General features: G+C 44.0%; 7 protein-coding genes across 8 annotated transcripts; 4 read left to right on the top strand and 3 right to left on the bottom strand.

Moving 5' to 3' along the window:
* Positions 1 to 19025: 19025 nt before the first annotated feature.
* On the top strand, positions 19026 to 28203 carry LOC307248004 (very long chain fatty acid elongase 4-like; the record flags this gene model as incomplete). The annotated part of the gene is made up of 6 exons (XM_080024187.1): positions 19026 to 19092; positions 19393 to 19580; positions 20995 to 21075; positions 25521 to 25692; positions 25907 to 26034; positions 27925 to 28203. The coding sequence occupies 6 exons, from the start codon at positions 19026 to 19028 to the stop codon at positions 28201 to 28203; spliced, it is 915 nt and encodes a 304-aa protein (XP_079880313.1).
* A 4064-nt stretch (positions 28204 to 32267) lies between these two features.
* LOC307248022 (microtubule cross-linking factor 3-like) lies at positions 32268 to 37630 on the top strand (the record flags this gene model as incomplete). The annotated part of the gene is made up of 8 exons (XM_080024210.1): positions 32268 to 32303; positions 32966 to 33190; positions 33892 to 34050; positions 34140 to 34208; positions 34870 to 35139; positions 35633 to 35989; positions 36329 to 37048; positions 37520 to 37630. 8 exons carry the CDS (start codon positions 32268 to 32270, stop codon positions 37628 to 37630), a joined length of 1947 nt encoding a protein of 648 aa, XP_079880336.1.
* Positions 37631 to 40056: 2426 nt separating this feature from the next.
* Positions 40057 to 45707, top strand: LOC307248086 (uncharacterized protein). Its single transcript, XM_080024304.1, has 6 exons — positions 40057 to 40268; positions 41419 to 41692; positions 42794 to 43168; positions 43633 to 43703; positions 43913 to 44774; positions 44897 to 45707. Exons 2-6 carry the CDS (start codon positions 41549 to 41551, stop codon positions 45152 to 45154), a joined length of 1710 nt encoding a protein of 569 aa, XP_079880430.1. The 5' UTR covers positions 40057 to 40268; positions 41419 to 41548; the 3' UTR covers positions 45155 to 45707.
* A 7309-nt stretch (positions 45708 to 53016) lies between these two features.
* On the bottom strand, positions 53017 to 57565 carry LOC307248087 (E3 ubiquitin-protein ligase RNF146-B-like). The gene is made up of 2 exons (XM_080024305.1): positions 57421 to 57565; positions 53017 to 55563 (listed from the first exon to the last, which is right to left on the bottom strand). Exon 2 carries the CDS (start codon positions 55560 to 55562, stop codon positions 54441 to 54443), a length of 1122 nt encoding a protein of 373 aa, XP_079880431.1. The 5' UTR covers position 55563; positions 57421 to 57565; the 3' UTR covers positions 53017 to 54440.
* A 1045-nt stretch (positions 57566 to 58610) lies between these two features.
* Positions 58611 to 61320, bottom strand: LOC307246656 (R-spondin-3-like). The gene is made up of 5 exons (XM_080022642.1): positions 61009 to 61320; positions 60305 to 60496; positions 59361 to 59501; positions 58958 to 59124; positions 58611 to 58778 (listed from the first exon to the last, which is right to left on the bottom strand). Exons 1-5 carry the CDS (start codon positions 61091 to 61093, stop codon positions 58764 to 58766), a joined length of 600 nt encoding a protein of 199 aa, XP_079878768.1. The 5' UTR covers positions 61094 to 61320; the 3' UTR covers positions 58611 to 58763.
* A 3805-nt stretch (positions 61321 to 65125) lies between these two features.
* Positions 65126 to 66019, bottom strand: cenpw (centromere protein W). The gene is made up of 3 exons (XM_080022653.1): positions 65864 to 66019; positions 65655 to 65768; positions 65126 to 65328 (listed from the first exon to the last, which is right to left on the bottom strand). Exons 1-3 carry the CDS (start codon positions 65954 to 65956, stop codon positions 65302 to 65304), a joined length of 234 nt encoding a protein of 77 aa, XP_079878779.1. The 5' UTR covers positions 65957 to 66019; the 3' UTR covers positions 65126 to 65301.
* A 1004-nt stretch (positions 66020 to 67023) lies between these two features.
* Positions 67024 to 68763, top strand: hddc2 (HD domain containing 2). Of its 2 annotated transcripts, none has more exons than XM_079996528.1 (6): positions 67024 to 67105; positions 67604 to 67725; positions 67943 to 68045; positions 68201 to 68269; positions 68364 to 68502; positions 68603 to 68763. In XM_079996528.1, the coding sequence occupies exons 1-6, from the start codon at positions 67031 to 67033 to the stop codon at positions 68746 to 68748; spliced, it is 654 nt and encodes a 217-aa protein (XP_079852654.1). In that variant the 5' UTR covers positions 67024 to 67030; the 3' UTR covers positions 68749 to 68763. The 2 variants fall into 2 exon arrangements, with proteins under 2 accessions (XP_079852654.1, XP_079852655.1); XM_079996529.1 differs by having other exon boundaries at positions 67943 to 68049; positions 68205 to 68269.
* The last annotated feature ends 2045 nt before the right edge of the window (positions 68764 to 70808 follow it).

The following is a 70808-nucleotide window of genomic DNA, read 5'->3' as shown; positions in this document are numbered from 1 at the left end:
ATAAAATTATTGTATATATAAACTTGCACAATTTCCTTCTTTTGTCGGAATGCAAGGGAGAAGGGAGATGGAAGTAAGCAGGAGGGTGTTCAGGGGAGTGTTCGAAGAAGATGCTGGCAGTGTGTTTGTGTGTGCATGTGTGTGTGTGTGATGAGTCCACAACTGTGTGTGTGTGTGTGTGTGTGTGTGTGTGTGTGTGTGTGTGTGTGTGTGTGATGTCTCCATGAGTGCACGGGATTGGTTCCAATGAGTTCTGGCGTATGAGGTCAGAATTATATGGTAGTGCCTCCAAGCAGTGGAGAAGGCATCGCAGCTGCCCATGAGCCCTGCAGCCATACAGACACCCCACGACCACAAGAACCCTCCGAGCACAATGAAACCCCCAACCCACAGGGAAGCCGAGAAGCCGCAAAGCATCACCCACACACAACCTCAAGGTGCACAAACCATTCCCAGAAAGCACAAATGGACCCTGCACCTCTGAAGTGCATACATACTGTCCGACCAACCCCAATCCACCGACATATGGCGCACTTAAAAGTGCAGAACCGCAGTCCGCAGGCAGCAAGCACAGACCACAGGCTGGAGCCCAGTGGGCGCATGGGGGCCCTATGCCCATCCTCTCTCTCTCAGTTGTCCTCAGACGAGCTTCCATCGGAGTCTCCAATCCTTCCGGTTCTCCATACACCCGGCCAGCTCCAAAGAGCTTTCAGCTCCCGCATCCTTCTTCAAGACGTCCACATACATTAGCGCTGAACGTCCTCGCCTCGGCCAGCCTCATTCTCCTAGATGCTACCTTCTTTCTGAGCCTTGGCAGTTACCCGTACAGGTCCTTGTTGGTAATGTGGATGTTCTGGTCCACATTCAGAACAGCTCGTAGCATTCTGGTGTAGCACCCATCCAGGGACTTCTGCAGGGTGGGTGTCAGCGTCCAGCTTTCGCAGCCATACAGGAGGACAGACTCCACAGTGGCGTGGAATAGGCTCAGCTTTATGTGTCGAGGGAGATTCGAGCACCACGCTCTTGACATACCGTTCAGGGCCCTCCACGCTAGTGCCTTCCTGACCTTAAGGTCCTGTTCTGTGGAGTTCCCCCAGGAACCCAAGTATTTGAAGTCATTGACCTCTCGCAGAGCGTTGCCATCTGATGTTGTAATCGGCGGATGGTCCATGTGGAAGTTATAGGTGATTACCTCAGTCTTCTTTGCATTCAGTCTGAGGCCAACCTTAGCACATTCCACCTCCACTATGTTCAGGAGTTCCTGTGCCTGCTCCACACGGTCAGACACCAGGCAGATGTCATCTGCGTAGTCTAGGTCTACCAAGGCTATAGCAGAGCTTCTTCTAGACTTCCTTGGTGTAATTGTGAAGCCAAGCTCCTGCTCCCGCCCGTTGATGGCTTTCCTGAGAACGTAGTCCAGAGCTATGATAAAGAGGAAGGGGGCAAGAGTGTCTCCCTGCTGCACCCCTGCTAGGATTTCGAACTCCTCGCTGATGCCATCTGGGGTTACCACCTTGGCTCTTGTGCCCTTGTACATGGCCTCTATGGCCCGGAGTAGATTCGGGGGGACCCCATAAGCCTTGAGGATTTTCAGCATTATGCCTCTGTCTATTGAATCAAATAACTTTTTGAAGTCAATGAAACACAGCACTGCTGTCAAGTTGTTCTTCTTCACCTCCTCAATGATTCTCCTTAAGGCCAGGATCTGGCCTACAGAGGTCCTTCCCTTTCTGAAGCCATTTTGGTTATCCCTCAGGTGTGGGTCAATGGCGTCCCTAATACGGTTCAGTATCATGCGGTTGTACATCTTCGCTATGACACAAGTCAGGCTAATGCCACGATAATTGTCTGGCTTAGACAGATCTCCAGATTTGGGAACCGGGATGATGTAAAACAGGGACCATATGTCGGGCTTGATGTTATCTATCAGAGCCTGGTTGCAGATCTCCAGTATGATGTTATCGAGATAGCAGTTTTTAGGGGCTTCTGGGGGGACACCGTCCGGCCCAGCACTTTTTCTTTGCTTCAGGGTGGACTTCACTGTGGCAAACTCCGTAGCTGTAAAGGGGCCATCGTCAATTTCGAGATTTGTGAGGACTACAGGTATCTCTTCCTCAGCTCTGTCCACTGCTGGGTGGGTGCCCAGGAGATCCCTGAAGTGGGTGAACCAGGCGGCTCCTCTCTTTTCTGGGCTGCAGCCTGCCAGCTGTCCCTCTCTCGCCCTCTTGCGCCCACTCATCTCGTTTATGACCTTCCACGACTCCTTGTATCTCTGTTCGCCATGTTCTGCCTCCACCCTCTTCACTTTCTCCAACATTTCCTCCCCTTTGATCCTGTCGTAGGTGTTGAACAGCTGTTGTTTGGTGCTGTTCAGCTCCTCCCGACTCTCTGCAGTCCCCTCTCTCTCATAGTTTCTGCGTGCCTCTGGCACCTGCCCCCGCGCTCGGACAACTTCTGGGTGTTTAGATCTAGTGGAGGCTCTGAATCTCCCCTTTGTCGGCACCCATTTCCTGGTTGCCTCTTTGTTAGCAGAGAGGAACCGCTCGTAAGTTGTTGGCTCCCCCTCTTCGGCCAGCAGATGTAGGCGGGCTCTCACCTCTGCTGTGTAGTTGGCCTGGAGTTCAGGGCTTCCTGCAAAGGCCTCCCAGTCGGGCCGGGTCGTTGGGGCGCTCTTAGGGACCCTCAAGCTCAGGCGCAGCCTTGTAGCGACCACACGATGATCAGAGCCTACAGAGTCTAATGTGCTGTAGGACTCTGCGTTCAAGATGGACTTCCTCCACTTCCTCCTTACCAGTATATAGTCCAGTTGGCGCCGCATACTGGTGGCTCGGTCCTGGAACGTCCATCTCTTGCCCATCCTCTTACGGAACAGGGTGTTGGCGGCCAGTAGGTCATGTTCCGTGAGGAGGGCAGCTAGATGTTCTCCGTTGCGGTTGGTATTGTCGTGGTACGTGAAGGGTGTGTCTTCCGGTCCAAGTCTCGCATTGAAGTCCTCCAGGATTATTAGGAAGTTGTGAGCAGGCACATGGTGGATCGCTGTTCTGAGGTCATCGTAGAACCTTTCCACTTCCTCAATCAGTGCCACGTTGGTGGGAGAGTACACACTCATGACTGTTGTTACTGGGTTTCCCTCGAAATCGGCACTAAGGATCCTGTTGGTGTGTGGTTGCACTCTACGGAGGACCTTTCGTGCTCGGGGGCTCACCATGAGTCCCACGCCATCTGTTGCTGCTTGGGCATCATTACGCCATGCCGATGAGGTGATGAACATGCACCCCCCCACTCCACTCCAACCTTGCCTCTTCCCTCACTGTGTTTGCGTTGTAGGTTGCCATAATACATGGCCTCCTACAGCGCAAGAGTGCATTGGACAGTGGGCTGTGGTCAGACTGAACCCTCCCTCCCCGGAGGAGAGGGTTTGGGGTCCAGTCGTCATAGTGCCCACCCGAGGGAGGACCAGCACCACCATCCGCTGCGTGGCTCCTGCGGAATCCCGCCGCTGGAAGTATAGGATTATCGGTGTCTTGTGTCTCCATGGAAGCTATACATTCCGCATTAATAATGACTGTGGGGCGCAGCTCCTCGCAGCCATACTGAGGCCGTTTCAGGCTTAAAGCCTTCATCCGCCCTTGCTGCACAACTTCAGATGGTATACGGTGCAGAGCCAGGCGCGAGCAACGCCTGTGGTTTTTTTTCGGAGTGACCTTCTCCTAGATAGGATGCCTACCATGGTGGAGCCCATCTGCTCACTCTTTTACCCATAGCTGGGACAGTGGTTGACGGGCACCAGGACGTGTCAACTCGCCGGTGGGCCTGCGCACCGCGTCTATGGGGCCCACTGCTGCTCCCCGATCCCTTACAGTTTAGCCTGGGACTGCATAGTCCCAGTTACCGTGTGTGGCCGCTGGGAGGCAATGCATGGGTCTTGGTGGTGGAGAGGTTGTATACAAGCAGGAGGAGGCTTTCGCACGCTCCTCTTTTCGCCCCCCGCAAGGAGGGCTAGCCGGCGGCAGTAGCTGAAAGCAAAGCACAGCAAGCAGAAGCGACATGCAGCATGCACAGACACATGCACAAGCTACAAACACTACTACTACTACGCATGCACTACCGCACAAGACGCATCACACGCACCCTGTGTGCAAGCACACACACAAACAAACGCAAACCATCCACACCTACGCAAAGGGTGAGATGTCCCACCCGGCCACAAGCCCTGAGCATGCACCCTAGAAAACTGAGTAAACTTGGCACATGGCACTCCGACATCCGACCCACCGGGAAGAACAGAGCCCCGCCAACGGCTGCAAGCAACTTTAGGCCATATATGTTTTGTGTACTTTGTTTGCGTTCCAGCACTGGGAGAGATGAGCGATACACAACCAAATCAACGCAGTAGTGCAGCAGACCGGAGAGCTGCCAAGCGAACCCCACCCTGGACTGGACTGCGGCCCATCGGTCTATCTATCTATCTATCTATCTATCTGTCTATCTATCTATCTATCTATCTATCTATCTGTCAATTTCATTATGGAAGTTAAGAATTAAGCATGGCAGATATAAATGTATTATGTGATAATGTGTTGGTTTAGGTTTAGGTTTGACCTTGTTCCCAATAGTTAGACACAAATATTTAATTTACATTTTCCGCAAACAGTGCAGTCAATCTGATCACTGCAAATAATATAACTATTTTGACGGCGGATACTGAGAACTCGGTTTACGCTGTGGAAACTTCTTCACGGAGACTTCTTTCACCAACTCTATTCTTTTTCATTTTTTTTTTTTGGACAAACTGGTTGTAATTGATGGGGGATTACTTACAGAAAAGACGGTACAAAATAATTGCAGTCTTAAAAAAGGGTAAGTTCAGCGCTGCTCAGTGCCAAGGCCCCAACGTCTGACCAGGATGCCTGACTAAATCTGAAACAGACCTGACTCTTCAGTGCGGCTCCATATTTACTGGAATTGCAAGAGAAACACATTCTTCCCAGATCGAAGACAGACAGTCCTGGGCGCTATTGTTCACTTCTGACATTTAAAAACAAAAAAACTGTTGAGGCTGAGGCTGTTCAAATGATAACATTCACATATGTATTCTGTAAGATCCATACAATCATCTCAAACACAAATGTTGAATCTAATAGCAGTCTGAAGGTACAGATTTTACTCAACCACACAAAAGCAGACACACACACACACACACACACACACACACACACACACACACACACACACACACACACACACACACACACACACACACACACACACACACACAGAAATGTGCCATCTCCTTATCCACTTTGGGAGTATTTTTAAGGTTTGTGTCCAACCTGAGGTGATTGGAGGGTGTTGGCTGTGATGAATGAGCGGAAACAGGGCAGTGTCAACAGCAGCAGAATATCTTCTCACATGCTTGGCCGGTTTGGATTGTTGAGCAGCGGGAGAAAAATAATTCCTGCAATGACTGTAATTGGCCGACAGACGGAAAAAAACGTGTTGACATTGGACAATATTATTTTGGGTTAAGTGGAAGAGATTCCTCAGGATGAAGTTACACCAGGAGATAAATTGTCTGTTACACTAGCCTGGATAGAGGGTCCAAACGACCACACAACGTTAATCCATCCATGCATCATTCTTCCATTTATCTGTCCTTCCTTCTATCCATCCTTCCATCAATCCATCCATCTCTACACCCATCCATCCATCCATTGGTACATCTATACATTGATCCATTTATCCATCATTTTGTCCATCACTCTATCCATCCATCCATCTATCCTTCCTTCATTCCATCCAACCATCAACCCTTCCATCCATTCTTCAAGTTCAAGAGTTCAAGTTCAAGAGATTATTTGTCACATACATATACATACGTTCATACATATATGCAGTGAAATGTCATGACACCCGGTGATTACGCATAATAAGCTCTATAAATACTAAAAAATACCAAAATGTGCGTAATCGACACAAGGTGCTCGCGCAGGCAGCCGCAAGGGGAGGCGCCACAATCGCGATTCTGGGTCCTATAATTATATAATTGAATTAATTGACTGTGTTGTATTAAATATTCTTCCATCCTCCCATGCATCCTTCCATTCATTGGTCCATCCATACATTGATACATCTATCCATCTTTTCAGACATCTATCTGTATATCCATCCATCCATCCATCCTTCCATCAACAATCCATCCTTCCATCCTCCCATCCACCTATCTGTCTCTCATCCATCAAACCATTCATCCATTCATCCATCCATCCATCCTTCCTTCCATCCAACAATCAACCCTTCCATCCATCCTTCCATCCTCCCATTAATCCTTTCATCCAGCAATCCATCATCATCATCATCATCATCATCATCATCATCATCATCATCCATTTATCTGTCCATGCAACCATTCATCCATCCGTCTATCCTTCCATCTATCTTTTTTTTTTTTTTTTTTTTAACCTGTGCTGTCAGCATGCTGGGCATACAACAGTCTGAAGATGTCCACCGGTGAGTGTACATGACTTATCCTCATTGGTACTGGTGTAGAAGGTCGGTATTATGTCGCGCGCCTCCAAGCGGCGGAAAGGGCCCCGAAGCCCCCCCCGAACTCCACAGCCCCGTGGACACCCCTCGGCTGCAGGAAATCGCCGGGTACCGTGCTCTGCGGCCACAGAAGACTCCCGGGCCCCCAGAGAAGCCAGAGCGCCATTGAGCAACCCCCACGCCCAGCCTAGAGGAGCATGACCCAGTCCCAGGGAGCACGAGGAGGCCCTGGGCCCCAGGGGCGCAGACATACAACCAACCCCCAGGTGCAGGCACAAGACGCAGCCGCCGGCACAGAACCCGGGCCACAGGCCCAAGGCACGGACCACGGGCCCATGGCGACAGACCGACACCCCGCCTGAGCCCGCACAAGGGGGAGGCCCGCCCCACCGCAGCCAACCAGACGCCCCGCCCGGCATGAGTGCCAAGTGCCCATATACGTAGCAGCGAGTGCCCAGCGCAGGGCACCTCGATGTTACCCCCCCCCCCCGGGGCCAACAGCGCCCCCCACACCCCAACCCCCACCCACAACGGCAAGCAGTCCCCCCAGGGGCCCCGGAAGGCACTCTCCGCAGCCCCGCCAGGTCGCAGCACATTCCAAGCCACCAGGCGCAAGCCGATATCCTTCCATCTGTCAAACCATCCTGATTTCCATCCATCTGTCCATCCACATTGATTAATTTTTATTTATTAATTTTTAATTTATTTTTAATTTTTTTATTTTTTTTATTTTTACCCTGTGGCGTCACTATGCTGGGCATACAATACGGAGTATTTGTGCTATTGCATCTAGGACAGAGTTAGTCTTCAACTGGAGTTCAACTTCTTAACCTGCAATGCAACTCTTTTCTTTTCTTAAATCGTCAAGAACTGCTACAATAACTATGTCCTGTGGACGACCTGTAGGATGACAAGAGCAGTTTTTTGTTGTAAAGAACCACCACCAATCCCCCTCTTTGGAGAACTATTTTACCATGTTTGGATCTATAAACAACTAATCACTACTCCAAGAGGGGGGAATCACCACGGGTGAGACAAACAAACATAGAACCAAACAATAACATCTACATGGAAAGATAGAAAACATAAACATAGAAACGTCGGACGACAACATGTATCGACAAAACGGAGTTAATTAAGTCCAGGAAAACTGGAACAGCAATTCGGCAGGCGGCCTCATCCTGTCATAGTTATTTTGGTAAATGAGGGAGGAAAGGAGAGCAATGTAACCAGGAGGGTGTTGGGAGTGTGTTCAAAGCGGGTGCTGGTGGTGTGTGTGTGCCTGTGATGAGACCGCCTGTATGTGTGTGTGTGTGTGTGTGTGTGTGTGTGTGTGTGTGTGTGTGTGTGTGTGTGCTGTGTCAAGTGTGAAGTGTCCACCAGTGAGTGTACAGGTCTTATCCCAATTGGTTCTGGTGTATGAGGTCAGTATTATATTGTAGCGCCTCCAAAAGGCCCCAAAGCCACCGCTGAGGGTCAAGGTGTGTGTGTGTGTGTGTGTGTGTGTGTGTGTGTGTGTGTGTGCGTGTGTGCGTGTGTGCGTGTGTGTGCGTGTGTGCCTGTGTGTGTGCGTGTGTGTGCGTGCACGTGTGAGAAACCAGTTGCCAGCGCTAGCCGTATAGACACCCAACGGCCGCAGGAAAGCCCTGAGCACCCGCCCTGCAGCTACAGACCCCCAACCCACAGAGATGCCGGAAATGCGCGGAGCAACACCCAAGCTCAGCCCCGAGGAGCATAACCCAGTCCTGAGTGTGAGGAGACCCTGCACCCCTGAGGCGCACATATTCAACCCAGCGGGACGTGCAGGCACGAGATGCAGCCGAAAGCGCAGAACCGGGGCTGCGGACAGCCGGCACGGACCGCAGGCCCAGAGCCAGGTTCTGCACCAACAGACCGACACCCTGCCCGAACCGCCCGCCCCCGCGCCCACCCGCGCCGCACGCACGGACGAGGTCTGCCCCACCACAACCGGCCAGACGTCCCATCCAGCCGCGTGCCCTGAGCGCCCATCCACGTAGCCGAGTGTGCTCAGCGCAGCACCTGGATGTCAGCCCCCCCCACCGCTGCCGCCCGCAGGCCCCCACACTGATTCATTTTAAGGTTATTGCCAGCAGATGTCTGTCTGCCTGTTTGTCTGTCTGGACTAATTTCGGTAAAATAAAAATGCTGAAACCATGTTTTCTTTTTTTTATATTCTTAATGATGCCTAAAACTAAAAGGGGAAGTCAGTAGGCAGTGTAATAACCCTTTGTACAGTTGCACCTAACAATTACATCATTCATTAATGAAACGGCACTCAGCAAGTTCTTTTCCATAAATACGATGAATTTTAATTGGCTGGAATATTTCCTTCATGGAAACACTAACTCTAGTGGAATGTGGACAGGTTCTTTCCAGCAGGTGAGCAGTGAGCGTGAAGAACAGATCTCCAGGACGTGATGTTAAAAAGGTGACGTAAGTCATAAAAATTGATAGTCTCTTCTTTATTCTTCCTGAGTGGACCACGGAGCCGACCTTAGCAGAAAAGAGGGTCATAGGCAGTGGGTCAGCCCCGTGGCAGAGCGTCCAGGCCGGATTAACGTTAACAAAACATGACAGTGCTGAGAGGCTTTGTGCTCCCGGGGTCAGAGGATTAAACTAACCACTAGATATAAAGCATAGTATATGTAGCTACAGTACCTGCACCAGCAAACCTGTCATCATGCATCACCATGAGGATGATTTTACAATAAAACAATATTGGAATGGACCCTTGCTGAAAAACAATTTGACACACCCAGAAGTCATTTTGATTTTGTGTTCAAATAATTCATCCTGGCAAAGAAATTCTTCCAAAATGGCATGGCATGTCAGCAAAATGTACGTCACTGCTTTTACTGTTTTTGAACCAGGCATTTTGGTAGGCTTATGCTGCATTTATTCCCTATTTCTGTCACTATGTATTAAGTTGTGCATATACCTTCACCCGGGCAAAGCTTGGAGAACCGCATGAATGAAATACAGAGTAAACACTTTTCAAGTCGTTTCCTCTTGTTTCTTGACACTTTATTTCAACAGAAATACTTCCCCTAAATGTTCCCTTTTTCCTGTTCGTCGTAATGCGGTTAACTTGCTTTTCCGAAAAAAGAGGATCAGAAAACCAGAGCAGGGGGGAGAGTCGAAGCAAAGTTAAACATGGAACACAACGAATCTGCCCATTACCCGCGTCTCATTATAGGCTCATGGGCTCAGCAGGTCCTGAACTGGATGTCGGCAAAATAAGTCACCGCATACTACTGGAAACGTCCCATGTTGATGTCAACTTTCCGTGCAAAAGTTACAGACCTTCTGCTGTTTGAGCACATAGAAACTCATAAAAACATCAAATGACCATGGCTTTGTTCAATAAATGTATTTATTTATTCTTATGAATTCCCATTACACCATCCAGCTTTCTCTCTGAAAACGTTTGATTACCAAATTGATATAAAAGTGACCTTTGCTCGGGAGTGGCTAAGAAAGAGGGATTTATTTTCCTTAACGTCATTACGTGTATACAGCTTCCTCTATTTATTATTATTATATCTCAGAAATATCCTATGTTTTTATTATGTCAGCTTATATATATATATATATAAATAAGAGTGTCCCTAAGAATTGTGAGAAAATAATGATGGAAATTTGAACAGGCCTGTTTTGCAAGATTTTGACATTATCTTTGATTGAAGACTTTCACACAAGATCCCGTGAAGTGAGTGCTTGTAATTGTTTTTTTTTCCCCTCAATAATTGAACTTGGGACACTAATTGGATAATTTGGTGATGGAGGTTGTGCAGCTGCAAAGCGGTGAGGGGACCCCTTAGCTGGTCCAACTTAATGCAGCGTGAACAAAGACGTTGAATGAGTGCATCTTGTTTCAGTGAAAACAGCAAAAGGCTGCAGTGCAAAAGAAGAAAAAGGTGATCAGAGCTTTCATTATGCGGGCCTTCTGGCTTGAAATAATAGTGAATAATGTATGTATTGTAACCTCATCAGTAAAACGTGGTGAGTTCACATTATGTGCTTGAAAAAAAAGTTCATAGCGGTTGTTCGGCAGCCATTTCGCCAACCAACCACAGGAATGGCACACTCCAAAAATTCATAGTATCCATCTCATAAGCTTGACAGACAGATACAGCAAATGCTGGCTGGACCAATACCTGGTTAACTACTGAATAAAATACCTGAATAGAAGATAGATTTACTTGACAAATACATTTTATTGTTGTACTTCTCTCGAAAGTGGATAGCTAGTGTTAACTGTGAAGAGATAGGAAGGGAGTCACATAACACGTGTAGCACCTGTAGAGAGAACAAGCGAAAATGAATAGAATAAACAGTGCAGCATGGGAAAGAGAGTGAGAGGAATATTGGATTCCACGTGAATAAATGTTAAAAATCTACGTGCTACGTCAAGTGCTTGTCCCATTGAAGCCGAAGAGATTTAAATTTACTGGTATCTGCTAGATATGTTGCAGCAGCCTTTTGCCCCATAGACAACCAATGGTGAATCAAAACAATCAAATCATTAATTAGGCTCATAACAATCCGATCTGTCTACTGTCCCAGTGCATTTATATCAGATTAAGAACAACAATAAGGGATGTGACCTCTCTGAACATAATTACACAACAAAAAAGAAAAACACTAAATCTTATTTGCTGAAAACAGCTCCCAGCACGCAATTTCATGGCAGTAGCTGCATCACAGAATAAGATTATTTCACAGTAAAATGGCAGCGCGAAAACAGCCGGTTAAACCCGAACTGGCTTCAACTATGGACAGGCTGTGTCCAATTTTTACAGGTCAGTAATACAATTTGTGAAAAAAAAAAACGGTAGTACAGTTGCGAAAGCAGATGAGCCAAACTATGACTCAGGCGATTGGATCTGACATTAGATGTTCTACAATAGGTCTCTGGCCCCACATGCAGAATATAATATATTCTGCATGTGGGGCCGGGAGACTCTTTGGAAAGCGCTGTCTGCACAGTGAGTGTAAACAAGGACAATTCTCTCGCTCTATTTGTGTTCGCAAGTGCATGGCTGTGCAAACCTAGGCAGTCATTTTTTGTTCAATGTGTGCAGAGGGTTGAGCTCAAATCCTGTTTTATTTTTTAATGGGAGGCAGTAAAAGAAACTAGTTGTCTTTAAAGGGGCACAAGCTGTGACAGAACACAGCATCTAGGAAGCCATGGAGCAAGCCAGTGACAAAGCTATATATACATATATATACAGCCTGACAGCCAAATCTCTTTAAGCCTGTAATTTCCTGGCCGCACGTGCTGAAACGGAGGCAGGAGACATCTTGACTGAGTTAAGAATGAAAGTCAATCTGCCTCCTAGGCTCCTAGCCTCCTCACACATCACTAAGAACAACCTGAACCCCTCCAAACGATGATGCTGTTAGGCATAATTACAATGATGAAGGTGTGTGTGTGTGTGTGTGTGTGTGTGTGTGTGTGTGTGTGTGTGTGTGTGTGTGTGTGTGTGTGTGTGTGTGTGTGTGTGTGTGTGTGTGTGTTTGTCCATGCTCATGCATGTTTTTGTTCTGGTTTTTCAATGGTGTCTATTTCATGGTATAATGTATACGTTGCAGCCATGGGAGCAATGTGTGAGACGAATTATACAGCTCAAAAGGAGAATGCTTTGGAAAAGTGGTACCTACCCTTTTTCTTCAAAGCTGGGCGGTATTCCTGAGGAATGTGGAAAAGGGTACGTCCCAAGCGGTTGGCTGTGAATGTGCCCTACAGTAGGAAAGTTCCCTTGCGCTGATCTGGTGGTTTGGGTAGTGTGCTCCTGCATAAATCACAGGTTAAAATATCTCCTGTGGATTCTTCTGGGGCTCGACCACGGTGCCGGCTTTGTTTACATTTTTACAAATTACATTGCCAGATGTAAAACAAAAAAGAAAGAGAGAGCATTGAAGAAAGAAAGAAAGAATTTAGGAAAGAAAGAAAGAAAGAATGAAAACTGTGCCAAATTTGTCTTTTGTTAACAAAGGTTATCATTGCAAACATCAACAAAGTATATCACAGACTGAAGAACGAAAACTCTAATATGAATAATAACACTAAAAGAGGCAAAAGTGAAATTTTGAAGAGTCCCAAGTAGAAGATGATGAACCCACAAAGTCAGAAGAATAGACTATCTTTATCTTTATCTTCAGAAATATCTTTCCGAGAACTAAAATGACAGAAAATACTATGTGAGCACGTCCAAAGCCTTAGCAAAGTCAAAGACTTCAACTAAAGCAAATAAAAATAACTACTCACCAATGAACGAACGCCTAGTGCTATCACACACAGACACTCGCAAAAATACAGACACACGCGCGCACGCACACACACACACACACACACACACACACACACACACACACACACACACACACACACACACACACACACACACACACACACACACACACACACACACACTAAACAGACATAAAATACAAGACTGGTCATTAAACTGATCTGTTCTAACCACCATCTTAGAAGTTCTCCAACGATTACCACTACTTTCCAGCACGGAGATCAAAACACTGGGGACTCACACAGATATCACGTTAGTGAGCAGGATATCAGAGGCTGCTAAACTCCTTAATGCGCTTTTAGTATTTGTTTTGTTTATTGACGGCGTACATGGTGGAGTATGTGGATGTTTTACAACAGCAGAATTTGAAAGAAAGAAAGAAAGAAAGAAAGAAAGAAAGAAAGAAAGAAAGAAAGAAATACTTTTCATAACTGTTTTGTTTATTCAGTTGATATTTAGTCCAGCAGATGGTGTACTGTACAGTGGTTAATGTGGATATTTTACAACAGCAGAATTTGTGTGAACTTCAGCAAAGCACGCCTAAGTTATTCTTCTCCAGTCCTCTTGACAATAAATGTCATCACCTCTCTCTCTCTCTCTCTCTCCTTTAATTGGTACATTCATCTAAAAACCAGCAGCCAGGAGCTCCTAACGTGCTCCTCGCAGTCGAGCTGAGTTCATTAAGTTTATGCAGTCCACACGACCTCCCAGGCTGCCTTTAAACAGGTGCCCTCATGTGGTTGCCACTGGTTATGGGAGCACAGGCCCACTAGTCACCGTGTGTGTGATTATAGGATGGACATTGCGTCTTCCTCAAATGTGTATTTACCACAATCTGGATACGCCAAGCCAGACTGGTAGCGGGACCACACACATGCAAAGGGGGTTTAAATCTGAGGTTGAATGTAAATATGTGTGTGTGTGTGTGTGTGTGTGTGTGTGTGTGTGTGTGTGTGTGTGCATATGTATGTGTGTGTGTGTGTGAGAGAGAGAGAGAGACTATATCTGCGTTCTGCGTGCTGTATAAGCGAAACAAAAACAGAGTTATTACTGTCCTATAGAGTCACTGGTTTCAGGGGATAACACACACACACACACACACACACACACACACACACACACACACACACACACACACACACACACACACACACACACACACACACACACACACACACACACACACACACACGCCAAGTGTTCTGTTGGCTCCTGAGTGGTCATCTCTTTCTTTTTTGCATTTGGCCCCGATCAAGGTTCAGTGCAGATTTATGTTTTGGATTATAAGGTGACGTGTGAGAGATATATGCCTCAGAACTTACGAGCGCAGAGATACTGTAGTCCGTCCAAGAGCTGGTTCCACACACACTTCTGCACTTGAGCGTGAACACACACACTCACACAGACACCAAGAGTATGACAGACTAGCGTGTGTGCGCGCACACGCACGCGCGCGCACACACACACACACACACACACACACACACACACACACACACACACACACACACACACAACCTCCTCTCTCATCGGATTTGGACGGCGGAAGCTCCTTGGACCCTGTGAGCAGAGGACCATCCAGTTGGACGTGTCGTCCTCCTTCCACAAGGAAAAGAACAAGAAAACAAACAGTTGCCAAAATGACACTTGGAAAAGATGGGGAAAGGGATTTTCCTTCTTCCTAAATGAACCAGGTGCTCCAAGAATGTGCACTCCGCCCGGTGCCAAAGCATATGTGTCATTCCGCAAAGCAACTGCAATGCAATGCAAAAAAAAAAAAGCATTTCTACCTCTTGTCTGACACCAGCCGGCATCGGCTGCGGAACATTTAGGAAGCTTCAACTTCAGCAGTAGATTACTTCTGTTCTGACAACGTGAGCTAATGTCAACCTGAAGTGGATAAGCATGCCTTAACTCAGGGGTTCCCAATATTTCTTTTTAGATTGTAAGAAACCTCTTGGCAAACTCCCCAATGTGGAGTGCAAAAAATATACACACACGTGTACAGTTTATTCTCACCCTAATTAGTGAGAATGAGAATATATGTTTTGTGGAAAAATCCATATTAAAAAAATGCTAAAACGGGAAAAGCCATGAGTTCGCCGACCCCTAGGAGACCGCAGACCTCCGTTTGGGAACCCCTGCTCTCACTGAAAATAGGGTGGAAAACATGGAATGAATAAATAAACGTGACAACATGTTTCTCCTGCTTTACACAGACGACCGCGTTGATCTCAAACTTTGACATTTGGGCTTTTGAATCCGTTTCCATGTGGACCTCAAAACATGACAACGCGAGTCGTTTCGAGCCAGTTAGAACACGGCTCCTACAGTGTGACACCTCCACCTCCTGGCCAACTGCAGACATAGTGTAAGGCGTACAGCGGTGCATTATCGCCATCTTCGTGAGAGAGAATTGAACAACCAAAGGTGATTTCTTAACTTGCTTGCGGTGCATTTAAATCAACAACATCACGTAGTTTGTGTAAAACAACAACAACAACAACAACAACAACAACAACAACAAAAGCCACGTTAACACGCGCCCGACGCGCTCAGGGTAATCTCAACGCGACTACGATTCCCAGGGTGCCCCCCTTCGCACCTGCGCAGTGCGCGGTACGCGCGGCTTGCCGGTGTCCAGGAGACGGCTCGAGGGGACGTACTCGAGCGGCCAGGCGGGGAGCACGTGCATCACGTCGTTGTCATAGCCGCTGCTCTCGCCTCGCCGCGTGTTTAGTTTTCTAATTTGCCAAATCGCACTATTTCGATGTCGAGCTGCGCATGGTGCGGGGTGGAATACAACGGCGTTTGAAAGGCAGGACGCGGAGATCGAAGGCTTGCCGCGGGCGTCACGTCGGACCGGATGTCATTACCAGCCCTTGAGCCTCGCGGAGGTAGGTGGACGCGTCTTTTTTTATAAACACAATTAAAAAGCAAAAAAAAAAACCAATGGTCACGATTTGGTTTTCGCACACTAAATGTTTTTTTTGTTTGTTTTTTTTTCCTCATTTGACATTTGCAGTGGGGTTTTTTTTCCCGTCGGTCGTGGATCGGCACTGATTAGATGCAACCGCTCGGAATAGACGCTGAACCCACGTCCTGTGAAATGAAATATTTGATGTTTGTTAATGGCACACGATGCGCGCACTTTTGGCAAATGCTCAGATTGGAATTGGTGTTTGGCCATCCTCGCCGTTACAGCGAAGCCAATTCGGTGACGCCTTTTAATATGATCATAAATGAACGCTTAAAGCCAAATCAATTACATATGTAGGCATTTTGCATTCAAGATTCTGCTTTAAGAAATGTCACACGAGGTTTATTGCATGCGGTCAATTGCCTCCATATCATTTTTTCGTTTTTTTGTTACTATACTTTCAGTTGAGGGTTGGCCGTGCTGTAGGGGTGACGTGCATTGTTGACGCTCCTTTCTTCCCCGGGCGCGTCTCCCGTCGGGGCTGGTCCGATACGCACTGAAATTAGGCAAACGCATTGGAATCTCGAAATAGGAAGGTTATCACTTTAGACGCGGCACTCGCTAATGCCGGCAGTGCGACATGTAGGCTGCTTACACATAAGCTTGTGCATCAATTGAACCTAAGCCTCTTGACCGGAGCGCTGCAAACATGCTGACACATGCGGCCCCGGGCCTTTGTGTCCACATGCCGCCTTTCACCCTGTCCATCTCCCCATACCACGACAGAAAACACGGATAAACCCCAGCTGACAGGGAGAGGAGGTGTTGTTGTAAGGGCCCAGCATATTTGATTTGGTGATAGGGGAGGTTGGCCCTCAAAGCCAGAGGGTAGGATACTGTTACTACGAAGTTAATTTTTCAGGGGATATTTGAACTGATGGTATTGGATTAATAATAGATGAATAAATGGACACCTGTGGATCGTGTAGATAAGGACGGGCTATTGTGTAACCCCGTCAGCCCCCCTCTCCCATCACTCTCTCATCTAATCTCTTTGCCTCTATCTATGATTTCTCTCTCCAAATCTCATACACACCGGGCTCAACACTTGCTTTTGTGGTTGCCAGGCTTGCCAACCAGGCATCAGCTTTTGGTTGCTGATACTGAAAAGTTTGAATCACTTTATATTTTGAGTAATTAAGATAGTGTGCAGTGATACGTCATCTTAATTATGAAAATGTGACATTAAAGAATGTTTAATAACATTATTACAGGAACCGATCAAAATTCTTTGTTGTAGGTGTTTTATCTGATACTTTACCGAATTTGAATCTTCAGAGGGGAAGAGACACAAGTCAAGACGGACAAGAGCTGGGTTAACACTAACTCCTTTGGTATCACTTGGCCTGATCACAATTAGGGTTTGTCTGTCTCTCATACACCCACATGTACTGTATACGCTCACCACACAGACAATAACAATCTCAACAGTCCTGTTTGTCCCCTCACTGTTAGCAATGGTAAATTGTAATTTACATCTTTCCATTTAAAAGTAGCTCTCCACCAGATGAGGTCTGAGCCGTGCTCATTATTAATGCTGTCTGTCTACAAAGATGAGAACTGGTTATTGTATTGTAACAGCTATATGTTGACAAATTTGACCAAATTGACTCAAAAAAAGACTAAATCTTAAGACATTTCTTGTATGATTTTATTTCAATTTGTTTGGTATGTAGTTTTTTCATCGTTTTTTTCTGTCTTGTTAAAGTTGAATGTCTAGTTAAAGTGTTTTTCCAAACCTATTTTTGTTCTAGTTTTGTTTTTGCTAACTGTACAGGGAACACATGTGTGGTGAAAAATGTAATACACTTATTGTAGTAGCCGATGGTTTTCCGGGTTCCCATGAACGCATCACTTCCGACACACATTACAGTTTTTCACTTTGGAGTGCTTCAACCGGAGACCAGAACCTAGAGCCACCCCCCCACACAAAAAAAAACAACTCTTCGGATCGGACTGGTATGGTCGTTTCACACAAGTCACCCAAATTGACGAGAAAAAAGTGACATTCAGCGAAATGCGAGTTGTTTGCATCCCCGACTGTAATAACCTTGTTCTACTGCCGCCCATTGGTGCCTGTGCCCTTGCGTGCACAGACAGGTGCAGCGTTCTGGTTCCGATTGTCATTGTCCGAAAAAGTGGTTATCAAAGGGGGCAACCAGAGGCCTTGAAATGGTTGCCAATTGACTCAGTCTGGTCTCCGAGGGCAACCGGTTCACCATTACTGTCAAGCCATGTAGAAGGGATATGTGTCTCGTTGAAGTAGCATTGTACTAGTGATGATCAATAGCTGGAAACTCCAAAAACGTGCATTTATGCATGAAAAATTGAAATTTTTTGAAAACTGCTCGGCCCATTAGGTGGTTGTAATGTACTTTCACTCTTGATTCCTTTAAAGACAGGCCTACGTGCACCTTAATTATTCTGTTCAGTGAAGTAATATATATAGATTACAGAGGGTCTAATTTAAAAGGAATTGGTCAAAAAGGGGTAGGATGACTCAATATCCTCATGTCCATCCCCTGCGTTAATCATTCACCAAATTAATTGATCAGTAGTCACAGATCAGTTGAAAGTGGATTGCAAGATGTGGAGCCAATATTGCCGTCCATTTTGTTTGACAACCTTTGCCCTCAAGCAGATGAAGAAGATATCTTTAAATGACCTTTTATTTAACTCTCACTTGGGTAACCAACCAATCATAATTTTGCTCGGCTATTTCATTTACTTAAAGCTGTAAGAAGTAGTTATTTGACTAATTTCTCTCTGCACTCATCCACGATCTCAGCCGGCGAACCTGTGGGCTCTGGGAGAGGCCTCACCCAGAGAAAGTCTTGTACCGATAGAAAGCTTTGAAAACCATAAATGACATGCAATTTTTAATATTTTAATTGACATGGCTTCTGAGAATTTTCCTCTTTTGGCCGAACCATTGAAATCAAGGCGTGACTGTGTTAGAAATAACCAAGAATAATCATGACTTGCATATGTTCGGAATCCTCTAGGAAATGGCACATTAAAGCCTACACTGATTACACTGTACAGTGTAGCAGCCCATGCTAGATATACATAGTATAGTCGTACATGGTCTCTCTAATTTGATGTCTGAGGTTTTTGATTGATGTGTTTGATTTCTCTCCCTAACCACAGTATAATCAAGAGCCATGGAAGTTGCAACTCATTTTATGAACGACACTGTGGAATTCTACAAATGGAGCCTTACTATAGCAGGTAATTCACATTTGTACTGTTTTTCCTGCTAGAACATTTTAGCGCATCAATTTTTTTTATTTTCACATTTTTATAACACTGTTGTATCACTAGTTTGCAAACATGAGTTGTGTGTCTTCAGTACTAATTGTTCTTGACCTAGAATTTTGATATAATACATGATACGTTGTTCTTTTGTTCGAGCAGTGTTGGTTATATCATATAAATGTCCATATGCTTAATATTTAGAAGCTTGTTAGTCCGTCTGCCTCCCCCCATTTATCTTTAATACCATTCCCCTTCGTTTTCTTCTTTTACCAGACAAGCGGGTAGAGAAATGGCCGATGATGTCATCTCCCATGCCCACTCTGGCGATCAGCTGCCTATACCTGTTGTTCCTGTGGGCCGGACCTCGATACATGCAGGACCGTCATCCCTTTATCCTTAGGAAGACCCTCATAGTCTACAATTTCAGCATGGTGGTCCTCAACTTCTACATAGCCAAAGAAGTAAGGGCCCTCTGTAAACTGAGATTGTTGAATGAGCAGTACATGCAACAGACACACAGTCATTCTGAGATACATTCATCACATCCAATGTCATTATGACTGATTTGGGAACCAACCCAATTAATGAAAATTGTGTGGGTATTTGAAAAAAAAATAAACATATCTATTTCTTCTTCGCAGATTCTGAGGCATAATGAGCATTAGTTGCTCGGCACTGATAAAAATACAATATGAATGCCGCATATGGATTACTAATATGTTAAAAGGAGAGTATTTTCAGGGAACTCTATAGCAACACATTAACCCTATGCATCTGTGTACACCTTTCACTAGGGCTGCTCCCTGAAAGTCAACGGGTCTAATCAGTCGGAAACCCGTCAGTCACTGACATTCTTCAAGTCCAGCAATTGTGTTGTGGTTTTTTTTTTTTCCTTTTTTTTTTTTCAGTCAGTGTGCATTACAATAACAGGATAAAACAGATACAAGTTTACAAAATGCACAGGCATAACATTTCAATGAGGAATTGTAAATAAGGGGAATCGTAAATATAGTTTTATATGTGTGAATCGTGCGGACATGGACGCGAACACGGCTCCCTGTGCACCCCGTTCACTGTGCTCCGTTCCTCCAAATAAAATAACTATAAACGGGGCAGGGAGGAACGGGGCATGTAGGGATGGTTATTGTTAAGATTTTAATGGTACTACTACTCTTACCGGTACTGCTTATCAATCCGGTACTTTATTGGTACCCTTATCGGTACTTTTTCTATTTTTTAAGAGAAAAACTAAAACAAATTGAGAGCAAAATTAACTTTGTTTTATTGTGTGTGCATTACGCATGGAGAGGGGGCGATCGAGCAGCAATCTGCGTCCTCGTGCGTGTGAGCCAGGCAGGGAGCCGGCCCCGCCCCCCTCGCGCATTCCGCCATATCTCTGGTGATGGAGCAGGAGAGAGAGAGAGAGAGAGAGAGAGAGAGAGAGGCAGGAGGGATTTCTCTTCTGATGAATGCAAAAATGTTTATCAGATGAATATCTTAATCTTATTGCAAGTCAGAAACAGGTTATATAGCCTCGATAAATAGAAAATGTATTTTCTCAAGTTCTCCAATACCGTTAACTAGTAACATCGGAGCTTATCGATACTATGGTCGTTTATAATGTAGCCCTGGGGCCTGTTTAATACCGGGTCTCGTGCCCCGTTCCTCCGTGCCCACCCCCCAGATAGTTAAATATTTGCATTGAACAGCAGAAACTGACATATCTCAGAGTCGGGTACAGCCCTACCTTTCACTGAAAATGAATGCTAGAACAGCTGTTGTTTGAATCTAAGGAAGGTGAAGAAACCTTTTAAAATGTCTCCTTTTCTCTCTCTCTCTCTCTGTCTCTTCTCACTGTTGTGTGCTTCTCCTCAGCTTCTTTTAGGCTCCAGAGCAGCTGGGTACAGCTACCTCTGTCAGCCTGTCAGCTACTCCAACGATGTCAACGAAGTCAGGGTGAGTGCCCAACATGCCCACAAAACACACACACACACACACACACACACACACACACACACACACACACACACACACACACACACACACACACACACACACACACACACACACACACACACACACATTGACAAAAGTCATGCTGTCTGGTACATTGATTTATGATTTCTTGAATTATTTATCCAAACTAAATTGGGAATGATGCTTTAATCCTAGGGTCATGATTAAGAAGACTGCTATTTCTGTACTGTATGCATATTTGTGTTTCTGGAAATATGCGGAATCGAGAAATGGAAATAAAAATAATAGACATTCAATGCTAGAAATTAGAAGTCCATCTATCTATTCACCACTACTAGGACAAAAGGGTGTGACCTGCAGCCGGAGGGGCGGGGTTAATTGGTCTCACCACTCAAAAACTCCACCCCTAATCTCCTCCTACTGGCTTTGCTGGCAGGATGGCCTTTACGAAGTACTATGGCTTAGAAAGTTACTGTTTGCACCGTGCACATACATGCTGTTGCGTGCGTCTGTGAGTGTGTGCATCAGATAGTGAGGAAAAGAGTTAAAGTTCAGGAGGATATCGGATGATTTGATTTTTCCTCATGCAGTACAGGCTCTGTTGGGCATAGAGATGTTCCTCCTATAAGTCTTAGCTCTGCCGTACAGATCTGAAAACAACTTTTTTCAAATTATGATGAACTGTACATAGCATTAGTGAATGCTGAGCAGTAGATTGTGGCCTATGCTGTGAATCAAGTGTTCTGTACAGACGTTAAACTTCCTGCAAGTATAATGTATAACTCACTCAGAAATACCCCCCTTACACCTCCTATGTTCAAATCAAACATAAATGTTTATATTTTTTATCGTCCTCCAGACTTGGATTTTAATTTCTTTTTTCTTTTTTTTCTTTATTCTATTTGTACGTAAAGAACAGTTTTAACAGAATATTACTTACTGGCCATTCTTGCTTTGCCAATTAGCTTAACATTCCCCACTGATTACTACACTTACTGTGTCACTGTCAAATATTTTTGGGCAGAACTTAAATATCAATTATACCTTATAAAATGGGGTATTGTCTTCCTAGATTTACAAAATCTGATCTTGATCGGCACTAGAAAATCCATGTTTGTCTTTTATTTACTAAGTGACAAATAATCTCTTGAACTTGAACTTAAAGCAGCACTGTGTTACTTTTGGTATTTGGGATTTGCCGTCCCTACAGTTTCTGAATGCAATTGCAGTTTTACACCACTGTCGTAAAACTCGGCCCGGTGTCCGAAAATAATTTATTTTGACGGACAAATTTGAACCTTATCGGTCACGTTCCAATAACAGTCTATGGTACAAACGCAAATATAATGTACACCTAGGTTACAGAGCTCCTTGCACGGACCTTGCCACTTCAGCGAGCACTCAGTCCATGGCTCGGCCTTGCAGATCAGCTCGCACGCATAAGTCAGAGGGTGAAGCAAACACTGTGGCACAATGAAAGTGAGGGCCGGAGCACGCCGGCTGACGTACGGGTAATGGGCACACCACTGGCCTGTCTCATCCGTGCCGTTGGGGAGGTGGAGCGGCTATGTTTTGTATGAGCATTATTACCGAACAGAAGTGCCGTGACGCGTAACGCACTTTTCCCACGGTTTCGTACCTGACCACCAAAATTACGTAGTGCACGAACAGGCGTTGGGGGATGAAAAGGGATGAAAGAGCCATCAAAATTATTTTGATGTTATTATATGGTAAAAAAAGTTACATAGTTTTGCTTTGACAAAACACATTTATTTAGTCAAGCTATGAGTTTTTGTGATTTACAATGGAATAATAAAGCTTCAATCTAGTTCTGAAATGGTCTTCCACATTCCAGTGCAGTGTTGCCAACCATAAATGTTCAGTTTTACTGAGAAGACTTGTTTTTTATTTTCTCCTGACATCCTTGCAATGTGTGTTTTTAAAGGGGACCTATTATACTCCTTTTCAACAGGTTAATAGAGGTCTCAGGTTCCCAAATCATATCTTTGAAGTTTTGTTGCTGAAAATACCTCTCAGATTAGGCATTCTAACATGCCTCTATAACCCTCCTGTTGTCAACGGGCTGTTTCAGTATGTTCTGCTTTAAATGTAAATGAGCTGCCAGGCCTCTAGTTCTGTAAGCCAATGGGGTTTGAGCATGACCTCTCTCCTGAGGCCCCAGTTCTGTGAGCCAATGGGGTTTGAGCATGACCTCCCTCCTGCGTTCCTAGTTCTGTGAGCCAATGGGGTTTAAGCATGAGTAGTATAAAGTATGTAAACTTTCAGTTATGTCATCATATCAGTCTTTGAAAATCTGTTTCTGAACAAATTTGAGCCAAGAAATAAGCAATCCAGTTGCTGAATTGTCACTCATTAGATATACAAGGCCTCATTTAAAAGTTTGTTCTAACTTTCGTATGGAAAGGGCACTGCTGCACTGCCGGATGCACCGCACCGTTTTAGTTTCAAGCAATTAGGAAACAAAAATAGATTGTGGTAGTTCCACCTACCACACACCACCCAAGTCGCGTTTCATGGCCCTCCAGCACAGAAGCTGATGGGTTGTAGACATCAGTTTATTGCAGAGAGGAGGCTAGGTGGAATTAGCCAGGAGCAGATGGAACATGTCATGACTGGGCTCCTCTCCTGACTGAGTGTGAAGGTGGGGCTTTTAATCTGCTGCTTTTTAGTTCAACCAATGAGCAACAGGTATGCATGCACCCTAATTCAATCACCTAGGTCCAGGTCAGGTGTGGCTGCTCAAACCACCACATAACCCCCCATAACACCAAACTGGGGCCAGGAAGAATTCCTGGCTAAAGCCTACTCCCCCCCACCAAGCAGAGAACAAAGATGAAAAAAACATGTTTGAAGCAGATTCTGACACTGGGTTACTATACCTAAAACTACAGACTCACTGAGTGTGACCCAGGGCTCTAATACCTTAAATAATAAAAACACCAGACTGTGAAACAAGGTTCCCATACCTTATACAAACAAATGTCCAAAATAAATGAATAGGTCCCCTTCCAGAGGACCTTGGTCCCCGGAGCAGCACGGTTGACCGGTCGCCTTCCACCAGGGCAACGACATACTACCCCCTCCTCCCGCTGGCTGGTGACGGCGTGGCCAGACTTGGATCCTGCTGGGGCTGCTTGAAGGGGTGCCCTGGCTGCTGGATGGTCCCGGCAGTGGCTGCTGGGCACAGGAGCTAGCCGCAGACGGTTACCCATTGTGGTTGCTGCAGCTGCTTCCCCCCCGGACCCCTAGGTGCTGCTGATGCCAGTCGGGAGAGGGTTGGTGATTGGGCCGCACGTTGACCCACTAGTGGCTCCAGGGTGTCTTCGGACGGCCCCTCTGTGTCCCTTCCCCATGCCGGAGACCCCCTCAGGTGCCATTGTGGCAGTTCCCCCTACCACAAGCCACCAAAGTGACGTTTCAGGGCCCTTTGACACAGAGACACAGAAGCCAATGGATTGTAGATATCAGTTTATTGCAGAGAGGAGGCTAGGTGAAATTAGCCAGGAGCAGATGAAACATGTCATGACCGGGCTTCTCTCCTGACTGAGTGTGAAGATGGGGGTTTTAACCTGCTGCTTGTTAGCCCAACCAATGAGCAAAAGGTATATAGCCACCCTGACCAAATCACCTAGATCCAGGTCAAGTGTGGTTTCTCAAACCATCCCATCTCCACTCCACATACATCTACAGTAAAAACACACTGTTTTATTGATTTTTGTTTAGAGAAATGCGCAGCAGATCATGCCTACAGTCAACTTTTTTTTTGAAAGAAAGAAATACAGCACAATTATTTTTTAAATTCTTACATTTCCCTCGTCTGAAGTTTTGTCACAGACACTTATTATTGATTCCTCTTTCTTTAAAAGATTTGTGCTGGTCTGTGCAGCCAACAGAGCAGTTCCCATGCTTAGGGGGTCCGGCGGCGCTTGGTAGTTCTACAGCCATGGATGGAGTTACTCAGATGGGGGGAGGTTCTAATTCTAGTCAGTCTCCAAGTGATGTAGGAAGAAGACGCAAATTGGAACAGCTTGTTTAATCACATGTTTTTCTGACAAAGGCAGCTCACAAAAAAAGTGACTGGGTTGTCTTATTTCACAGTTTGTGTGTTAGTAGAAAAGTGAGTTTTTCAAAATAGGTCCCTGATTTTTTTGAGCCATACATGGTAACACAGTTACTGTCTCATCCAAGACGACTGGAAAGAGCGTTGTCTCATTTCTGAAGTACTATAATCCTTCAACTTCATTTCTCACACTCGCATATTCCGATCTAGCTGAAGTTTTTGACCAACAGGTGCTAGGCCAATCAAATTATTTGGCAACCCTGTTCCAGTGTTAAAATATAAGATCCCCAACAGTGAGCACAGATGCGGTACATGACTTGGGTCCTGGGATGTGTTCTTTCAGATAGCATCGGCGCTCTGGTGGTACTACATCTCCAAAGGAGTGGAGTTTCTGGACACGGTCTTCTTCATCCTGAGGAAGAAGTTCAACCAGGTCAGCTTCTTGCACGTCTACCACCACTGCACCATGTTCATCCTCTGGTGGATTGGCATCAAATGGGTCCCGGGAGGCCAGTGTAAGTAGTGTGGGTGTGTGTTTGTGTGCGTGTGTGCTCGTCCTTATAACAAAAAAACATGTATTCTTAGAGTACTATGATCTCCACATTCTGTCATATACTACTACTGCTACTATTTTATATTATGATATTTTCAGGTATTTCAAGTATTGGATGCACTACGCTCACTTTCTCCATCCCGATTTTTGATTTTTTTTTTCCCTTTTCTCTGCAGCCTTTTTCGGTGCAGCTATCAACTCGTCCATCCACGTCCTCATGTACGGGTACTACGGCTTGGCGGCCCTGGGACCACAGATGCAGAAGTACCTCTGGTGGAAGAAATACCTCACCATCATTCAGATGGTAAGACAGTTCTGTTTCATTTAAACAGCCACGATCAGTTATTTTTTGTAATGAATTTGCAATTTTGGGCATATGGAGAAGTGGGGAAAAATACAGAAAACATGTATGTGTTTTAAGTTTGTAGGCCTTTTTTTTTTTTTTTTTAATCTGGTCGGTGACCTCCCAGGTGTGTGGCATCATCTCGCTGCCACAGCGCAGTAGCAGGGTGGTAGTTAGTCGGCAGGTCAGTCAGTTTTAGTTTCACAGCTATTTAGGGTGGTTAAGTGCTGTGTTTGTGTAGGTTGCACAAACTCTGGCTTGAACAATAAAAACAAAATATCACAGCTGTGGCAGTGGGCTGGCAGCGCCTGCACAAGCACCTGAAACATGGTGGAGGGGGGAGGGGCTGAAAGTCTCCCTGTTACAGAAGTGCAGGATTTATTATTTCTCCATTTAGAATATATAAAATATCCACTTTTTACAAAATGAAGTCCTGCTCGAATGGAGACCACGGTAAAGTTAAAGAGAACAACAGAGAAACGTGCTTGTTTAATTCAAGTAGGAAACACAGGCATCCCTCAGCATCCCTCCGAGAGAGACAGCGTCCCCCTGTCTGGCTAATTGCATTACAAAAATGGGTCCAACTGTAATTCTAAGTTAAAAAAAAAAAGAACATCTTTTTTGAATTGAATTTATGAATAGTGTCCCCACACATTTATTCACTGGGTATGCCAACCTGCAAGTTTCCATTTAATAACTGTGTTTTTTATGTCCACACTGTGTCAATTAGAAGTGTGATTGGCACAGATCTTCTTCAGTGGTAAAATACGCATACAGCAACGCATTGATTATATATTGTTATTTTTTCAATTCAGTCCAAAGCTTTTGGACTGGCAAATAGAACAAATTTAGAAAATAATTGGGTGCTATTATTCCGAGCTTTGTGACTAATATTTGGTTATTTGTATGTTATTGCTCAATTTGTCACATCCTCTCATAGCCTCTATTCTCACTGTACTGTAGGTGATATGCAACAAACATGAAAAAGTCATCATCCGTTGGTTGTTGAATTTGAATGATTTTGTAATTGAGCATTCCATGATTTTCAAAATACCATATAAAAAGTGGTTGACAACAGTAGCCTAAATCTGGTTGTCTGGGGCAACTGAGCATTTTATATTTTTCTATAGTCTTTGTTATCACGAGACCCTCTTTTCAGATTGTTTTCTTATTTTTTTTTTTTCTAATAATTTTGCTTAACCACGAGAGGTGTAGAGAGACGTCATTATCTCTATCTGCATCTGTGTCTGTTCAACCAACAAAATGATCTGCCTCTATATCTGTATTCGGATAGAAGACAGGAAGTGGGTGTGGTTTGTACCAGAAGATGTTAAATCGGGCGTATTTTTTTACCTAATATTCATTGGCAATGCTATTTGATGCCTTCCATGAAATATATTTACACATCCTCATACCATACTTTTCATTTCTCTCTCTTTTTATTTTTAACCAAACTAAGTTTTATGAACTGTCTGAATCCCGCCACCACTATATCACACTAATATTTTCCCCCCTCCACAAAATTCACTCACTCACACACACACACACACACACACACACACACACACACACACACACACACACACACACACACACACACGCGCGCGCGCACACACGCACGCATTCATCTATACTCATTCCGAGTCGATGAATAGCGTTCCTGCTTTTCAGATTTGAAGAAACATAATGGCTGACGCAGAGACATGTCAATCATGGGGGTTTTTTTCAGAATAATAATGAGAAACTTTGGATAGAAGAAATATCGGTTTCCAACGCATTATTTGTGCTTTCCCCAATAAAGTATTCTGTTTCAGGTACATCCTCATTAATCACATCCTGTGCATTCCACAGATCCAGTTCCATGTGACCATCGGCCACGCCGGCCACTCGCTCTACACCGGCTGTCCCTTCCCTGCCTGGATGCAGTGGGCTCTGATCGGCTACGCCGTCACCTTCATCATCTTGTTCGCCAACTTCTACTACCATGCCTACCGGGGAAAGCCGCACTCCGCCAAGGGCGCCAAGCCCGTTACAAACGGTGTCTCCACAGCGACCAACGGCCACAGCAAAGTGGAAGAGGTGGAAGATAACGGGAAGAGGCAAAAGAAGGGACGCACCAAGAGGGAGTGAAGGGAGGAGGAGGAGGAGAGGGTGCCTCTCGAAAAACAAGAGGAGGACAGTTGTGTTGAATGTTGTGGGGGGAGGGAGGAGGGGCTTGGAGGGGGTTGAAAAGAGTAAAATTCCAACAGCGTCCTCCCGGCCTCTGACACCCCGTTGCATATTCTGTAACGTAGGAGAATATGATTTTTGTGACCATCTTGTAAAAGGTGAATCTTAGCAGTGTGTGTTTATTGGTGTGTCTGTCGTGGGTAATGACAAGGGAAGGGGACCAGACAGGGGTGTTGGTTTTCTCCACCTGAGTTTTTTTTTTCTTTTTTACAACAGGGAAACTAAAGATGCTGAGTATGCGCCGTGCTGTCTTTCCACTCACATTTTGGATAATGTCAGGACCGTAATAGGACCAAATCACAATCGCAGGGAACCGCAAACTGCTCAGCGTCAGCTATCATCTCAACCAAAACTCACCTCCGTTTTTTTTTTTTACTCTGGATTTATTATATATTGTTTTAACTTTCAAACATATATAGCTGTTTAAATGCTTATCTGTTTTCTAGCACTCTGAAAGAGTTTTTATCAATTAAATTATTTGCAGCCAAAGACACAAAGGTTTTTATCAAGAAACAATATTTTTGTGTTGTTGGTTGAGAAGAAGTTCTTGTTGACACTATTTAAAAAAAAAAAAATAATAATTCTAGATGAAATAAAAAGTCACTATACAAAGGTATCGACAATTCTAACTAATTTTCCAAGGTAAAGTTGTTCCAACTATCTACACCACTCACTTGAACAACTGTTTCATGTAATATCCATCTATCGCAGTCTCAAAGTGACTGTAGTTTAGGAATAACTAAGTATGGTATCATTGGTAATAACAGGAGGATGAAACATGTATATCACATACTGTAAGAGCATGGGCGAGCATTAGACTTTATTTTTCAGTATTTAAGTGAATGTGGGTATTTTTGTCTTAAGTACTTTTTCTGTGGGTCCTCATTTATTTGTTTTATTTGATTTTGCTGGGTAATGTAGTCAAACACAAGAGTGAGTGATGAAGTTGAGCTCAGTATTACTCTCACTGCCATGTAGAACTGAAAGAAAACCTGATCCTTAAAAATAACTTTTTTAAGAAACATTGTTTTATTATTAAAATAATGCCCACACCGCTCCTGGGTGCAAATATGATGGTAATAAAGAGGATGCCAACACCCATTAGTCCGTAAGTCTGTGCGAGTTTGTATGTATGCGTGTGTGTTTGTAAAGGCATGAAAAACAAAACTGAGGAATTGTATTGTTTCTGGCACTTATGACGAATTAAGAAGATCTCCAAATGGATTTCCACAGAGCCACTGTGGCCAAAAGGAGAAGATTCCCCCCTCCACCCCAATCCTTCTGGCCATTCTCTATAATTCTACTGCTCTTCGTCCCGATCTCCCACTTCCATCCTGTCCCATAATCTATAGGATGAAGATGGTAGGTGTAAGAGGGAGAGGTGGCCTGTGTCTTTGGCTTGTCCAGACAGATCTGCCCTAATCTTGGGGGGTAAATTGGCTTTAGCTGCAAAAGAGCTTATTTCCACGTCACTAATGGTTAGCCCTGGAAATCAGGTCACTGGAAGAGGAGCCTTTGCTAATCTACCATCAGGTTTCTACTGTAGCTCTCCCAACATACTGTGTGTATGTTTAGCGTTGATTTGGTTAGGACGATACACATCTTTTTACATTAATGTTCTTTCATTTGATACTTCCTAGAATGTTATGTATCTCCATCCACTACTCTGATACCTAGAAGCAAGCTATTCTCCCGTTCTTCATTGTGACCGTCTTGGATTCCCTACTGGCATGCATTAATGGATGATCAATTATTCCTCCATTATCCTCTTCCTGTTTACCCCCTGCCCACTCTATTACAACCATTCAGTCTCATGCCATCCCATTATATCCATACGGGCACGGTATCTTTTCCATGGCAAAACCGGGCATGCTTGTAAAGGTTTTTGCGCCTTTTGTACCTACTCCTTCCCTCATTGTTTCAACACGACATTTTACTCATCCTGCAACACCACCTTCTGCTTCCCTGTGACCACGGAGGGCAGAGGAGTAAAGGGTGGAGGCTATCGGAGGGAAGGGATGAGGCGAGGTTGTGGTTGAGGTTGAGGTGTGTGTTTGGCCTTGGGGACTCTGAAGGATCTGTGCCAGGGGCTAAGAGGATTGCGTAAGGCCAAAGCTTTTCTTTTCAGAGACATTTAGCACAGGTGACTATAACATGCAGCCCTTACCTTAGTCTAAGAGCAAACCAATGGAGTGAAACCAGTGTGGCGTTGGTGAGAAGCCTTTAAGAAACAACACTTCTAACACCTGTGGCCCTAGGAGATAATGACTTGAAAACTCACATACACACACACACACGCATTATACTCGTGCTTATTTTCAAATTGGAGCACATACTATTGAAATACGTGAGGATACCCGTGTTATATACATTTATGTATGGAGCCCACCTGAGAGGGGACACTCTGAGAAGAGGAAAGGGGCACTTTGTCTGGGTTAAGCCATCAGGACATGCAAGGCCTGACCTGTCAGACACTCATCTTGTTAGCAATTATATAGCTAAGGAGCTCATTCAAGTCTCGGGAGTTGAAACAGTCAGCGTTTTATTGACTCTCCGGCTGTGCTGCGTGGCACATGGCTGTCTTCCGGGCCGGGTTTGAATCTGCACGAGTGAACAGCCCTCTGGCCCAGAGATTCAGCTGGTGGAGAAGCCAAGTGATGGGGGCTGAATGAGAAACGGTGCCGATTTCTGCATCTTCATGCATGTTGTGTTGGTGAATAGCGTGCACACGGGCGTCGGCTGAGTTATAAAGTGAATTTTACATTTCAATCACAGTGGGGTGGTTTGTAGTCGACGGGAGCTACAAATGCATGTATCCAGCAGAATGAGCAGCTTTTTCCACATACACACGTCGTTGCATCGTTGAACACCTATACAGAGACAAATAATCATAATAATAAAAAAAAAAAAAAAAAAAAAAAATATATATATATATGTATATTATTTGCATGCTTCATGGTTTGTTATAACTACATCTCACGATGATTGTATTTCGAGTAAGATGTTTTATATTGACCTACATTGAGTCCAAGTTTTCGGGGTTTACTACGCAGCTTTCCGTGGGAGCTCGGAAATTCCGATTCCGTCTTCTCTCGCCGTATTGGTGAATCAAGTATCAAGGATTCTACAAGCAATAAGAGTCGAAACCACAGAGAAGTTAAGATCAGAGTTTGACTTTTTTTTTTTTTTTGCGAACCAAAAACAATGCAAAGGAACTTTCTTCACCGTTAACGGCGTGTGACGCCATTGTTGTCGTGACGTCAGGTCTGTCGTCTCGGCGAGCCCGAGCCCAAGCGATCTGGCCCTCAATGCCGACTCGGAATACCGACGGAAATGGCCGAATTCTTCCGAGTTTGTATCCCAATAGAATGCAGCGAAGGACCTGTCAATCAAGGTAATTAGGCCCCATACGCAGGCCTCTTTAAGCATGAATATGTTATTAATGAACTAAATTAACTAAACTCAGTTATTGCGACCCTAAGGGGAAAACAAACGATATTCAATATGAGATATTGAATATTGAAAACTGAATAAATGAATACTGCATTTTCCATTGCCTTAAGTCGGGGCTTTGCGGAGCAGCACCATCTAGCGGCTCTCAGCCGAACTGCCGTTTAGGGTACTTCCGCATCGGGGTCCGGGGAGCGCCCGTGACGTCACGACTCGGCAGCTGTTCACCCGGATGGTGCTGAAGCTGAACCCGTCACGGCAAACAGGGCGGATGCTGCGGGAGAAAATACGAGGAGAGGAGACCTCACCCAGCGACTGATTTGCCGTCCCATCCCTCCTCCGCACCCCTCCATTTTTTCCTCAAGGAAAAGAAATAAAGAAACGTCGCAGAGATGCAAACCAAGGCAGCCTGCCCCGCCGGGGGAGAGGCCGCTACGGCGGAGCCCGCAGACGCGGCCGCGGAGGCTGCAGAGGCGGGGTCCGACGCACAGCAGGGCCGGGCCCTGCAGGACGAGATGGAGAGGTTGCTGGAGGAAAACGAAGATCTCAAGGTGAGACACTCCTTTGTCATAAAGGCATTGTCGCGGTTGTCCGTGCAGTAGTCTCGAATGGCTCCGACAGGCCTGCGGAATGTACAAGGCCATCACAGATCTAGTTCAAAACAGCCGAATCACCCTGGTCTAGTGCATATTTACACTGGGTTCTTTTTACATTGGAGTCATTGGATCAACCTGGAAAAAAGGGCTCTAAATTGTCAAACCTATATATTTCTTAGGTTAACTTAAAACCTAACTTAAAACATACATTAAAATTTAAATTCAGAAAACCTACAAATATAGCTTTGCAAAATTCAGACAGTTTTTTAAAGTTCATCCGATGACTCATTTATTTCAGTTCGTTGTGCATAAACAGTGAAACTGACTGCCTATTAAATAAACTAGGCCCATGCAGTCTACTGTATGCAGCTGCTGTGCGTGCAGAAAAAAACACACTGGACTCAAATATAATAATATAAGATTAACCTGCTCTGAAATGGAGCTCTCACCTGAAGTCAGAAACTCAACATGGCTCACACCCAGATGTCCCTTTACCTTAACATAATCTGATGAATCAGATAGTGATCCTTGAAAAATTATTGATTTTATTTTGTGTGTTGTATCGTTCGTTACTTGTTCCATCCGGTGATTGTGATCATGTGATGGATCCACTACAGTGTGAGATCGAGGAGATGAGGACCGAGATGGACGAGATGCGGGACACGTTCTATGAGGAGGACACCTGCCAGCTGCAGGACATGCGGCGCGAGCTGGAAAGAGCCAATAAGAACTGCCGGATCCTGCAGTACCGCCTGAGGAAGGCCGAGAGGAAGAGGCTGCGCTACGCCCAGACGGGGGAGATAGATGAGGAGCTACTTAGGAGTCTGGAGCAGGACCTCAAGGTATAAACACAGGATGCTGCCGAGTGTGTGTGTGTGTGTGTGTGTGTGTGTGTGTGTGTGTGTGTGTGTGTGTGTGTGTGTGTGTGTGTGTGTGTGTTTGGAGCAGAAGGGGCGTGCTTGTTTGTACTTGTTTGTATGTAAGCTTTGTAAGCTTGCGTGTTGGAGCTGCCACAACTATGAGATAATAATTGCCTGATCACATTTGTTTGCCCTGACAGCCATAGTTTTGTAAAACCGTTGGATTCCGCAATCAAAATGTGTTTCCATCTAAATTGAAACCAAAAAATAAAATGCCAAAGGTGCATTTTCACAGGTGTGTTGAGACCAATTAACCATTTAACTTAAGATTTATAATCCAATGTTCGATGTCAATAAATGTCTCTTCTTCATAAGGTTGTTGGTTGTTTATAGCTCTATTGTAGGCCTATACTTTGATAGTGAAGTACAATTAACAAAAAAAGGAACATTTAATTGTTGTGTGTTGTTTATTGTAAGACCTGTATTCCAGCCCGCTCTCAGGGTTCATCCATGGCGGTGTATTATTTTGGATTTCATTCCCAGGAAAGGGTTAATGTTCATTCAATGGTCCCACTCAAACAAAGTTGCCTGTGACTCCAGGGACTTCGTACCACAGACCAGAATTCTCTGTGTATGACAATGAAATCAGGGAAAACATTCCGCGCCATCCTGTTCCACCACAGGTTGCCAAAGATGTGTCCGTGAGGCTCCACCATGAGCTGGAGAACGTGGAGGAGAAACGCACAAAGACGGAGGACGAGAATGAGAAACTGAGGCAAAAACTCATCGAGGTGGAGGTGACAAAGCAAGCGCTGCAGAACGAACTGGACAAAACCAAAGAGGTAGGGAGGCAACAAACACGTTTTCAACATGGAAAGTATGTTTTGCATCCAGACCTGTAGTTATAATGAACTCTGTTCTCCTGCATTAGTCCCAAAAAAGAAGAGGAAGCAAAGACGTCCAGAAGACGGACAAGAAAGCAGCGCAGACCCCTACGGAGGTGAGACGAGCTATTGTTGAATATTAATACACTAAAGCATCTCTTATCTGGCAGAAAATAAGCAAGAAAGTAAACATGTTGCCTTTCAACCATCTGGCATCCCCACCAATGAAAATGCTGAAATAATTCAAAGTGATCAAAAGCAAAACTTGAACCAGCTCAGCATTAATATCTTTTTATACGTATTTTATCCCTGTTCCTTTCCGCTTTCCTTTTTTGAGAAATAAGCTTGAACACCATGAGGTTCACTGCCAGAAGCGACTGTTATTGGCTGTATTGTTACTGTGCATTTGACAAATAAAAGTTGGAAACTTGAAATATAATCTCAGCATTTGGAGTCAAGAGATTAATTGAGATGTAACTGCCCTCAATCCACTCGCCCCGATGATGGACGACAACATTAGGGCTGGCACAAAATCTTATCTTCACTTCCCTCTTAATCTCTTTCTGAGTTCAGCGAGTTCTCCTCTTCCATGTTTTGACTTTGCAATGACGTCGCTATTATTTTGCTGATGCTTAAAGCTGCGTTAAGCACAATTTAATGAAACGATGACTGATGTAAACTTCTCTGACTTTTGCCCCTCAAACCTCACAGTTTTTCCCAAGAAATGATTTGACGTTCACAATATACTGTATATTCCCTCCATCCTCCATCTCCTAGGAGGACAATGAGGACCTCAAGTGCCAGTTAGCCTTCATCAAGGAGGAGGCGGTACTGATGAGGAAGAAGACGGCCAAGATCGACAAGGAGAAAGACCGCCTGGAGCAGGAGCTGCAGAAGTACCACTCCTTCTACGGCGACCTGGACAGCCCCCACCCCAAAGGGGAGGCCGGGGGTCCGCCCACCACCCGAGAGTCGGAGCTGAAGCTACGGCTTCGTCTGGTGGAGGAGGAGGCCAATATCCTGGGGAGGAAGATCGTAGAGCTGGAGGTGAGCGTAATTGGCCGAGATATATATATATATATATATATATATATATATAAATAACCGAGGAGTAAGACATTGCTAATCACTATATATATATATATATATTGTTGGATGTAGTATAGCACTATATATATATATATATATATATATATATATATATATATATATAGTGATTAACAATATCTTACTGCTCAGTTACGACAAGAGGGGGTGTAGCAATCGCTCGGCATCGGTTTCTTCAATCCATTTACATTTATTTTTTGTAATAATATGTAATATATAATGCTTCTTTTTGATAATAGCACAACCCATGACGATTTGCATCCATTTCTGAAAATATACAACTAAAGGCTGTAGCACACCAGTGTGGCACGCGGAAAGTGCACGTGTGAATTTTTTCACATGTGAAGCCCTGGCATGAAGGCCTCCATTAATATCCCATGACATCATCGTGTATGAGCTCGGTGTGAACGACCCGCCTCCCTCTCTGCCGCAGGTTGAGAACCGTGGCCTGAGGGCCGAGCTGGATGACCTGCGGGGCGACGGCGCGGGGGGCTCGGGCTGCGGGGCGATGGGGAGACAGGGTGCCGACCTGACGGAGCTGCGGCAGCAGCTGCAGCTGGTGGAGGATGAGGCGGAGCTGCTGAGGAGGAACCTGGCCGACGCCGAGGACCAAAACAAGAGGGTGACGGCCGAGCTCAACAAGCTACGCTTCAAAGCCGGCACACATGAAGGTGGGGCCCGGCACGGGGGCGGAGCAGGAGGTGCAGCAGGGATCGATGGAGCAAAGGTGGAGGCTCTGCAGGAGGAGCTGAAAGCAGCGAGGCTGCAGATTAATGACCTCAGTGGCAAGGTATGGTAGTAAATATTTCGTTTTCCATTAAAATTAAATGCAGTGGTGGAAGAAGCACTTAGACCTTTAAAGTAACGGTAAAAATGCCCTGACAAAAAATGACTCTAGTAAAAGGGAAAGTACCGACTGTATAATATGGCGTGAAGTGCTACTGAACCTTTTTTGAGTGCTCTTGCATCTCCTGATTACAATTTACAAAAAACAATCGTACAAGATATATATTTTATACAAATATAATGATAAATATAGCTGCAGGTAGCAATGCATGGGATGCACTTTCTGCACTTTGTTCTGGACCCCTAATTTGTTGTGTTTTTTTTAAATCTGTGGTCCCTGCAGGTGATGCAGCTTCAGTACGAGAACCGCGTGCTGCTCTCCAACATGCAGCGCTACGACCTGGCCTCTCATCTCTCGCTGCGTCCCAGTCCGCGGGACAGCGACGCCGACAGTGACGCTGGTGGTGGCGGATTGGCGAGCGGCCGCCGCGAGAGCGATGACGACTCGACCTCCTCGCGCCTCTTGCCACCGCATCGCAAGCGCGAGGGCCCGGTGGGAGGAGAGAGCGACTCGGACGAGGTCCGGAACAGCAACCATGGAGGGAACGGCCACTGCTTGACGCCCACGCGGGGCCTCTACTCCCCCATGGGACCCGAGGGCGCCGCTGCCTCGCCCTCCTCCTCCTCTTCTTCCATGGCGTGCTCCGCCATGGCGCGCTTCCTCCCTGGGGGGCGCTGCAGCCTGCGTGACCGCCAGCAGATGATCGACATCCGCGCGGAGGCCGAGCGGCTGGTGCGCACTATCGACCGGCTCATCGCCGACACAGCGGCCATCATCGCCGAGGCAAGGGTCTACGTTTCCAACGGCGACCTGATGTTTGGCCGGGGAGGGGGGGAGGAGGTGGGCGGAGGAGGGGAGGAGGAGGGGGGGAGGATCAGAGAGCACGAGCTGCTGTACCGGATCAATGCCCAGTTGAAGGCCTTTCGGAAGGAGCTGCAGGCCTTCATCGAGCGGCTGGAGGTGCCCAAGCTGGAGGACAGGGACGCAGAGGAGCCGCTGTCGGTGAGTGTGTGTGTGTGTGTGTGTGTGTGTGTGTGTGTGTGTGTGTGTACGTGCTCACTCGTGGTATATACAAGACTGGTATATAAATACCTGATTGATATATTTAAATAAAAAAATAAGGTTAAATTTAAACTTATTATAATTTCTATATAATCCATTAGGAGCTCCCTCGATAAGCTATGATTTTATAAAAGTAGCCGATGAGATACTCAACTCACAGAAAACACCGGTAATGCACCGGCAGTTTTGAAAGTACAGCAAGAAAGTATCTTATGTAACCTCAGTTTGTTGCTTATCGGCCTAAATGTGAATTGTATGGGATGCAATTATTGGTGCTGGTGCTAAAATAACAACACAAGGAATAAAAGATTTGTCACACTCTCTAATCTCTATTTGCGACAAAAAAGCTAATCTCTCTTCTTACTGCGTCCTCTCTGTCCTGCTTCGTCATTCCACTCTTCCTCTGTCCAGATGTTCCAGCCCATCATCCTCCTCATCCTCATCCTTGTCTTATTCTCATCTCTATCCTACGCCACCATCTTCAAACTAGTCTTTCTTTTTACCCTTTTCTTTGTTTTGTGATACACCCTTTGCCTTTTTCCTTTCGTTTTGTCCCTTGTTCATTTTAACCCGTTGACGTTTTTGTCGTCGTTGCACCCCCCCCTCCCCCCCCACCCCACCACCACCAAAATCCATCACCAAGGTTACCAAAAGCACAGGAAAAGCCCTTCACTTGCACAGGACACATTTGCATTTGAGGATGTGTTAGATACGTCACTGGAGCAGACATTCCCCACGTTGCTGAGTGCATCCATCCGCTGGTAAGGTGAGTTCAGTTGCCACTTCCTCCTCTCTACTGGCTTCCAATGGAGCTTACTGAACTTTCCCAAGTGTCAAAAGGAATTGGTTTTACATAAAGATGCATGTCGGCAGTCTTCACACTAACAGTCAGGGTTTTGAAGGGCCGTACAATGTCAAATTGAGTTTTAGATTAGTTGTTACATTAACCACCGACCATTTTCCTGATGATAGCTCACATTTCACACGTACAAAGTCCAATAAAGGGAAAAAAAGAAAAACAAATATAAAAACACTTTTGACAAGAGACAAGATAATACAATTTTTTAACATAACAACATCAGTTAAATAAACAAATAAATAGATAGATAGATGGATAGATGAAATATTTATTTAAATACCAAAAAAAACCTTCACATTTGTCTTTTTTTTTTTAGATAGTCTCTTTGGGTTTTAGAAATTTTGAATGAACTACTGTGAATGCACTGTGGTAACACATGTTTTTGTCAAAGGTACTTCATTTTGGCCATCTTTTGTATTTGTTAATTCCATTTGAAAAGGTGGAATTGCCTTCACAAATACAAAATAAATAGAAATATGAGCTATGATCAGAAAAATGGTAAACTGGGTAAAATTCAATTATACACCTGTATGATCGCAAGTCCATAGGGGAAATAATCCTAAAATATCTTCCAGGGAGTTTTTTCCAGCACTGCTTTAACATACCCATCAAACATATATTTTTTTGTATTGGAAAATAGAGAATACTATCAAATTGCCTCACAACAAGAAACAGTGTTAAGTAGATGGTTTGAATGCCTCCAATCTGCTCCTGATAGATAGTATCTGTGATTTCAACGAATGTATGGTTTAAAACGGGGTCCTGGGGTCCGGGGAGGATGGTCTCTGCGAACATCCCAAGTGAGTAATGCGTGTAGGGGGCCTCTGGAACTCGCAGCAGCGTCCCCCGGTTTGACGCAGATGCACTTTGTAATTGATGGAGCGTTGGATGAGTGCTGACAAGCGTCTTCCTGGCAACGCTGCAGCGCGGGCATGACTCACCATAGCTCACCTGTGAGAGACCCACGGGTGGAAAGCTGAAACCGCCCACAGCTTTCACTTCTGCTCTTCTTACTTCCTATTTATTTAACCTCTAATCAACCGGGAAAGCCCCATAGAGATAGAGAATATATTTTTTCAAGGGAGACTTGGCCAAGATAGGTAGCAAAACAAAATTAATTAAAAAATGTGGTTTTATATGAAGACTGAAAAAACCCCACAAAATATATTATTAAATTGTAGTATCCTGTATTTAAAACAAAATACAGGAAAAGGTTTCCAGTTTATCAGTAGGAAAGCAGCAAATTAAATGTCTGTTTTGTGATCAAGTGAAGCAATAATATTGTTCAATATTAAACTAAGTAAAAGCAATGACAAGCATACCACAAATGTAATTAATTATATTTAACTATGAGGATAATATTAATTAAGTGCCAATATTTTATTGTACTATATATATATATATATATATATATATATATATATATATATATATATATATATATATATATATATATACACACACTGTATATATATATATACATACACATACATATGTATATATACATACATATATATACATATATATACATTTATATTTGTATTAGCTAAATAACAATAATCAAATAACTTAAACCAGTTGTTGAGTGTGGAATCTATTGTGCAGTCTTTCCATGAGACCTACTCTCTTAAATAAAGATTTTATTGACCAGGACACAACATTATTATTATTCATAGTATCACATACATCTATCTGGCATCCCTTTGGAGAAACGGTCACAAGACCAAATCTGCCCGAGCATCCTAAAGCAGAGTAGCAACAGAGACGCCGATTGGCTGCGAGGCCGCGGCAGCTGAAATAGCTCGGCAAACACTTTCTCTCTCTCTCTCGCTCTCTCTCTCTCGCTCTCTCTCTCTCTCTCTCTCTCTCTCTCTCTCTCTCTCCCTCTCTCTTTCTCTCTCTCCCCCTGAGCCCACTAATTATAGCCAGGATGCTGGTGACGACAGTTGTCCCATCGAGACCTCAAACGCTGGAATAAATTTGACATTATGACACCTGATCCTGCCTCCAATGACGAGTCGGCGTAAACACAGGAGGCGCGGTATAAAATGCGGGTACCTCCACCGGAGCACAGGTTGTTTACCCCTTACTCGACACTCAAGAAGGGTCTGCGGCACACTGAATACCACACACTTTACGTAACACGCCGGAGGAAAACGGAGGAGGGAGCCACAGCTCGGGGGGGCTTCGCAGAGAGGACTGGAAGCTGGAGAGATCGCACCTCACAAGGAACTAGACTAAATCTGAAGGACATAGGCAGTGACAAATCAGCCATACTGTGTACTACCTGTTCGTTGGAAGGTAAGGACATTTGTTCGAATATTGAGCTGTTTTTCTGACTTTTTGGTACCGGTTGGAAAGATAGTAATCTGCGTCAAGGACATATTCACTGGTATGAATGGGATGGGATGTGTGTGACGGCGTGAGCAAACCCCAAAAAACGACGATCACTGACCCATCTGGAAGAGCTCAAGAAGGTCGATAGCGCAGATTCAATGTTGTGTGGCGTTCCCCCCTTTTAAACGGGTGATAATTAATGTATTCCTGGCTGCTATTTGTCCAGCAAATATCCGGCATGTTATTATTAAGCTTAAGAAACATTTGTGGAATTTTTTCTCCCACATGCTCATAGTTGCACGTTTATAAATATCTAAGCTCTTACATCACCGGTGTGGGTGGGGGTGGGGGTTGTTACCGGGCATTTCTGGAACTTTCGATGGGGATACGTATCTTATTTACATACTTATCATATTAGTTAGTGGCAAAATAGTCAAAATAATAATAATGCAGGTGAGAGACAGAGCCAAGGGTTTACGCTTTAGCTTCACATGTAATTTAAAATTGTGGTGCTTTTATAAATGGTAATATTGAGGCGCAGCAGAGCGCCAGGTTTGCCGATCCGTTGGTGACAGCGCTCGGTCACGGAGGAGCTGCGTGGTTAAGAGGGCCACAGACGCAGCTGAGAAATCCGACTCGGTGGGCATTTTGGAATTCCTTTTCATGTTCATCCACGGCGTTTGGAAAAAAAATTAAATAAAATATTGAGCAACTACTGCGTTTCAAGTTCCCAGTGGCCGTTCATCCCAACAGGCGCTCTAAATTCCTCCCAGAGTTTCACTGCATGAAAGAGGGGAGAGTGACGTGTCGAGGGTGGCGCTGGAGGGCAAAGTGATCAAGAGGCTAAACGGCTCTACTGTCAGCCGACTCTTCTGTCCACACATGCCAAATAGGTGGACTTACATGGTCGTAAATTATGGTTAAAGAATTGGACCTTAAATATCTGTCCTTCCCAAGGGGCAGCGATGCCTCAACGTTCCACTCCACCCGATCACGTTTTCTTGATGGACGTTATATTGTGTTCAAAAAGCGTGAATCTGAAGGCACACTTTCCATTTACCAACAGCCACTCACAACAACCTCTCCCTCCCTTATTTGCTTTATCTCTTCATAGGGTTACCAGTCCATTCCATTGCCACCTCACTGATGACCAACAGGTGATCTCTGACATTAGCGCGCCACGGGAAGAAAAGGAAATTGCCATAAAAATAAAAAAAAGTTCAGGATATTGAGTGGGCGGCGTAATGGCAGCCATTGATCTGCAACGTGGGCTGGAACACAGTGGCCATGGCTGGGGACAGGAGAGGCCCGACCTGATGGACAGCTTCGACTCAGAAATGCAGGAATGGGAGGACCAGCTGCAGGATATGCAGAGGAAAATAGAAGAGGTGAGCAACCAATGTGGAGGTCTGCAACGTACTTGCCGAAACAAATTAAGCCAAAACGCAAAATGACTGAGGTCAAAAGGTATATTGCCAGTCTAACAGTTCTTAACTCTGTTAAAAGCCAGTGGAACAAAGATGCTTTTGGCATCTGAACAGTATTCAGTTGTCCTTTGTTTAAAAGGCTAGTGTTCCTGGTGCGTAAGAATGGTGCGTAGGGAAACTTGATATGCTGTGATTGAATTTGATACAAAAACGAACTCCAGTCAAAGATCTATATAACACACTTTTGCACCAAAAAGTTGAAATAAGCTGTTTAGAATGTATAGAATGCCTTATTACAAATTCATTGGAACTGAACTGTAATCCAGAGCTGGCGTGAAAACTTAAATGTGACATTGCTTTGGCCTCGGAATGTGATCCTGCAGTGCGTAAACATGATAATAGTTTACATTTCGGCTAATTGAAGTCGTCGCTGCTCCCCGGAGAGCTTTTAATTGGTGTTGTGTTTGTGTGTCTCCATGTGCTCGTGTTCCATAACAAACTTTTGGCAACAGCCTCATGGCGACGCTGAAGCAATGATAAAGACAAACACACACACACACACACACACACACACACACACACACACACACACACACACACACACACACACACACACACACACACACACACACACACACACACACACACACACACACACACACACACACGCACGGTCGCAAATGGTGTGTATGTTGATACTCATAAAGGGACTAAAGGCTGGCATGGATAAGGAAAACACACGTTGACACCAAGGAAAATAGGTTATGCCGATCATATAGGGGACGGACACACTTATGTTATGCAACAATTAATACTTGAAAATGTTTGTACTTCTGTACTTTAGCACAAATTGTACTTTACTTTAAGTCACTACAGTACAGGTGATGAGTTGTACAAACATGGTCTGTGCTCTACAGCGATATTATTAGTAATCGGGGACATTCAGGATACTTATCAGTACCTCTTCTTAAAAACAATATGAATGTCTTGGTTGACAGATATGTTTATTGTTGCATCTTGTCAGGGTTTATTTACAATTTTTCCCTTTTTCCCTCGTTTCAGCTGTACAATGAAGTTCAAGCCCGTAGAGGAGGAGGCGACATAAGTATTGACAACCGGAAAGATGGCCAGGCCATGGAGTTTGGCCTTGGGCACAATGGAAATGGCTTTTTTGACGCGTCTGATGATTGCACTAACGGAAGCAAGGGCAACCCTGAGGTTGTGATGACGCCGAAGCAGAATAGTAATGGCCTTAGTTGTAGCCCCAACGGCTACAGCTGCAGCAATGGTTCCAATGGCTACGGCTACCCCGCTGGCCATAAAAATGGCTACGCTTACTGCAATACCAACGGCGTGTCAGATATTGGAGACTTACTGCAAGATTATTTGGGACAGGGAAAAGAAACAAGGCGGAAGACCAATGGAGCTCGCCATGTGGTGAGTGTAGAGTCAATTCTTGTTGTTTTCCTTCCTTACGTGGTCTTTTGGCATTTGCAGATATGAGGAAAGCTGATAGTCGTAGGTGAGATGGCCAAAGCCTGGTTGAGTCACCCACATATTGATTACAACTTGCTGGTTCCCCTCAGTCTGCTAGGAGGGAAAAAAGAGAAGGGTTACCAGATACCAGTTACTTTCAGATTCGCTCACCTGCTGTCTTTCTGAACCGAACAGAACATTCCATACACTTTCCTGGAAGTAATCCAATGTCCTGGAGGAAGTAAAATGCCATGAGCAAAATTAAACTTGCTCAGAATACATTTATCTTTTAGGATCAAGCTAATACCAAGATCGGATTAAGCTTAAGTTGATTTTTGGACAAGAGCTGGCAACAGAGACCTTGGTCAGTAAGGCTAAAAATGTTTTGGCTATTTCTTGATAGTTGTGCTCTCCCTGTTCCTTAGCACTTCAATGACACTATCAAGGTGAGCCAGGATTTCTCTGAATACCGGAAGCCAAAGTCTGGGAATGAAAGGTAACGGATTTTGTACCTGAGCTTTTTTTTTCTCCTAACCCATCAGAGGCCTAAGTAGGCCATCAAATTGTCCTTCGAATGTGAGCCTGAACAAGCTTGTGACTATGGACCTATACAAAAGGGTCTATATGATATTGATCGTAAAATACATGATGAGCTTATTTTTGTTCATTCATCATTATTTGTATGTTTTATCATTGATCTCACAGCGGGAAGAGTCACGATAAGTTGTCGGGAAGTCTCGAGGAAGCTGAAAACAGAAAGAACAGAATGTCACAGGCGAAAGGTTCACCCAACAAAGAAAATGTAGGTGCCAAGCCCCCTCTCAGACAGAGAGATGCCCCATCTGTGCCTCCGCGCTCAGCATCCCAACACCCAAACGTGCCCCACGACTCTCCCGCTCTGGACAAGAAGTCTTTCAACCCAGTTGTCCTGGTAGATAAAAGCCCCTCCGTCCTTAGAAAGTTTGGTGCTATGCTACACGAAAACGAGGGTAAAATGCTCACAGATACAGGGGTGGTGACCCACCCAGAACTTGCCCAAGACTCCAAGTGCCCGACCCCCGGCTGTCAACGCAGAGCTCTGGAGACAACCACGGCCGCCGGCAGGGCACCCGTGCGCGTGCCTGCCCAAAGATGCCAGGCAGATTCCGATGCGCTGACAGCAAAGACGGAGCCCAGCCAAGAACGGGGTCTCATAATGGACTCCGGTAGACAGAGCCACGTGGATCAACGAGGAAGCCACGGCTACTGTGCAGGACCCCAGCCTTCACCACAACAGTCTCACAGGAGGTCCCAGGTGGCCGGGAGCCCCAAGCTGAGACCCAGGGCCAACAGTGGGTCAGAGAGAGACATGGGGTTGGCTCAAGGTGAGAGGACCAGGAGGCCCACACCCCGGTATGTTGAGCCCAGAGTGGACCACAAGGCCTTAAGTGGTTCCTCTAGTGCTCAGAGGGCACAGAGAGGCAGGGATGATGGACTTGTTGAGCTGCTGGACATGCTGGAGATCCAGCACGAGTACAACTCCAGTACCAGAGCTGGACACACACCTTACAGACAGGATCGACAGCAGGTGAGTTTTACCCATAGTTAGTCAAATATTTGTTTCTTAACACACATTATGGTATAGTATGTTTTGTCTTTCTTTTATAACCACAAGCACATGGCTCACTCAATCTCAACATCTCTCCTTAGGTAAACCCAGCTGAGTCGTCCCCAGTTAGTCATAAGAAGACTTTCTCTCGGCCCGCCCGGCCAGCCAACCAACGTCCGCCTTCCAGATGGGCAAGCTGCACACCTACTGCCAGGATCACCGCCCCTTCAGGCCCAATGTACCGTCCTCCTAGTCCCCTGGCCCGACCGGCTAGCCCAATGACTCAAACCCCAAGTCCTGCCTTAAAGCACCAGCCTCTCATTCGCTATTCTCTTCACACTGAGACTGTTATCATGTGACGTGTTCCCTTGACGAATACTTGCTCTACACATGAACAGGCCCCAACCCCTGAAAATGGCCGCAAGTCACCCCTGCCCTATGTAAATAGTACAGACTGTTCTTAAAAAGTGCTTTAAGAGATTTCTTTCTAAAAATACTTCTCTTAGTCTATATATGACATGTGCAAGAGAGAGGGCATCTCAACATTCTCCAGTGGCTTTCTCTTTCTCCTGTGCCAAAACCTGTGTCACAACCCCAACTTATTTCTCTTATTTCTCTTGTTTTTCTTATACCACTTTTTTCCTGTCTTTTGTATTGCCTTTCAAGTGGTTGTGTATAATGAATTCAGTATGCCCCCTTAACCAGAGGGTGCATGCTCCTGTGTTGAACCTAATCCTAATGGTTGCCCTTTTGACTCAAACCAAGCATGGTCTCCATTGGAAGCAAATTAAGTTGCACCTGTTGCACCTGCCCCAGCAGCAACATGCTAAGTGTCTATAGTGTGTTTTACTGTATCATATTATCAGAGTAACATATTGAAGATGTTGGAATAATGAATGAGAATGAGTATGACGAGCCTTTAATGTATATATTTTTTGTTGTTGATAATAAACATGATGGTGATTTGAGATAAAGAGTCTAGTCAGTCCCTTTCCCCGTCTGGAATAGCATTGTTCGATATAATAAGATGGGTCATATTTCAGGGGGGCGGCTGACAATTTAATGCATGTCATGCCCGTGGACATCTGAAACCTCCCTGCATTCTAAAACTTTTTCCAGCACATCAGGTCTCTGCGCCAGTGCTATCAGACATTGGATAATGAACCATTAAAGTCCAACACATTAGCTGGTTAGAGGATACTCCAATAATTCCCACGATAAAAAGATGAGGCTAATGGCTGATCTTTTATATATCTCTCTTAGATGTGATGCAAAGCTTTTTTATTTTTGAGAAATATATCATAGAACTTTTCACAATACTCAAACTCAAATTCACAAAATTTAAGGATTGATCCGAGCATTGTCCACTGCCAGCCATTTATACCCCATTATACGTACATTAACTCCATAGTAATCCAGTGATTCTAGGAGGGTTTGGGTATTGTACGGTTGTTGGTTTGCGGGGTCCTGCTCCGTGTTTCTTGCCTAATAAACCTGTGTACATGGCCCCAGCTTCACTACCACCTTGTTTGCTGTTCCTTTAGGAGGTGGCAAACACAACCAGATGCACAGGCATGCACACCTATACACACACACAAACACCCACGCAAGTACATATCACATGAAAGTATCTCTACAGTATATACATCCTAGGCTATTTACGCAATTAAAGGCAAATACTTATTTTTAAAAAGATCCACACAACATGCTCATTCACACGCTCACACTCTTGTGGAGGAGAAAGCTGTGAAATGTCATGTACAAGCCGTGCGGGTGGACGGAAGTCCCTTGGCCCCACGATGCCTCAGCCCTGTCACCCAAGCTCTCCATGCTATGTGGTACCTCAGACACAAATAGCAAGCGTGACGCTGTTTTGGTGCCAGAAATCTTAGCCCGCTATCCGTGGCGCCCATAAATAAAACTGGTTGAGGTGTGTGTGTGTGTGTGTGTGTGTGTATGTGTCTGCGTGCGTGCGTGCGTGCGTGCGTGCGTGCGTTCGGTTGCTTTTCGTCTTTCTGTCTCTCTTCTCTTTTCAATGAAAGTATATTACAGTCTGATTATAGTCAGTCGAGTAGTTCCCAGTTGTGGCACCCACTGTGTATTCTGAAAGGATTTGACACTGATGATCGATGTGTCTTTATTTTTCATCCTCCTCTATTTACTATCAGTCACTATTTGAATAATCAAAGTCAGAATTATTGAAACCCAATTTACTTATTTGCTTGTTTCACACGGTGTTCCTATCCCACTGCCTCTCCCTCTTCCCGCTTCTCTCCATCTCACTCTGTTGTACTCTCTACAGAGTGTGTGTCTTCGTGAGTGCATGTGTATGTGCTTCATAAAGAGAGGCTGTCTCACAGGCTGGCACCTCCTTGGGCTACACAAGGGAATCTTAACAAGGCATCCTGTCAAAAATCCAGGTTCTGATCAGCCGTCCCACCCATAACCCCCCCCCCCCCCCCCGCTATCCCAGGGACGGCTGCATGAAGTACAACTGCTGCTCAGGAGCAGTCCTGGGTGTGTTATCGCATATAATATAATTATTTAACTACTGTATATTCTCCCAGGGCCTTCCTCTGTTTCTTCCCCTGTTCTACTGAGAAGTAGACGTCGCTTGGCAGTGCTTGGCACAGTGTGGATCGCCTATTCACAAGAGAGACGGAAAGAAAGAATGTGTTTGTGTGTGTGTGTGTGTGTGTGTGTGTGTGTGTGTGTGTGTGTGTGTGTGTGTGTGTGTGGTGCTGAAGAAGTGCTAGACACATGACAAAGAGGGAGGGAACAGTGAGGAACCCTTGCATGCCAGGACAACGGTAACCATGGCTCCCCCCTGACGTCAGGGAGCTTTCAATCACACTCAAAGAAGGGAACTGATCTGTCGTGGAATATAGAATCACTTTCTACCGGTAACTGTCTGTCTATTTGATAAACGTATTCACATAGTCGACATCTCTGCGCATTGATTCATCAAGAGACGCACTGGCACATGCACTGTCCAAGCACATGCACTGTCCAAGTGTCCATGAATACATTTTGTTGACAAGTATGTCATACAATAATAGACAGGATCTGATGTTAAATCCCTTACACTGATAATGAGGGAGTTTGGCATGTCGCAGTCTTGGCTACCAAGCTGTGACAACCACCACAAGTGCCAGCATCCGTCTCTCTGTCTGTATGTCTGTCTGTCTGTCTGTCTGCCTATCTATTCCCTTAAAATTGTCGGAAAGTTGTACGCTAAATCCTGTGTTTTTACAAGAAGAATGATGCAATACTGTTAAATGCAAACTCCCACTAATGTACAATTAAATCTCCAAATTACACTGCCTGATAGGGTTGGAAGAAAATTGTATGGAAATTTTAATAGACAATATGTTTGTTATTTAACTATAGCATTAATAACAGATATGAATATAAATACCACTACCACCACCACAACTACAGCTTTGTAGTAAATACCTATAAATTAGACCTTTTTGCAGTTTTCTCAGGCAAGGGCAATTTGAAAACCGTACAGAGTTGCCTTTTATATCATCCCTATATACATTATACTTTACATTTGTCCATATAACTAGGCGTAATGATATGAATAACTAAGTATAATGTTGCTATTAAATTAATGAAAATAATCAACTAAGATGATCATCAACTTAAGATGATAATTTGTACATATCATTTAACTAGATAGAGATGTTTAAGACTACTTTTACATTTACAGTTAGCGCTTATTGTGCAGAATGCTGTGTTCTTACTAAAACCAAGGGCTGACCATTGATAGTAAAAAGGCAGCGTTTCACATAATATGAAATTACATAAGCCCCCCCCCCCCCGAGCATTCTAATAATGGACTTGGAAACCTGAAATCTCTGTCCAGGACAAGCTGGGTTAATTTAGCTATGAGGAGTCCAACTTATTTAACGGAGACGGACTGTCTAGATCAGTTGCCAGGCAGGGTTCGCAGCCTTGTGTGTAGACAAATTCCAAACATGTTCTATACATACATGATTATGATCATTGCGTTTAACTGAATAAGCCTCTAGTGGCTGAGGCGACAACGAGAGTTCCTGCCGGTGGGTCCGGGGCACATGGGAATCTCACGATGCAAGTTGCCCCCCATACACCTGTCAAGTGCCCTCTCCCCCCGGCCCACAGAGGTCCTCCTTCATTGGAGCAGGGCTTAGGATGCACACTGACAGCGCTCGCATGTGTCAGTTGCTCCCGCAACAGCCTCAAAATAGAAATTGTGTGCGTGCGTGTGTGTGTGTGTGTGTGTGTGTGTGTGTGTGTTACTTCTCACATGTGAACGGAATGACAGGACCACCCTGTTCCACCCAGAGGTCAAACATAATGGGAACTTGGAGTCCTCAACCTGAGCCAGTGGACCAGGGAGGTTCGTGGGTCCTCAACACCGCAATGTTTTCTCTTTAAGCTGTAACAGTCACCATAAGTCTGCATGTCTGAACCCTGAGCAGGCATTCAGGAATGCTCTCCAACTCTCTAACGTTTGCATTTCTATTTATTTTATAGGATGTGCCCTCGCGTTCACCTGTGCTGGACACGCGAGTCCATGGGTTTTGTAAAGATGTTGCCTAGCCGGCTGTCCGAATACCGAACACCGTTTCCTCAATAGTACCAGAAACACTCATTGTGTTCGCAACTTCACACTCGCCTTCTTTTTTTTTACCCACTTTGCCCATTTCACCCAAAGTCCCACCTGTCAGTCTAGAGCCGGTTCCATCGTCTGACGTACACTCTGTCCGTCCACCTGTCCCACCTGTCAGTGTGTCCACGGCCACACCTTTGAAGTTTCCATCTCAAATGCCATGATGATGAGAGTCTGGCGGGACCAAGCACAAGAGGTTGGAGCATCAAGGGCAGCCGGGAGGATCCTAAAGGGTGCTTGAGAATTTCAGCCCTCTCCGTTAAAATAGAATGGGGGCCCGAAAATCTCCCCTTTGAAACGAGACCTGCACGGCTCACCTTTCAAAACAAGAGTGGGGTGCTCTCGTGGGATTAGCGAGCGTTGCCCAGCGGAGTTGACCATAGTGGACTACTTAACATTTGGAAAATGCGCTTTGCAGTTTTTCTTCAATTGTGGGGTGGACCGGGCTGGAACAACAAAGACAATACGACGTAGTCTTGTTGGAGGTGGGCTCATGGGGTTTTCTTTCCCATGGCACGCTGGAAGAGGGAACATGACAGATGTTTCGTGTTGATCTTGGACCTGCGGGGGGGGTGACAGGCGGGAATGACACAAGGGTGGAGTAACAAGCTCAAAAGCTAATGGATATGACAAAAATGTGACATCCGTCTGTTAATACGTCCAAGTTCCTGTAGAAACCGTTTTTTGAAGAAAGCCTGGAATGCCACAAAACTCCATTACTGTTGTTCACAATGCTGATTATTATTATATCTCATTTAGAATGACCATAATGATTATAATAGTTTCATAATGGATTCAACCATCACCCTGTTGCTTTACACATCTACATCCAGTTCCATAATTATGAAGAGATGACGATGCACTTTCGAGGTAAAATTTAGGTCTGTTTCCTCGTACCACATGGCCTTTCGCCTCAGTTTGATGAGTCAGATGCAACGACGACAGTGATAGTCTGCAACGGAGGGAGAATACTAAATATCTGGCCCACGTCCAACAGGGGGGGGATACGAGACAGACGGGAGTCTGTGGGGTTCCTCACAGCAAAGCAACTGTTTCTCACTTTTCTTAAAAAAACAAAAACAAAAAAAAAAAAACGAAAAGAAAAAAAGATGAAAAAGAAAATTCTAATCACAGACCATCCCAACGTTTACCTTTTCTTTGGTTGTTCAATTTGACTCAAGAGATCATTTTGGTCATGTGTTGCTGGGGACAATACATATTGCTGTGCCACATCCAGTTTGCTCGGTGTGTACAGTATGTGAGTTTCATCAAAGACGGATAATTAGGCATGCATGAGTAAAACAGCGTTCTGATAATTCATAATGCAGTTATTTTTCAGTTCTGCTGCACTATTCAAATGAGATAAAGTGTTTGATTTATGAAACCTTGAGACCAGTTTGCTTTATCCCATTGTAATAATGCAGTTTCTATAATAAACACCTATAGTAAAGCTATATCTACATCTATGTCTCTAATTTTTCTGCTTTGACTTATCTGACTCGATGAAAGAATACACAATTTCCATTTGGAAGCGTCAAGCCTATAAATTGGATGATTCACGGGTCATTATGGCACTAAAGTGACACACAGACGTTATTACCCTAATGGTCCAGTAGAGTAGGCTTAGCAAGGCCCGTCATATGAGAGGCATTAATGGTGTTAGGCCGATGATGGTAACAGCATGGGTGAGGTCATCGCTGGCTCCCGCTGCTGTGAGGTACCCTGTCTGCGAATCTCAAAGTTGCTGCAAATACTCACAAGATGTGTGAAAATGTATAGACACCACATGTAGGGAGACATTAAAGGATACATGCAAACTCCACAGGGATTTTTCCCTCTTTAACACAAGCGACAGAAGGTGAACGGCATCACCTCCCGGATAGGTTCCACTGCACTGTAGTCTACACATGAACATACGCATTAACAAGTAAAAGCTTATCGAAGTACCCGTGTGGTTCTTATTTTTCTATTAATGACGAGGATGCAATTGAATGCAATTAAAAAAAAAAAAACCTGAATAGTGACGGACAACAAAAGCAAGGCTATAAAGGATATTGTCCTGTGAACATAGGGGGTTAAGGGGATGCATGAATACCACCAAACTATTTCAGGAGGGAATGGAGATGGTGTCCATATTTGATGTCTATGTGTACTTTCTATGGTGTGAAGAGGAACGGTATACAAGTGATTTGACTGGAATAGGATACGATGGGGGTGTACTGTATGCCTTTGCAAAGATGTATATTATGTCTCCCGTCTGTCTGGCCGATCACATACTGTACATTCTGCGAGGCGGGAGAACCCACTGACCCCTCTGCATTGCATTCATTATTCCTCTCTGCTATAGTGCCATACCTGCTGCTTTGAAGTCCTTTTTATTCCCTTCGTCTCTGGCTGACATACTGTAAAGCCACTGGCACATGCACATTTCTTAACGAACAACGCATGCATCACTTCTGTGGACACTGCCACTTCTATTTGTGCTCCTCGGTCACTGTCCCTTGCAATGAAGCCACGGAAGGCTAAGTTCTGTTCATCTCTATGTGTGATTTATGGTCTTCTAATGAGTCCTTTCATCTGAATATAGCATGGCTGCTTTCTGGGATTTGGCCTAACCTGAGTGATTATGTGTTCCACAATGCCAGCAGAGCGAAAATGCTGGGATGTCTTTAGAAGCAGGTTTTGTTGTCTTAAGAAGACCACTTAGATATCAATTACTTTTTCCATGTTATACATTTATACATGGGATATGGTGCTAAATCCATGCTGATGATTAGGGGGGTACGGACAGAAGCCCAGCCCAGCCAACAACTTTACACGTGCCTATGCTAAAAGGAGAATACACCAGGCAGCCATAAATCTCCATAAAGCAGCTCCAAATGGCTCAGTTTGCTCCTGAGCTGCAAAAACCACCTTGACTATATGCCCTCTTCTGAGCATCTCCATTTAACAAATGTGCTTATCAAAATATTTATCTTTCAATGTATACTAGGACATTAGATTTGAAGATTAAAGGACAATTCACAATTGAATTAGTATTGTTGTGCTGTGTGTGTGGATGCTTAAGTAACATGCTAAACAAATGATGGTCCGTGGTTCTAAACTGGGGTGTGGGGACGCCCACGGATCCGACTAGTGGTTCCAGGGGGTCCAGAGCATAATCATTAACAGTTAAAGTTCACCATTATTTCATTTACAAGGCATTAGCAGCAGAAATAGATGGATTAACCACCAAAGCAGCAGCGTGGGTCATAATGTTGCAGCAATACAGTAATTAAAATGTATAAAGCAGTGGCTTAAAGAATTCAGTGAAACTCTTTGGAAATAGAAAACACAGCTTCGAAATCGCACTGTGGATTATTTAAATTAAGTTATTTCACTGGCCTTACATGTGTCCCTTGTCTCGCAAATTTTGTCTTAAAAATGTTAAGGCAATAGCACCATCCTGTGGAAAATTTAAGCTAAACCTGTGTTTGGGATCAAATTTTTAGCATAAATGAAAAATGGGATTCTTCACCTCTTAGAACTAACCTTATACATATTAATTAATCCATCACCATGCACCATTAAATCTTATAGTTTAATGTTTTCACAAAACACCACAGGAAAAACATCACAGGAAAAAGGACTTCAACTTAGTAATTAAAATGTGACGAAGTTGAACTTTGGTAAAAACATTATCTCCAAGATCAAAAAGATAGGAAAAAAAAAAAAAAAAAAGTTTCTTGAAGCAAATGTTTACATCGACTCCACTGTTTTGATAGTATTCTTTTAAGAGTACGATGCCTAAGAAATAGAAAGCCAAATTTAACCGGCTATATCGGGCTGGAACCTTTCCGGTGGCCATGCCAGGAGCCTTTCATCGTCCCAAACACGGCTCATAACACAAACATGTTGTTGTTATTATAATAACAGACTTCTGCTTTGATATAGAAATAGAGTTAAAGTAATCAGCCTCAAGGACACACACACACACACACACACACACACACACACACACACACACACACACACACACACACACACACACACACACACACACACACACACACACACACACACACACACACACACACACACTTTCAAAGTGAGTGGTTTTAGGACAAATTATTATTTAGGCACTAAGTTAGTATGTTTGCAGTTTGAAATAACTGTTGAAGCAGAAAATACAGAAGCATATTCAGCCCTCTTTACCGGTTATGCATAAGGTTGTACATTTAACTTAGCTTGTTCAAAAACAGAGTCCACTGGAATCCATCATATTAACCGTTAAGTCAAAAAGCTAGAGGAAAAGAAAAGGCGGGAGCTGTTCATATGCGCTGATGTATTGCGTCCGAGAATACCTTGTCTACCTTTTCTAACACTTTGTGTAACTCTGGGGCTAAATTAAGCTGCAATTACACTCCAGGTCTGGAGTTCACATTCAATTCAAAGGCGGGACTGAAAAGCCACAGGTCGCTACGGAGAGCAGCTCCATCACTATAAGGGATTTGGATGCACAGCAAGAGTCACGAGCAGTGGGGACATGTTGGGCCCTCTTTTGAGAACTTACTACGACGTCTCCAATCACATCTGTTTTTACGGTTTACATTCCTGTCAATTATATCTGATCCATGTCAGATGGCAGGAACTTTATTTTTTTAAACAATATATTGGTAGTGTGAATGTAGCATTGACTGCCCAACAAATACCAAGCGTACCACCGACCTAACGTGTTATTGATTATTGCTATAGCTAAAACTTATTTTAATGTTTTTAAAGAAAAACATCTTAACAGCAGGTGTAAGAGGCTTTTCCAGTAGTGCAGTGCAGGGTGTATAAGGGTGTAGCCACCTGTTTGTTTGTATGCCCACCAACCTTCACATAAATCCACCCCATTGTGAGTAGTACATTTACTTCACTAACAATCCCTCGAGCCCTTGATACTTTTTTTGCATGAGTGAATTAGGGTGTAACTGCCATAAAACAGCTACCGTCATCCCGCGTCACACCTCGGTCACAGTGCACTGTCCGTCGGGGCTGCGGGAGCGGACATTCGTGGCGGCGCTGGACGGCCCTCCTCCCGGCGGCATTCGGTCTGGACGGCTCTCCCTGAGATACCGTCCGAGCAGCTGCTGTGTGCTCCTCCTCTTCGTCGGCGACAGCTCAGTCCTCCCTCTCTCCGAGCCGGACCTTTCCTCCTCGCCCTCGCTGCTGCCGGATGCAAACCCGTATGCCAGGCTGCCGCTGGAGACCGCCCCGTCCTCCTCCCCCACCTCCTCCTCCTCTTCCTCTGGTTCTCCAGAAGAAGACGGCTGGCTGACCACCAGCTGGGAGAGGGACTCTTCGAGGGACGGAGGGGAGGAATCAGGGGGGCTGAGGAGGAGGCCTCCGAGGACCGTCGAAGGCCTAACCGGGGGAACAGAGGCCATCAGTCCAAAGACCGCAGGTTGTGTTTGTTCGGTGGCGTCTGCCCCGTCCGCCGAGTGAATGCGCTCCACTGTTGCTGCGCTAGAATCTCGTAAATCAGGACCAGCGTTGGACTCTGGGTCGAGCCTCAGCCCCGCCACACCCTTCTTGGGGATTCCTACTGCGTCTCTCTTCATCTTCCGTCTGCGGCCGTGCTCGTTGCGGCGGTATTGCACCATGTTCTCCAGGTCGGCCACGTACAGGAATCCGGCAATCAGCATCTCGGTGCTCTTCTTGCCCTTGGAGAAAGCCTCCTCCAGCTCGCAGCTTGTCCTCTCGTCATACTGCCACCAGCCGTTGCGTCCCTCGTAATACCAGGCGTAGTCTCTGTTCGAACCGCCTCCCGTCCTGTGGCCTCGCCCGACGCCGGCCGCTGCCGCTTTCAGCTCCTCCGGGGAGAGGAGCAGCGGGCGCTCCAGGAAGTCCTCTGGGATCTCCTGCCGACAGAGCGCACAGCGCTTGCTGTGCCAAGAGGCTCCTTTCACACAGAGGAAGCAGAAAACATGGCGGCAGGGCAGGCGGACGGGGTGGACGCAGCCCTGCAGGCAGATGGCGCACTCTGGGACAGGGGCGGAGGACGGAGGGTCGCTGATGCAAGCTTCATCCACTTTTAGATTGGAGGGAGTTAAGGAAAAGCCCACTTCTCCTGAGCCGGCCATGCTGGGAAGAAAGAGAAGTATTACGGAAAAGCTGACAATACAGTGTAACATAGATGGAAATAGAACCATGTGAGCCAGGGCTATCGCGTGCTGTTCTGTTAACATTCGGAGGCAGGCCTACTCATGTGGCGGCCCGCGGGACTAATTGTCCGACCTATTCATTCAGACTGGACCATAAACAATGAACTGTATTTGCATGACCTGTAGGGCTTTAAGTACCAACAACAATGTGACTGCAGAAGCAGTATGCATTTAGGGATATGAAACACAAGAACATTATCTCAAAATGTATTCTTTCATTTTTAGCTTTTTTATAAGTTGATAAAGATAATTTGAGGAATATGATGTTTTGCTTTTTTTTTTCTTGTTTTTAAGTGTAGCTACACTCTCAACAATGGAAATTGCTTGAATTTGTCAGCTTATAAGCACGGCCCCTGAAAGCGAATGAAGTTGAATAGCCCTGTTGTAAGGACATGTCTCTAGTGCATGATAATTACTACCATCAGGTTTTCTATAGCAACCAGTAAATGAAAACAAGTCTACCACAAGCAACAGCCTTTCCTACTCAGAAAAACATGTTTTTCTTCCAGGATTCAAGTCAACATATAATGACAAAATGAATACTATGTCGCTGTTAGTTTTCATTCATTTCAGGGCACTTTGATGTCATAATTCCACATTTATTTATTTAAGGGGACTTTTAATTCATAATGCCACTTTCATTTCATAATGCCACATTTCCCATCCTTATACAAATGAATAGGGCGTGGTTATCTCACAGACTCAGAGACTCGCATTCAGGGCCACTCCCCCAAGCTGTGGAGCCAGCGGGCTGGCCGTCGCACTGTGCCGGAACAGCTGTCAGGCGTGGTGTACAGGCTGCGGCTGGTTGAGCGGAACCGGGTGGTGACACTCCACCGTGACCGGCTCGCTCACAGCCAGCCCCTGGCTCCAACCGAGGAGGTATCAGGGGCGCCGAGCAACCACAACTGTTGCGTAGGAGAGCGTCAACGGCAGCGTGGCGTTCCCCGTCTCTCCGCCTTCTCTGAATGTGTGAGATAACCACGCCCCATTCAGCTGCATTTAAGGATTGAAAATGTGGCATTATGACATAAAAGTGCCATGGAATAAATAAATGTGGCATTATGACATAAAAGTGCCATGGAATAAATAAATGTGGCATTATGACATAAAAGTGCCATGGAATAAATAAGTGTGGCATTATGACATAAAAGTGCCATGAAATAAATAAATGTGGCATTATGACATAAAAGTGCCATGAAATAAATAAATGTGGCATTATGACATAAAAGTGCCATGGAATAAATAAATGTGGCATTATGACATAAAAGTCACCTAAAATAATTAATAAATAATATTTTGAAAACTCTCCCTTTTAAAATAAAAAAACGATTTATTAAACTATATTTAGTCGTCTATATTTACATCTATTTATACACTTAATGCCTAATTTATTAATTTCACAGGAATATTTATTAATGTATTTATTTACGTATTTATTCAATATTGACTTAAATGGACCTTTGTTGTGTCGCAGTGGAAACGATGTGACAGGTTTGTTTCAGTTCAAACACAGGGCAGGCCCTGTCCGACACACCCACACCGCTATGCCCACGGTTTTAAACAGCATTTGGGATTCAACATTCAAAAAAACAGTTTTTAAAAGCTTTATTATCAGCTATTATGAACGATTGGCGTCTATGTCTGGGATCAAAACACAACTAAATAAGGACAACAACCAAACCGACGCTGTGAGCCGACGTGCTAGCTGTCGTTAGCTTGTGAGCTAACTTTTACGCGGTTCGCTTTCTCCTTGAAGTCATCCGTGGACACTCACCTCACACGACTTCTCGCACAGTGTCTTCGCGGAACAGGAGACGTTGTTAGCGACAAACCTTCATTCGATGAGAGAACCCGTTCACAGCAGCTGACATGTTTTCACAGCAGCTGACATGTTTTCCCAGCAGCTGACATGTTTTCTAACTGCTGCGTTCAAACCGCAGGCCACGCCCCCTCCCGTCACGTTAGCTCATTATGATTCTGGACGAGGAGTGATCATAATCATAATCATAATCATAATCATAATCATAATCATAACTTTGAGTCATAAAAGGCAAAGCCAAAAATGCAATTAATAAAGATAAAACAAGTTATGTCGATAGAAACAACACTTTCCTGAAATGGGTTAGATTTGCTTTCAGACAACCTTCTTTAATTCTATTGAATGTAATATTTTGCCAAATAAAAGCATTCAAACCCGAGCATTTTTTACCACAAGAAATGTTTTTCTGTATTTAATTGTGTCCATTACGCACATTTTAGTATTTTTAGAGTTTATAGAGCTCATTGTGCGTAGTTGTTTCTGGATGAATTTGATGTGTGGATGAAGAGGGGGGGACCGCTGACGCTGACTTGAGTAAAATAATAGATTTATTACAAAAGAACAGCATCAGACCAGACCTGCCATGGACGGTCCGGGAGAGAACCGAGCCGGATGGATTCTCTGCCGGAGGAAACTCGGGCAGGTGCTTTTATGCTAAGCCAGAGACAACGTTGACCCTCTGATTCCCCTGCATAGGTCACCGTTCACGTTTTCACCTCCCTTATCAGCGGGACCCCTGACAATGGGCTCTGACAATGGCATCGTCTGTTAATAATTATTATTTCATACAATGGCCACTGTCTTGGGACGCTACTCATTCCCAGACACCTCATAATCTCCGGGTGTCATGACATTTCACTGCATGTACAGTATGTACGACCGTATGTATGTGACAAATATCCTCTTGAACTTGAACTTGAATCCATGTCATTGTAACTCATCTCATCCGGAATATGAGGAGTGAGTGTTTGTGACAGCTATTTCCATAATTCACTTCAATGTCATTTTCTTCAATGAAATGAATTAGTTGGTATTGGTTTATAGCATCATTTGCATTACAACACTCATCTTGACTGCATAATGATATTTTAATAATCACATTTAAGCAACTTTGTCAACAAATGAACTGATCAATTGACCGGGCTACTGTACATTTTAATTATTTTTGATATGTGTCAACATTTGAGGTGAAGGTGTTTTGACTCCATGTCCTGGTCCGTGAGCTTTATATTTTCGATGTAGATGGATGTTACTGAGGTGTCCTTAAATGTTTTTAACATATTTTCGCCATCCTCTGTTCAACTGCGATCTTCCTAGAACACAGGAAAAAAAAAGAGATTGGATCAGACACAAAATTCGATTTGAATATTGAATATTTATATAGAGGTAAGAGAGCAAATATGACCATTGCCTTCCTATATTCCCAGCCTGCATGAATGAATGACTGTCACCAAAAGTGAAAATATTTTATCATGGTATTTATTGTAATTACTTGGATGATTCTGCTTTTTGCGGATTTTCTTGACTTTCTCGTCTCTGAATCGCGTGCACGGGGAGTATCCACAGACAGGATGCGGGGACGGGGGGACTTTGCACGCGCGTGTCTCCTCTTCTGGGAGGAATGAGTGTTCTTCCTTTGACCACATGAACCACACTCCCCTACTTCACAGTGCCCTCAATATAAAGATACAAAAGAAACAGGCAACAAATAAGAGGAAAGTCATATTGAAAATACAAATTCAATCAAATGTTGAGAAGAGTATGCATGTATGCATCGGTACATTACAGGTTCAGACAACACTCCACCTCTCATCAACATAATGTGAAATTTAGTTTTTGGTGGTGAATGCACAAACGTACAGTGTGCATGAAGAGCACCAGGTTAGTTTACCCACCTGTGCACTCTCGCAGTGCAGGATTTGGTGTCAGGCCGCGTGGACAGCTGTCTTCACATCTGCCCCGGAACAGAAAGTGTCCGGGAGAGCAGTGTGTGCAGAAAGTCCCGCTGAAGCACGACGCACAATGCTCCCTGCACCCTGCAAACAGTGGGAAAACGGCGGTCTACACTTTTAGAAGTGGTAGCCAAGTTGGCAACCATGAACCACCATCAGCGCTTGGTTGCCAGGACTGAGAAAATGGTTGCTGCATTTTAATCATTTGATAATTGAGTGATAGCGAGCCTATATCATTATAATCCATGTTGCAATATTCTCTTGTTTCGCCATTTTGGTGGGCGACCAGATTTGGGCCTTTGCCACTGTCTCACGTGATGTTTTCATATGTTATAAAGTAGTAATAAAGGTGGTGTACCTCTGCATATTAAGAAGCTTCCTCCAAGGAAAATGAGTTATCCCGACGCAATGATTTACGCTGTCAAAAACGGTGGAACAAGTCAGAATACTGAAATAATCATACAGGATTTAATCTAATTCAGGGGGCAGTAGCGGGTCGTCTAGTAAGCAGAAGGTTGCTGGCTCGATCCCACGCTCCTCCTGGTAACATGCTGATGTGTCCTTGAGCAAGACACTTAACCCCTAACTGCTCCCCAGACGCCTCTACATGGCAGCCCACTGCTCCTAGATACGTCAGATACTAGGATGGGGAAATGCAGAGAAATTGCGAATTTCCTCAAACTGGGGCTGATAAGGGTTTATAATAAAAAATAATTTGGCAACCATTTTGTCAATCTCAGCAACCAAAAGGTGATGCATAGTTGCCGTCTTGGCAACCACTCCTAGAGGCTAGTGTCGGGCCCTGATTATTGCCTCGCTTTTATGACCGGTCATTTTAGATAACGACCACATTTTTCCAGTGTCCCTGCGGAGTCGGTGGTACGTACTGATGCAGGTGTTGACGTGCAGAGAGCGCACGCCATAGTGTCCACGGGGACACGAGTACAGACAGACCCCTCTCTGCCTCATTCCGTCGGGCTCCAGGTACAGGAAGAGGCGGGGCTTACAGGACACACAGCCATTCAGCGCAGAGCAGCCCACACACCCCATCTGACACAGTCTGCCCACAGCTGAGTTACCTGCCATCAAATAAAAGGGCATTTAAGTAAGTGTTTATTGGTGTGTGTGTGTGTGTGTGTGTGTGTGTGTTTGCAACCCTGCATGGGTGTGAGTGTGATGGCAAAAGTCGGTTTATTCTATTATTTTTCCAGATTTCAAAGACTTTGATGCTTGACTCCAAGCTCACAATGGTTAAATGAGTCAATCGAACACCTTTCAGGCAATAACTCACTGAATGCTTTTATAGTTCTGACAAGAATGTCAATCCTCAAGAGCCAAGGCATGAGCGTTGTTGTGTGGTGTGCTGTGTGACAATTAAAGATTCTTTTTCATTCTTAACAATTTAATGTCTGCATAACCCATTCAAATATTTGAACACATATTTCCCTGAGAGCCAAAAGAACGCTCTCATGTTCTTCATATGTAGTGACCGTGTGCTGATTTCAGTCTCTTACTAAGAAAAATAAAGTCATAATCAAGTGCATTCCATATATGCTGTTTAATAACAAAATTAGTTATTGGAAATACTCACGTCTTTGACGCAGGATCTTTGTGTGATCGTATGATTTTGTGAGCTCCATGAAGTGCAGCATCCAAAAGAATAACGGTATTCGCATTTTCCCTCAGTACCGCAATGCACTCAAGTTTTTTTTAAATTTCTTCATCCAGACGTTTCCACCTTGCGCAGAATCGCGACTCCCATAGCGACGAAATGGAAGTCCCTTAAATGTTCCACTCAGTGTCTGTGCACCCAATGTGGAGACACCGGCTTTGGCAGAACCAAGAGAACGGTCAGTGACGGAGGTTTTCTGGAGCTTCTAAGCATCTAATGGACGTTTGTTGACAGATCTTAACATGAAAGAGAGAGTTTGATGGTGAGACAAGCATTACCCTCCTGGACACACCTCTCACTGCTCTGTTTGAAGCCCTCTTGCCTCTGGATCCTCCTCTTGATGCATCATAGCCCACAGAACGGGACTTTGTTGTAATATATAATATAACTGTCAAATGACTGAAAAATGGCCTCGCTTGAAAGTCACATCTGCTTCTGTATTTATATAATGCTAGACTATTCTTTTTTTCAGAGCTGTTAACAATGGAACTAAGTTTATTTCCCCCAGGAATGTATGAAAACCACTTCTTCACGACCAAAAGCAATTCTCAAACCTAAACGTAAGGTTCTACTTACTGAACACAATACACTGTAGGGACCAATAGAACATAATGGTTGACAAAGCCTCGGGGTTTCTCTGTGGTAAGCATCTTACATTCTTCTCTGTGTGTTTTGTATTTGATTTGTGTATCAGGGTTATCACCATATTGCAGACCGCTGATAGACCAATATCCAATATCCATGTCATTATCAGCCGGTCCATCTCAGCCGGCTCAACCTAATGAAAAGAGTGTGAGCGTGTGACTATGAATACTGAATAAAATCTCATTTGGTTCTGCTTAAAACAGACAAGCATAACTATGTTTGTGAGTCATTTCATCACTTTAGAAACGCCAGCGCTTCAAAGTGTAACGGCCAGATTGAATCATGACGATAGAGAGGCGAGAAAAACAAATCCACTGTCAAAAAAAACACACAAAAAATAAAACCATCCTGCTGTTTCTCATTTTTAACATTAACTTCAATTTAAGCCATGTGTTTGGGTGCCGTGCATCATCGATAAAGACGGTTTTCTACAAATAACATCCAAAGGGCTCATGATTTCAAAACATTCCAATGAAAAGTTCAACGGCAGAAGTGTCTTGAAGTAACCCGGTGTCTGAGATCTCACGGTGCTTTATCTTCTGTTTTTGGAACGTGGCGGTTCCTCAAACTTCCCCAAAGCAAGTGTCAGATAAGAATTCCAGCCCAGGAGTTCTCACGATGCGGCTGAGAAGTTTTCTTGGAATTTGACAACAAAAATTCAATTCACTTCGTTATCGAGGGCAAGTCTATATATTTTCTGGAAGAAATATAGACACAAAAAAAAAATTGCTTTTGAATCGGCCTTTTTTCATTTGTTTCACGGTGAAACAGATGCGTCGGGAGGTGACGTGATGAAAAACCAAGCACTCTGGACACAAAAATGAAAACATCTCCTGACAAACCAGGGCTGCCCGTTCAACAACTTCTCTGTTCCTGTATCATCTGGAAAAATGTCAAAAGTGGAATCAGCAGGGCCCTCGCACACCGCACGTGATTTATTTGCGGCAGAAAGGGCTGGAAGTGCCTGCCAGACGGGCGGGGCCTGGGAGGAGTAAGGGCCCAGATTGTCAGCAGGCGCCGTGTTGAGTCAATCACATGAACATGTTCAAAATTAATTGACATACAGTATTCACAGGGAATGTGAAGTAATTCGTTTTAAAAAAGTACACAATGCCAACCATATTGCTCACATAGTAATTTTTAACTATTATATTTTAGGTTGTTTTTTTTTAATCAAATAAATCATTTCCGTAACGTGTCCAGACACAAAATGGTTTAATCACATATATGTATATATTTATATACACATACTTTCATACATATAGTTAATAAGTTCATTGATATAAGACTTGCTGCATGTCCAAATTGCACCAAATTCGACACTGCACGTCCTTGGTTCCCCACTGATACACCCGCCAAGTGTGAAATAGATCGAATGAATGGTTGTCAAGATAAACAAAGGACATACAGACAACATACAACTTCCTTCCAATGCATGCCATCAAAATTGCAGTTTAACAGAATGTAAGGATAACTTTGCCATATAAACTCAGCACCAAATTTGGAAATACAGGCATATTAGAACTTCGGGAGGATCAGCCAAGTCCAGGTTTCTTCAGGCAACGATTTAGTTGCGTTTATGTGGACTGCCCGGCGCTCGGCTTACCATGCAGGGGTCTCCTCCTCGCGCTGGCATGTGACAATGAAAGTGCAGCGTCGCTTGCCGGGCGTGCATCTCGTGCTTCACATTTTGGATGTCACAAATCACTTCTCTTAGTGGAAGTGGATGATGTCACAAATAATAATAATCTCAGGACATACATACAGAGATTCCTGCCTTTATAGTTAGAGTAGTGCATGCCCGGTCAAAACGTAAGACTTTCGCAGACATTTCAATGTCAAAATCTAACAATATGCCGATGATATTCCGCTCTGTATTCCACAATGGAAGGTGAAACTGCAGGTAAAAGTCATACGCCGGGGAAAGACACTTTTTGTGGACTTGCTCCGCCCATTTTATCGAGGATGCATCGGTGGTGACTTGTGTGGACTTGGGACAGCCAAGTATCCCAGAATGCATTTCGCACCAAGCAGTGGTAATGGCAATGGTCCCCGGGAGTCTGTACTCCCGAGTCGGACTTGCCAAGTCTGAACTACCAAGTCCGCAAGTCTGGACTTCACGTACTTGGTATTGAGAAACAACCAGAGATAACAACCCAGTAACAGACTGGCAAAGCAAGGCTAGTTGAATATTTGAGTAAAGGTAAACAAGTTGTACTCTAATAATTAGGATGATAGAAGGATTTATCGAAACATTGTGTTAATATGTGATCCATCATTGGAACTTAAGTGAAAGAAAAGCAGAAATATCAGCATGAAGGGTTAACATGTGGGCGCTACAAACCTAGTGCCCCGTCTTCCCATGGTAACCGAACATAAACAGGACTTTGCTGTGATCACTAAGATAATAACAGTGAGGAAGGTGAAGTTCCTACAAGACAGAGAAGATTGAAGTATGAGCAATAGAGGAAGGACAAGGAAGGATCTAGAAGGAACGTGGAGGGTAAATCTAAACCATATGGATGAGACGGAGGACTTCAGTTGGTTTTCTTTTCACATTTTCCTCATGTCTTGCACACAAATTCAGGCAGAGCAATTGTGCCGTTAAATTTATGTCTAGTACGTATGAGTTTTTCCTCATTTGTTCCCTTGAAACATCTTGATCTTAGCTCTTTAGATTCAGTGAGTTTGAAGGGCTACAGCCCAAATGCTGAATTGCCACGTAAAAAGGCCACAAGAGTGACAATAAAAGCAAAGCAAAATGCATTTACGCAGCCGAATAAAATAATTAAAAGAATGAAATCAATTAAAAACAGTAAGAATAAGTGTTCCTCAGCGTATTATTATTTCTTATGGGTAGCGTATTACTTATTTCAATGGAATCTTGGATTTTACTATCATGACACCCAAAATGCACAAAATCAAAATAAAATATACCTATGTGCAAACTTTTCTTACCTGCATTGTCTTTCTTCCTAATTAGTTTCTTTCTTATGCACTTCGCCCAGACACAAATACATACATATAAAGATTCAACGTGGGTTTCTTTGAGCATTAGTCAAAATGCAAATATATATTTTTTAAAATACACAATATTTCCAGATCATACAGACGTTTAACCACAACAACAATTTTCATCACAATAATCAACTTGACACAAAACATAATAGAACCACCCCCATTACGTGGTGATCCACAGATCTTTGCAACACAGTTTTCCATATTGTTTGTTTTGCACAATTGGGGCTAAGAAGATTAACACATTGTCAAAGTCACAAATTTGTGTAATAGTCTTAGTATGGAAGAAAACACCGACTTGTGTGTTGTTTTTGGAGGCGTTATATAAAGTTTAATCGTTTATTTCAAGCAACATATAGATATGAGCTATATGTATGTCTATAGGTTTATGAGCTGTCTATAATTAAAAACAGCAGTTTGCAGAAAATGTTTTTAAGACAAACCGCTCTATAGCTGTTGGCACAACGACAAAGAAATACAAAACAAATTCAAGCCTAAACATCTGATATAAAAGCTATACACCAGTCCTTATGATCATTGTCGTTGGCTTCATCCTCTTGATTTTTTCAACACATTCTATAAAGAACGAGAAGAATAAATTAGAATAAAGCAGCCGTGACATTCCAACATCAAGAAATGGCCATTAGCTGGATAAATCAAAAGCAAGATAGAAATAGCTTATCTCCGGATCAGAAACCCAAAACTAAAACGTGTCTTCTTGGTTTCCAAGAACATGCCATCCCTGCTTCGTTGTCATTACAAGCATCGAATTTAAAGTCCATTGCCCTTGTTATGCAAGACAGTATGACCTTCCCCGCCAGTCCACTAGCTTTAGTTTACTACCAAAATGACTTCAAGATTCGAGGTTTGCAGCGTGGTTCGTCGTGACCATCGCATCTTACCTTGGCGGCCGCTTTGACGTGGCACGCTCTGGTCGTGGCTGATCTGTCTTCAAACGCGTTAATTCTCGCTTCCACTGCAACGCTTCTCAGGAACAGCTGCACGGCGAGCTCCAGCTGGGGAACGGGATCACACGCTCAGCTGCGTTAGCTAGCCACACGGCCCATTAGCCGGCCGCTAACTAGCATTGTTTTCTTCGTTCGTCACTCACCAGTGCATCCGCCGCGGGTTTGGTCTTAACCTGAGTCTTTGTTTTGTTTTTCAATATGGCTTTCAATTTGTTTCTGGGCACCGTGGTCGCCATTTCAGCAGCTCCGCAACACAATTCGACAACTCCACATGACAACCCTGCCGACCCCACGACGCGTACGAGGCTGCTGCGTTCGTTGTTTTGGTCTTTTGAATCTCGCGCGTCGCTACCGACGGGCGCATAAATATTACGTCATCGCGCGACGACCGAAAATAGAAGAAACGTAATGCTCGGACGTCACTATGCTCTAGCAGTTTATTAACGTATTTAAACACGCCGTGTTTGATCATTAGATACATGTTTTAATCCAAATAATAGATGCTGCTGCGCTTAAGGGTTATTATACGTATAATGACATATATAAAATATTGGATTTTATTTTATGACAAGCATATTTAACCACATAGAGACAAAGTAAAAAAAAAAAAAGATTGTCAAATATACAATAAACCTCGAAATAAAAAATACAACTTATTGACTAAAAGAAATAGAAGAATTGGCAACATACAATAAAACTAATAATTTAAGTTGTCACATATACAATTAAACCTCTTGAATATATATATATATAGACACAGATAGACAGATAGACAGACAGACAGACAGACAGGCAGACAGACAGACAGACAGACAGACAGATAGATAGATAGATAGATAGATAGATAGATAGATAGATAGATAGATAGAAAGATAGATAGATAGATAGATAGATAGATAGATGATAGACAGACAGACAGATAGATAGATAGATAGATAGATAGATAGATATATAGATAGATAGACAGACAGACAGACAGACAGACAGATAGATAGATAGATAGATAGATAGATAGATAGATAGATTGATAGACAGACAGACAGATAGATAGATAGATAGATAGATAGATAGATAGATAGATAGATAGATAGATAGACAGACAGACAGACAGACAGATAGATAGATAGATAGATAGATAGATAGATAGATAGATAGATAGATAGATAGATAGATAGACAGACAGACAGACAGACAGACAGATAGATGGATAGAAATTGAAGCGCCTCTGCACCCCAGCGCTTCGATGATGTCATTACATTTCCCAGCGGAAGGGGTCGAGCTTTCTACTTCCGGGTCATGTATCCACAACAATGGCGGCGCCCGGGAGAAACGCCGAAAGCATGAGTAACGTGCTGCAGTTTATGAAACTTATCGGACAACTTAAAGTAAGACTTTCACCGAAATGCGTTGTAATCAGTACGCCACGAGGCTTAGACAATCATTTTTGTCCAAGACTCTGTTTGCTAGTTCTAGATCCAATTGTATTTTTGCGAGAGTTGTTTACATAGTTACACAACCAATATTTCGACGTTTGCCCCGATAGTGTAAAGTGATACCCATTCCCAGTACCCAGTGTAAATGCGTACAGAATAACCTCAAAAAATAGAGCCTATCCATTCGAGGATTACGGTGAATTGTCATGTGAAATCAGCAAAGGCAGGGAGATGACAGAACGTTCACAATTCAGACTGTATCGATTATCCGAGAATTGCTAGTAGTGTGGCAATTCAAATGAACCCCCCCCCTCCCTCCCCACACACACACACACACACACACATTTATTCATCATTAACATCAGTATCGTCTATGACTTGACAGCGAGTATTGTTTTGTCTCTCACTGACCATCCTTTTTGCTGTGTGTGTGTTTGGAACGACCTCCAGCGGGTTCCACGGACTGGGTGGGTATACAGGGATGTGAAGCAGCCAGAAAGCGTTTCAGATCACATGTACCGCATGGCTATAATGGCGCTGACTATCACAGACCCCACGGTCGACAGGGAAAGGTACGTGTTACGGTAGGGTTACTCTTATGTCAGTTGAAAAACATCGTTATTATTGCTCTCGTTTTTGACAATGTTAAGTGTTTCTGAGAGAAGTATCCTCATCCTCTCCATCCTGTGGCTAGCCAATAGGAACATGGACGTCTTTTCCTCTGTCGGTTTAAATTTCTATTGATTTGACTCTTTTCATGTGACCGTACAACCTTCTGTCTGTCATAAGGTGTATGAAGCTTGCGCTGGTTCATGACATGGCAGAGTGCATTGTGGGGGATATTGCTCCGGCGGATAATGTCAGCAAAGCAGAAAAACACAGACGAGAGAAGGCAAGTGATAACTCACGTTATCAATATAAAATGTCATGCGTGAAGGTCTCTTCTCCTTTTCCCTTTTTTCTCATTCTCCATTCTCCTGCACCTCTCTCTTTCTGAATAACTCAGTATCGTACTTTTTATTTCTCATCTCTCCCCTTCGGCTCCAGGAAGCTATGAAGCAAATGACAGGTTTGCTGCAAGAGGGGCTCAAAACTGAGCTTTATGGACTTTGGGAGGTATGAGTGTGTATCTGCTAATTTGATGAATTTCATGTTACTGTACACACCACTCTATCTGTTGAACTTTTTATTTCATGTCCCTTGTCTGTAGGAGTACGAAGAGCAGAGCAGCCCTGAAGCCAGGTTGGTGAAAGATTTTGACCTCCTAGAGATGATCCTCCAGGCTCATGAGTATGAACAACTGGAAGAAACACCTGGAAGACTGCAGGAGTTCTTTGACTCAACTGATGGTTTGTCTTCATGTCATAGTTTGAGTTTCTCTCTTTACCTTGTCCTTGTTTAACACCAAGCCTTTTTTTTTGCCATTCCAATCATTCTTATTTCCATTAGGACGTTTTCAGCACCCAGATGTGCTTCGGTTTGTCGACTGTCTCAAAGAAGAGAGAAGCACTCACTTGACCAGGGGTGATGAGGCAAAGCATTCTGGGAAATCGCAGGGCACAAATTCAGAAACTACAGAGCCACATGCTTCCTGACCGTAATGCAGTCCCAAGCCACTCCCCCCTGAGCAGAGGGACTGAACAGCTGGAGTTTAACACAATCTGCACACATGCATTACATATCCAGGTCGTATTGGACTGGATGTGTCTGGAAGATGTGAAGAACTCAGACTGGCCTGCCTCTCCAGCGTCCCCTGTGGCTCCTCACCTCTTCTACGTTCTTTTTGTATTAGAAAAGTATGGACTTATGCTCAGTTTGAGATTTGGATAACATCGACATTTAAGGGGGAATCACTTTTGTTAGGAATACATTACATTTGAAGCATGTTATTTTAATGTTAATCAAATTCATTTTCCTTTCATGTGTGGTTGGCATGTTTTTACTATTCAATTGATCATTTAATTTTAGTAGTTTCAGTGTTGTCAATATTTAGTATTGTCAGATCCACAAATGGGGATCCATGAAACATGCTATTTGGTTTAAAAACAGTCTTTAATGTTGGCAGTTAATCTATAAATACAGTTTGGTTATATCTCTAACAGGTTAGTCTGATGTTCATTTCTATTATGATATACATTTCATTTATATACTGTAGATGATAGAGAAGAGAAATACCTGAAGCAGGCTGAAGTTGACAAACACAGAAACAAAGGTATTTAACTTCTCTCTCTCATCTATATAATCAATCCGCAGATCACAGTTTAATGATAAAGAGTAAAGAATTGTTATAATATAGCATTAAAAACATTCTTTATTGAGCGCCACATTTGGTAGTAGTCAAAATGTTAAGGTTGCAATGAAATAAATTTTCAATCCATTCATTTCGAATATTAAGTGATGGGGCAATTCACATACCAATGACAAAAGCTTTTATCACTTTCATATTCTCAAATGCTTTCAGTGTTTGAATTTTGAAGAAAGTCCACTTTGTTGGTTAAATGGAAGGTGAGTATCACTCAGACCTCGTATACTTATAAATGAGGAGACAATGGAAAACTAGGAAGTTACTAAAAGCAGGTTACTTCAATCAGATACATTGCATTTTGTAAAGAAAAAAAATAGAGTCGAAAAGTATTGAGTCGAAGTGTAATCTTTATAGCAAAATGTCAACCCCCTCAAATAGTCTCATTAGATCCGTTCCAAGAAGAATGACACAGAATTTGAATTGATGTCCCCCCCCCGTCCTTGCTGTAGTAGCTGTGCATTGATCATTTACGCCTGCGGATTGGTTGTAATTTTCGGCATAAAACATTTCTGAGCATGCTTGGGCCAGGTTTGATGATTTCAGAGAAATCTGCTCTTATGTCAATCTGGCCCTAATGTCTTAAATAGTCAACACACTATTAGCCCCAAGTTGAATGTCAAAGCCGAAGCCTTGAAATTTAATATTTTTGTGGGATTTCTGTGGAAAAGCCGTAGAACAGACGTGTGCTACAAAAGATGGATTTCTGTTATCACAAAAATGTTCTCTTCATTTGGTCACAAGTCATGAAGTATATATGTAGTCAAACAATCTTGAAACAAACCCTTTGTAAGTGAAGAGCAGTTAATTAGATCCAGCATTCAAGTAATTACAAGTCAACAAAGATAACCTTCATACCACTGTGATCAACTCCAAATCCTAACACCGCCCAGTCCGTTTGTGTACAGAAAGAAAGTGGGTAGCATAGGCCGACTACGACTTCTCAAAAAACACTTCTCAGGGACACTTAAGTGTCAGTCCAGGTGTAGATAATATTTTATTTTTCATGTGTACAACCAGCCAAGTGCAACTCTCAAGTGTTAATAAGGAACACAAAGGTTTTTTGTTTTTTTTACCAAATAGTTACCTTATTGACTCTGAATTGAGGTTTAAAATCAATTTCCCTTAATCCAAAACAATTAATAATTTCGGTATTAAAAAGAAGGGGTATTGATCATGCAGCAAAGCTGTGGTGGTCCTGTTGGTACAGGGTTAGAGGGCATTAACAGAAACGAAAAGCCCTTGAGAACAGATTCCATCTGTGTTTGTCCAAAAGGGTTAATGAATGTGTAATCTGACCTTTGTGCCCGGAGTACACCACCTTTGTGATATGAGGCTCTTTCAATGAGTTTG

The sequence above is a fragment of the Zeus faber genome, assembly GCF_960531495.2.
Source record: "Zeus faber genome assembly, chromosome: 2".
In the NCBI taxonomy this organism is placed as follows: Eukaryota; Metazoa; Chordata; class Actinopteri; order Zeiformes; family Zeidae; genus Zeus; species Zeus faber.
Note: the sequence above shows the minus strand (reverse complement) of the source record. Positions and strands in the feature narration are given on the sequence as shown.

Bases quoted from the DNA above. Each gene is read 5' to 3' on its own strand.
- LOC307248087 (XM_080024305.1), bottom strand. From the start codon at position 55,562: ATGGCCGGCTCAGGAGAAGTGGGCTTTTCCTTAACTCCCTCCAATCTA.
- LOC307248086 (XM_080024304.1), top strand. From the start codon at position 41,549: ATGGCAGCCATTGATCTGCAACGTGGGCTGGAACACAGTGGCCATGGC. The intron at 43,169-43,632 runs GTGAGTGTAGAG...CCTGTTCCTTAG, and splicing joins CCAATGGAGCTCGCCATGTG to CACTTCAATGACACTATCAA. The intron at 44,775-44,896 runs GTGAGTTTTACC...ATCTCTCCTTAG, and splicing joins ACAGACAGGATCGACAGCAG to GTAAACCCAGCTGAGTCGTC.
- cenpw (XM_080022653.1), bottom strand. From the start codon at position 65,956: ATGGCGACCACGGTGCCCAGAAACAAATTGAAAGCCATATTGAAAAAC. The intron at 65,769-65,863 runs GTGAGTGACGAA...CCCGTTCCCCAG, and splicing joins AACCCGCGGCGGATGCACTG to CTGGAGCTCGCCGTGCAGCT. The intron at 65,329-65,654 runs GTAAGATGCGAT...CGTTCTTTATAG, and splicing joins ACGTCAAAGCGGCCGCCAAG to AATGTGTTGAAAAAATCAAG.
- hddc2 (XM_079996528.1), top strand. From the start codon at position 67,031: ATGGCGGCGCCCGGGAGAAACGCCGAAAGCATGAGTAACGTGCTGCAG. The intron at 67,106-67,603 runs GTAAGACTTTCA...AACGACCTCCAG, and splicing joins AACTTATCGGACAACTTAAA to CGGGTTCCACGGACTGGGTG. The intron at 68,270-68,363 runs GTATGAGTGTGT...CCTTGTCTGTAG, and splicing joins AGCTTTATGGACTTTGGGAG to GAGTACGAAGAGCAGAGCAG.
- LOC307246656 (XM_080022642.1), bottom strand. From the start codon at position 61,093: ATGCGAATACCGTTATTCTTTTGGATGCTGCACTTCATGGAGCTCACA. The intron at 60,497-61,008 runs GTGAGTATTTCC...ATTTGATGGCAG, and splicing joins AAAGATCCTGCGTCAAAGAC to GTAACTCAGCTGTGGGCAGA. The intron at 59,502-60,304 runs GTACGTACCACC...CACTGTTTGCAG, and splicing joins GCACGTCAACACCTGCATCA to GGTGCAGGGAGCATTGTGCG.